The sequence below is a fragment of the Ipomoea nil genome, unplaced genomic scaffold, assembly GCF_001879475.1.
Source record: "Ipomoea nil cultivar Tokyo-kokei standard unplaced genomic scaffold, Asagao_1.1 scaffold1043, whole genome shotgun sequence".
Classification (NCBI taxonomy): domain Eukaryota; kingdom Viridiplantae; phylum Streptophyta; class Magnoliopsida; order Solanales; family Convolvulaceae; genus Ipomoea; species Ipomoea nil.
Window position 1 is genome coordinate 13672280 of NW_017617471.1, and position 72089 is coordinate 13744368.

The following is a 72089-nucleotide window of genomic DNA, read 5'->3' on the forward strand; positions in this document are numbered from 1 at the left end:
GGATGGATGCCCAAATCGATGGTGCCACTCAGACACATGTGACAGGTGCATGGAATTCACTGTGGGCTGACTCAAGAGTGGTCCATACTAGACACCATTAATGTTCGCCCCGCATAGTAGCGATATCACCGTTCGAAGATCCTTCACAAGAAAGTGGGAATCAAAATATTCAACCGACACTTGATTAGTTTTGCACAGCTAAGATATAGACACTAAATTATTATGCAATTGTGGGATACGAAGGATATTTTGGAGAGTGAGCACGGAAGATGGAGTGGGAATAGTGGACTGACCAATATGAGAGATTTTTAAAGAATTACCGTCGCCCAGGCATATTTCATCGGGACCCTTGTACTCAGAAAAGGTCTGTAGAGGAGTCGTATTTGGGGTGACGCGGTGAGAAGCCCCGCTGTAAAAAGCCACGATGGAGTCGACCTAATGGTAGAATTAGCTGTAGGCGACTGATAAGACGGAGGTGCCTGCATGGGAAACACGTTATGTTCCTTTAAAAAATGAGTTAACTTACTGCAAACACGGGTTTCATGGCCAACAGAGTTACAAAAGTGGCACACAACACCGGGTCGGTTGTTATCATTTGGCGACCAGTTTTGTCTATTATTGCCATAAGTATTGTTGTTGTTGCTGGACCTCCGATTTGTGGTCGACTGTTGATTATTTCTGGAGGCCGAGAGACTGCGTTGGGTGGCATTAGCAGTATCCTGTAGAGACTGGCGAGTATCATCGACTTCCTTCAATTGATGTTAATGATCCATGAAAACATCGGCTAATTCTCCCAAAGAAATGGGCTTGTCACGGATATGAACAACAGAAACGATAGAACTATACTCGTCTCCTAGTTGTGTTAAGACATAAACAACCATGTCGTCATCAGAAATAGAGCATTGAGCCAAGGCGAGATCATCAGTTATGGACCGAATGTCATTCAAAAAGGAAGTAATTGATCGATCACCCTTCGGGTTTCTAGTAAGCTTGGCCTTGAGGGAAATGATCTGTCATCGATAGGCACTAGCATAGCTAGCAACGAGGCGTTGCTAGGCATCACAAACTGTTGAGGCGGAAGCTATAATGGGTTGGGTTGTGTTTGAGCAACTCCCTAGTAAGGCACTGGTGATTATTTGGTCTTGGCGATACCAAATTAAATGTGCTGGGTTTAGATGGTTTGTGCAGGATCACTAAATTTGGCTAGTTCTTTAACAGAACCGTCAATGTAGACGAGGAGATTAAAGCCAATTAGTGTAGACTGGACTTGGCGTCTCCAGACAAGAAAGTTGATGGGGTTGAGTTTGATAGGGAAGTTTGATGAAGCATTAAGCAGGACAATTTCATTGGTGATTGTTGTGACAACCCAAATTTAATTTTCTAAATTTCCATTTTAAGAAATTCCTAAATAGCCATTTTTCACTCTTCCAAAATTTTATTTTATTCACGGTGTTTGAATTAATTAATTTAAGCCACGTTTTTAAATAAATTCAACGCCGAGATTTATCCTATTTCAGAAATCCTAAATTCTCGGGTAAATTATGTACCAAGTTTTGACCCAAAAGTCAGTCTGAGTGAAACCGGAAGAAATCTGAAAAACCTGAACCAAGTGTTTATGTGACAACCCAAAATTTAATTTTATAAAATTCGGTTTTAAGAAATTCCAAAATAGCCATTATTCACTCTATAAAAATTTTTGCGACATAATCGGTGTTTGAATAAATTATTTTGAGCCACTTTTAAATAAATTCAACACCGGGACATGGTTTAAATCTAAAATCTTAAATTTCCGGGTACATTGCGTGCCAAGTTTGAACTGAAGATTTATTCTGAGTGAAATCGGAGAAGCCTAAAGCAAGTGTTTACCTAGAAATCGTTTCTGGGAAATTCATTTTAACCCCAAAACTATTTTAAATCTTGATTCTAGACTTGGTTCATGAAGTATGGTGGACCACAAGCATTCAAAACTTTGTCTGATACAACCTTTTAGCCCAAACTTTTACCACTTTACCCTCCACCAATCATTGTGGATTCTCCTAGGGTTTTGTGCCTCTATAAATAAGAAAACTATCAGACCTTACCTCTTGATTCCCAACCTTGTCTTCCTCCCCAAAAGCTCTACAAGACATCCAAGAAAAATCAAAGTTTCATAGCTCATCTTAGCATTTCATCTCTTCTAGTTTTCCTTCCTAGCTTTCATCTCTGAGAACTTAGTATTAAGGTTGTTGTATGGTTTGTTTGAGATGTTTAGGAGGAGAAGGAGGGTGTAGCTAGCTTGGGAAGAAGGTGGAATCCCAACAAAAAGGAGAAATCTACAAAGGTATAACCCCATGGACTCCCATAAGCTTTTTAGACTCTATGAAGTCTTTTTGTTTAGCTGAAGTGAGTGGAAATGCTAGAATATTGATGTGTTTGAGCTATTAAGTGATCTATTGTTGATCTATGATGTGTTGTTGACGATTTGAGAGTGTTTGGTTGCCTGTTTTTGAGTTACAGGTGAAGAAGAAACTCACTAGTGCACAAAACAGTGTGCACCAAATGAGACACCGGACTAGCCAACGGCCCTAGGCAGGGACCGTTGGCAAGCCCTGTGGAGGAGCGGCCCTAGGGCACGACTCAAGGCTAGAGTCGTGGCCCTAGGCCGTCACTTGGAGATTCCAAGCGGCGGGGCTCCTCAAGCCCCGCTAGGCAAAGTCTGTGTAGTGGCCGGGCCCTTGTGGCTCAGCTACGTGTTGCTTCCGATCGGGACTCGTGGGCCCTTAAGGCTCGGACACTCGGGATCGTCACAACGCACTAGTAGAATTTGATTTGGTTGATTTTGGAGTTGAAATGAGTGTTTTACAGTAGAAATGGAATTGATTCATGCTTAGTATTTGTCTGAGGATGTTTACAGAGAATAAAAATGAGAAGCATTAGACTTAGTTATTTGTTTGAAGAGCATAACAATTATTTAATTGTTAGACTAAGAAGCATGAACTCTATTTGTTAAGTTTTGCTAGAAAAACATGCCTAAAATGTCTATTATGACTTGTTGAGAATTTTGCCAAGAAAACTAAATGTTGAAGTGTGCAGAGCATGTTCTTCTTGAATACTAGATTACAGTGAATGAGTTTTGTTGAGTATTTTGAGTTCAAGTGCATGTTGAATACTTGCTAAGTGTTTGCCAAAGAAGATTTGCTAAGTTATGATTTATAAGCATGATTAGACAATTGTTGAGAGTTCACAATGCAAGGAGATTTGGAGCATATTTTACAGTAAAGTGCATATTTGAGCATAACATGTTTTAAAGTGCATAAGTGGCCAGTGTGAGCTTAAGTATTATTTCAAAAACTTATATCTATTTTGGAAAATCATTATCTAGTCACATTGAGTAGTTGCATGATAAATGATTTCCAATTTGTGAGAAAAGATAAGTTGTTGAGAAGCTATGTGCATAAGTTTGCATAAGTAAAGTGTTGCATGAGCTATATCTATATGTATCTAGTGTGAGTAATCCGAGGTTCTGGAGGCCCGTTAGGACTATGTCATTTCGGAAGAAAGAGAAAGAAAGAAAGTAAAGAAAGAAACGAACATTGCGATTCGATATGAAGTAACGAGGTCGATATTCCAGAGTTACTAGGTTGAAAATTGCCCGCCAGGCTTGAAATCCTGGTCAGGGGGTGTGCACGCTGATAGTTCGATACCTGATTCCACATTGTTTGAGAAAAGAACCAAGAGAGTGGTTCTGTTGGCGAGATGAGTATTAGGCCGGCTAGATACCAAGCCCAGATAGGTCCATTCACATTATGGTGAAGTCCTACCTCGCCCACAAGTATAAGAAAGCGAGTCATTGTGACTCTAAAGAAAGCGAGTCATTTCGATTTAAAGAAAGCGAGTCATTGAGACTCTAGAAAAGAAGAGAAAAGCGAGTCAGTGTGACTCTAAGGAACCTCCACAGGAAAAGTATTCTTTTTACAAAAGAGTGTATATGTATATCTATCTATACTTATATTAAAGCATCATGTTCATCTTATTGCATGATTAAATGAGTTGCACATGTTGCATAGAAGTGAGATAAGAAGCATGATATTATATTATCTTCCATTCATATATGATAGCATGAGATTGCATATTGAGTTATATGATAGCATGAGATTGCTTATTGAGTTATATGATAGCATGATATTGCTTATTGATTTATACGATAACATGAGATTGCTTATTGAGATATATGTTAGCATTAGATTGCTTATTGAGATATATGTTAGCATGATATTGTTGTTGGAAATTTATATAGTAATGAAGATCAATGTTTCAGATGGACTACCATGAAAGGTTGAAGATTAATGTTTCAGATGGACTACCATGAAAACTTAAAATAATATTTGGAGTTGAGGAGTTATAAATATTATTTTAGTTTGGTAGAAAGTTAATTGGAGAATGAGTTTGTTGGAAGAGTTTGTCTATTCCCCAACATTGGGAATTATTCCCCAACATTGGAGATTATTCCCCAATATAGGGGAATTGTGTGTTTCATTTGGAAAATGATTATACAACACATAAGCTTCCAATTTCCCAAACTTACATGCAAAAGTGTGCTAGAAAATTATAATATATATATAAATATATTTGCACAGTTATTTGCATGCGGTTCACAATCTTACAAAGGTTCATAATTATATATATATATATATATATATATATATATATATATATATATATATATATATATATATATATATATATATATATATATATTCATGTTGAACATGATTTATATAATTAATATTCTCTTATGATAAATATATCATTTAAGATATATTTTATGGAAGATAAGTTTTTAAAACTGCAGAAAACTTCCATGTAACTTCTCCAACAGTCATATTTTCATTTATAAATATTTTGGAGAAACATCTGAAGATGGTAATACAAGAACATGCAATAAACTTGCACTAATCTTGATATTTCACAGTTCTACAATTCTACAGGAAATTTTTAAACAAAGCAACTTAAGAATTTCATTCATCTTCTTGTATCCCATAAGATTAAATCTTGAACCTTGTTGCTTTTGTAGAGGGAGATTTAAAGCTTATAGGAAAGTGATTACACGCCTGAAGATATCAAATGATCCAGTTTTTGTTTCCTGTTGTTTTCTGTATTTTGTTGTATTTCAAATGTATTACAGATTACAAACATTTTTTCCAACAATTGCTTGATAAAGTATAAGTATATTATTAACCACCAGTTGAGTATGATCAGTGTATATCGCCATGATAAGTCAAGTATGTGAAAGTATGAGATTGTTGATAAGCTAAGAACTGGGAAAGCATGCCTATTTGATAATTAGGTTGCAAGCATATAGAAACCCTAATGAGAATGTTTAACTGTTGCTTAAGTGATTGAGAATACTTGATCTAAGTATGTGAACCAAATGTTCTCCAAAAGTATATACTGTAGTATTTTATAGGGTTGAGTGGCGTTATACTTAGCTTCGTGCTAACGGGTTTGTTTTCTACTTTTTGTTTGTTAACCCCTTTCAAGAGGACCCAATTCGTGAGAGAGTACGAGTTAGACTAGATTAGCATAGAAAAGCTAGTTGAAGTCTAAACTCTTGATGGTTGTTTTTTAGACTTGTAGTTGACTTTCCCTTTTGTTTTGATGGTGCTGGACACTGGGTCTTATCCCCTAGTTTGTTTTAATGTTAGTAAGACTTAAATGGTTTAGCTTGTTTAACCTTTGCCTGTGCAATTACTGTGAAGGGTGATTGTGGCGGTGACACCTCTATTAAGTTTGTTTAGTAAGTTGCTTCGCTTGATTAGTTTATCTTTCAAGGTTAAGTTTGTTATTTCGGTTTAAGAAAAGTGGGGTGTTACAGTTTAACTAGAAAACGTTTTTGAAAAAAAATCTATTTTTGACCCCAAACATTTAAAATCATTTTTCTAGACCATGGTCCATGTAGCAAGGTGGACCATAAGCTTTTACTCCCTTGTCTGATATTTTTGAAAATCAACCAAAATACTACTTTGTCCTCCACCAATCATTGAGTATCATCCTAGGATTTTGAACCCATATAAAAGGAATAGTAAACAAGCCTTTTCTCCTGATTTCATTCTTTGTCTTCTCCAACCTTGAGCTCTGCAAGAAAGAAGGGAGAAACACAGTAAGTTTACTAGGCTCCATTCTCATCCATTCATCATTCCTTCCATCTAGCTTCTACTCTTTTGCTTCCAACCTCTGAGATTCTATTCTTAAGTGTTGTTGTTTGGTTTGTTTGAGGTGTTTAGGTGGTGAAGGGGGTAGTGGTTGAGTTGGGAAGAAGAAGGGATCCACACAAGGAAGAACAGAGAGCTGAGGTATAACCCATGGACTCCCAACTTTATTTTGACTCTGTTAACGTGTTAGAAATGAGAAATAGTTGCTTATAAATGTTAGATTATTGTTGTTGTTGATCTACTTGTGAGATATTGTTGATCTATGATGGATTTGTGAAGTTTTGGGAGTGTTGGATTGCACTGGATGTGTCTACAGGTGAAGAAAAGGCTCTGGTGCACACTGTCTGGTGCACCAGATGGCCTCACGGTACTAGCCAACGGACCACAAGGAGGTCCGCCGGCTAGCACCGTGGAGCAACGGCTCCAGGGGACGGATCATGGCAAGATCCGCTGCCGAGGGCTGCTACTTGGTGGACTCAAGTGGCGGGGCTTTGTCACCAAGTGATTGTAGTATATTTTCAAACAATAAACTCTGAGTAACGAGTTATCGATCCACAAGGAAGTGGGGTATTAAGCATCAATTGCTAATTTATTCACGAGAAGCTAATCCTAATGATTATGAGTGAAGGATGCAAATAAATAAATAAACTAAAGCAATGATTCAGGTTTTGAAAACAAAAGAAGAGAGAGAATGAGATTCCTGGGATTCAAGTGTTTAATCACCTATTGCCTAACAATGTAATATTAAATATGGGTTTAAACGGGTGTGAGGATGCAAAGTGGTATAGAGCTACTCTCGTAGTCACTAACACTAGTGAAAATCCACTCTCGTGGTATAAACACCCAATAAAACAAGAACAAGCATCATTATAAATTCCTAACTACTACCATCTCTCGATGTGCAATAATCAATAATTAAACTCCCTAACAAAATTACCCTTTCTCAAGGTCCAACAGTTAGGTGCAATTGTGTGTGCCCTAAGTTATGCCCAACTCTTGTTGTGACACAAACAAAGCTATGAAGCAAGTAATTCGGGCCCTAAACTACTAGCAACAAGAATGATAAACACAATTGCAACACAAGTATTAACCCCAAATAATAATATATTAAAGAATCTGAGAGATCAGGCATATAGGTTCATAAACACTTTTACCCAAGAATCTCTAAAGAATTTAGCCAAGCATGGCTAAATTATACATAGCAAATATATTTAACGAATTAAAAATCATCAAAGAGAGTACAAGAATGAACCAGGCGATTTTCCCTAATCTCCTTAGCTTTCTTCTTGCTTCCCAAGTTGACTCGTGGCTCTTGATTTTCTCCCCTTTCGTGCATCCAAAGATCTCTGAATGAATATTAGGGTTGAGGAAGGGGGAATTTTATAGTAGGAATTAATCCCAGAGGAAATAGGAATTTTCTGCGCAAAACTGGGTCGAAATCGCGCCTGGGCCGCCATTTTCGACGCGTCGAGTGTTAATCCTCGAATTTCAGAATGCACACAGGAAATTCTCGACGCGTCGAGAATTTCCTGTGTCGTAGGTCCGTCTTGCAGGCTGATTTTGACCATTTTCCGTTCAGATCTGGGCTTTGATGTCTTCATAAGAGTTGTAGTCCTTCGAGTCTTCTTTCCAATGGCGCAAGAATCACTTCATTTGGATATTCCTAGGCTGAGATATAGTCCCAAAATCAAACTGTCGCCAATCTGTGCGAGAATTTTTACTTATTGCTCTATTCACTACAAAAAATCAATCATTTAGCAACAAAATATTAGTGGCGGTTTGTTACAACCGCCGCTAAATAAGTATTTAGCGGCGGTTATATAAACCGCCACTAAAAATAAGTGGCTAACTTACTGTGTGATGTATATATCGTGCTAAATTGCTAAATAAGTGTTAGTCTCTCATTCTTCCCTCTGTTCAAATCCCTATTATCTCTCCTTATCCCCTCCCTCCTTCCTTCTCTTCGCCGTCTGAGACAACAATTGTAGCAAAGTTCGCCGGAAATTTCTTCGCACTCAGCTCAATCGTCGGATTCGTCGCCTGTTTTCGTAAAGCAGGTCACAGTCGTCGCTGTTGTCACCGCTGCGGCCTCCGTCGTCGTTATCGTCAAAGGTCGCGGTTGTGCCCTCAGCTCCGATCTGTCGACATTGTTCGCAGGTCCAAGGTAATTAAGTGCTATATTATTCATATTTGATATTTTATTTATAATTATTTGACTCAGTTCAATCAATCTGAACAGGAAAATCTTAAGAAAGTATCTGGATCAACCAAAAAAATCTGTTCAAAGGACACACAAATCTGTAAAATCAGAAGAGGAGATGAAGAAATCTGAGGCCACTGTTCAATCTGTCTCGAGCAGTTCTCAGCGGGTAACAGAAATTCAGGTAACTTTTACTTAGGTTGTTATCCTGAATAAGTATTGGTCTTTTGGATTTTAAATGGGGGAATGCTACATTAAATTTAAACCTGGATTTGGTTCATGGGAAAACACTAGATGCTTGGATTTATTTTTAGTTGTTTGCACCTTTTGGTATACTGTTCTAGTATGAAAATTTCTCGTCTAGGGGATTTCGTTCTATGTTTAACTACCTTGAGGTGCTACAATAAGGATAATAGGCCACAAGGCACATCTAATTCATTTGTTTGGACTAGTGTCTCTACAATGTATAATTAGCAAGAGAAAATTCAAAATTCCCTTTAGAAATAGCAGTGAACATATAATAAATGGATTCATTTTCTCAGTTTCCTTAAACTAGCTGAAATGTCAGCTCTTTGGCAGGGAAGTAAGAGAATTCTTCCTGCAAAGCCTTCCATAAACATTGAAGCTAGTCCTATGGAACTTGACACAAAAGAGTCAGATGCTAATCCAAAATCCAAATTCTTCTTTGGCTACTGCAGAGGTTTGGTCTTCAAGCCTTGTATAATAATGATAATGAAATAATACTATACAAGCTCTTTTAGATTTCAATATTTTCTTATGTGTTTTCAATACAGAAAGGAGTTTTGTGGCCTCAACCGTCCTGTAATTTCCACAGAGAAATTGAAAAAGTGATAGACAAGAGCTGAAGGAGTCTGTGCAAGAGCTTGCTGCCCGAGCAGCTAGTTATGCCAAAGTTGTAGCTGCAAAATATATTGCACCAACAAATTCAGCATATCAATTCGAGGTTTCTTGGCATGGACTTTCTTGTGACTGTAATCTACAAGTTAAATACTGAAGGTCTCCTCTAATGCACTCTTCTTTACTTCTTTTAGTCTCAAGCTTCACTCTGTTTATACTTTATACCATTTAGACTGCATTGGTTTTATGCCTTTCTACTGCTCACCTTTTATATTATAATCAGTTCAGGTAACTTACCCACAGCATTACCTCAGATATTTAAGAATACATTGTCTGCACCTATGCCTATGCTTATGGACATTGCTCGGTGTATTGCCACATTTTTCATGTAAGAAGAAGGGTGATTTCACCATTTCAGGTTACCATTACCACAAACTTAGTACCTAGATACCTTTTCTTCTAATGAGCAGGAAAGATGAAGATTTGGCTGTTAGGTACTTGGAAATCTGCCTAAGGTCCCAAGATTCAGCATGATCATCATGTGTCTATCATCTTCTGATAAAGCTGGTACGTCTGTTGTACCATATTCCTTATGTTTGACTTCTTAGCAGTTTGCATATCTTTGAGCTATAACAATGTCGTGGGAAAAAAAATGCTTTTACTGATTCTTCAAAATCCATTGTGTTATTCACATTCTCTCATACTTAAACAGGAAATGTAGGTATTCGGAAGCTGGAATTGAGCTTTTGGGGTTTTTAAATTAATTTAATTTGTCTTAAGAAAGCTTTCCCTGATCAGATTCATCTGTCTGAGGTATTTTATTTGTCTTAAGAAAGCTTGTTTTTTTGTAATCATTTGAAAAAACTGAGTTGATGATATTGTTTGTTAGTTATACAGGCTATAGGTTGTAAAACAGGATGTTATATGAACCATTCAGAGGAAAGCAATTCAGGTTGTTATACCACCCGTGCCATGCTTCTCGAAGATTCAAAATACTACAAGAAAAATTCTTGACTACCAATTCTCATCGAGGGTGAAAATGATATAATTCATGACTTATCAATTCTCATCAAGGGTGAAAAATGATATTCATCGTCTAGTAATGATGTAAATGGGCAATTTCATTTTGCATGAAATCGTCATATTGAATAAACTATTATGTTGCTTTATATTTTTCATGTAAAAATACTTTTTAGTTATGTATGCACATTTCAATTAATATGTAGACAATTGTACTTGAATATTGTTTGATATTATTTGACAAATATTTGTTACAATTGATTTTCTTTTCAATTGAATGTGTATATAGAGTTTGTTTGTGGTTGCAATGCAAATTTGAATTTAGAGATTTACAAGAAAAAACGTAATTTAATGAGAACTATACAAATAAAAAATAAAATTTAATGAAAAGTTTTAATTGCAGTTCAAAAATATCATTACAATTAAATAAAAAATAATTTTAAAAATAAAGCATAATTTAGCGGCGGTTTTAAAACCGCCGCTACAATTTAATGTAAAAATAAAAAATATATTTAGTGGCGGTTATGTAAGTGTCGCTAAACATTAAATAAAAATAACTACTTATTAGCGGCGGTTACAAAATCGCCGCTAAATACATTAAAAACCGCCGCGAAACGAGTTTTTCATTAATTCCCGCGGTTGTTGAAAACCGCCGCTAAATCGATCGCGACACTCTATTTAGCCACAGTTCAATAACCGCCGGGAAACATAATAGTGGCGGTTGCAAACCGCCGCTAAACATTAAAAAAACCGCCGCTAAATCTCTTATTTGGTGTAGTGATTGCTCCACTTTTGTCTCGGTTTGCCCAAGTGATTAAGACCATTGAAAACACCACTCTTTGGCTCCCTTTTGAAGTATTTATGCCACCTCCTTAGCCTCACATTGACTTTGTTTTGGCTCCAAACTCGTCTTAGAACTTCCATTGCTTTTGCACTTGATCTATAATAGTTCCAAAACACTAACAAACAACGTAAAACATTCAAATCAAGTGTAAAACCATATCTTAGTGATAAAACAAGGAATTATACAATTAAATTACCAAATTCATGAACTTAAGCCTAACAAATACATTAAAACTAATACTAGAAATATGCACAATTAGGCTCACATCACCAAGCTCCGCCAAGCCAGAAAGGTTTCTGGCCGGGCCCCCTGTGGCTCAGCTACGTGTCGTTCGGATCGGGACTCGTGGGCCCTTGAGGCTCAGACACTCGGGTTCGTTACGACGCACTAGTAGAAGTTGATTTCGTTGAATTCGGAGTTAGATTACATGTTTTACAGTAGAATTTGTGGTGGGATTTGCTCTTGTTGTGTTCTGTAAATGTTTTACAATGAAGGAAATTTGAAGTATCTGAGTTTTATTATTTGAGAAGAGAAGCATGATCATTATTTGATTATGTGATTGAGAAGCATACTTAAATATTTGTTGAGAAGTTTGCAAAGATTGTGAGAAATTGGATATATCCAGCACATGATTTTCTTGTTTACAGTAAAGTGAATTATTGGAGTTTGAAGTATATTTTGAGCATAAAGAGCATGATCAATACTTGTTAAGTATTTCTTAAGAAGAGTTGCTAAGTATTGAGTTATGAGCATGAAGTAGTACTTTATTTCCCCTGTTTCACAGTGAAAGAGAAGTTGAGATTACTTTTACAGTAAGAACATGCTTAGCATTTCATGATTTAAAGTGCATTATTGGCTCTAAGTAAGCCTAAATATTCTTTCAAAAACCTATATCTATTTTGAAAAATCATTATCTAGTTGCATTGAGAAGTTTGCATGATATTTGATTTCCAAAATGTGAGAAAGAGAAATTGTTGAGAATTATGTCCATAAGAAGTTGCATGAGAAAGAAGTTACATATGATATATATATATATATATATATATATATATATATAGTGAGAAAATAGTGTTTTGGAGGCCCGTCATGACTATGTCCTTTCAGAAGAAAATAGAAAGAAAGAAAATTTGAGGAAGGAAAGAAACGGACATTGCGATCCGATGTGAAGTAATGAGGCGTATTCCCACGTTTCTAGGTTGGATACTACCTGCCGGGCTAAGAGTCCCGGTTAGGGGGTGTGCACACTGACAAGTACGATACCTGATTGCACGGAGTTTGAGAAAAGAACCAAGAGAGTGGTTCTGTGGGCGAGATGAGTATTATGTCGGCTAGATGCCTAGCCCAGATAGGTTCGTTCACATTTTGGTGAAGTTCCTACCTCGCCCACGAGTGAAGAAAGAAAGAAAGAAAGTGAGTCTATTTGACTCAAAAGAAAGAAAGAAAGAAAGTGAGTATATGTGACTCAAGAGAAAGAAGAGAAAAAGCGAGTCAATGTGACTCAACAAAAACCTCCACATAAGTAATATTCTTTTTATAAAAGAGCGAGAGTATATACATATCTATATATATCTATAAAGCATCATGATCATCTTATTGCGTATTTTGCATGTTTAGCATTAAAGTTTGATGAGAAGTATAACACTGTGATGTTGTTTAATAATTGACCTGATAGCATGAGTTTGTTCGTTAAGTTTAAGCATCTTTATCTATTAGTTTTGAGCTTGAATTTGAGTATTTCGTCTTGATTAGAAATATCAGTTAAAGCATGAGATCTATGTTAAATTGAATACTTGAGAAGGCATGCCTACTTGTTGATTAGGGTGCAAGCATATAGAATTATTGTTGAGCATGATCTAAGTTGTTGTTTATGAGATTGAAAGTACTTGAGGTTAAGTGTGTTTGTCAAATGATTTTCAAATCTATATCTATAGTACTTTACAGGGTTGAGTGGCGTTATACTTAGCATTCGTGCTAACGGGTTATTTTTCTATTTGCTTGTTTTGTTAACCCCTTTCAGGTGGGCCAAGTGTTTGAGCGCGCTCGAGATAGTTTGGAGCGTAGTTATGAGTTGTTAGTTCAGACTTGTTCTAGTTGTTAATGTTTAAACTTGGGAGTTTAGTTACTATGTTGACCTTTTGATGGTGTTGGACACAGGGGTTGTATTCCCCAAGGATATTTGTAGTTTTGTGATGAGCTTGACTCTAATTAGCACATTTCTTAACCTGTGCAGTCATCGTGTGTGGTGACACCCTTTTGGTTCGGTTTAAACTTTTAATATTATCTTAATCTTGCTTAGTTAATCTTTTGGAAGTTAAGTGTTGTGATTTAGATTTAAGAAAAGTGGGGTGTTACAATTGTAGTGGCAACAACACCAGGTAGCGCCATGGATATAGAAATGGCGAAATAGAGAGGAAAGTTAAAAAAAAAAAAAAATAAAAAAAAATAAAAAAAAAATTCTTAGGCTCGGTTTAAGCTTTTAATATTATCCAGCCCTCTTTGTCTTTCAAGTTTCCCTTTTCGTCTGTTAGAGGACTCCATCCCTTTTTATAGATCGCTAGACTCTTTCTCCTTGGGATTGTATGTATATTCTCATGCTTGCTTTCTAGTAAGAATAATTTTCACTATGCAGGGTAGGGGGTCTACTGTTTTAATAATCCTTCTATGGGGAAATCCATCACGTTTCTACTAGTAACTTAAGCAGCCTTGATTTGATACCAATTGAAAATTTGTGAGGATCGCATGACGGTTTATAACACTAATTGATACAAAAAAATATTTAACACAATTCGGGGAATCCTTAATCTGCGGGGCACTTCTCGTATTGAGAAAAAGCATAAACCCACTATGAGCACGATTTCAAAGTACAGAGTTTGGGAACACTTTTACACAATCTCAATTGAAACCTCAGTCTAGTACTATTCTTAAGTAAAATTCTCTCTCAATACTTCTCAGCTCTCAGAACAGAAGATAGGGAATTGAAAGCACGTCTTTCCTTCTTGACGAGAGATCTTTATATAGCCTTTCAAGAGATCCATTATCTTTAGTCCGCATGAGAATGTGCTTTTCTACATTGACGGAGACTTGTATTCTCATTTTATCTTGGTCTTTGATTCATCCATTTTAACTGTGATTGGAATTTATAATTTTGTCAATAATTTAAGACAACAAAATGGGCCAACAAAAATAATTTTATTCGAACATTAAAATAATATAGAATTCATAATATCAAATTAAGTGATGCGAAATCATGATCAATCCTTCCTTTTCCTTGGTGGTACTTCACTTCCCACCTATCTTAGGAGTGATCATCATCATCACTACAATTCACAACACAATAAGATCTGATCTTTGAAACTAAGCCCTAATTTTACTTTTGCCTTAATGCCCTATTTTAATTTGTTGGACACTAATCTGCAGATGAAAAAGCTGGTTACTCGATCCATCTCGATCAGCACTCTCCAGCTTCTATTTCCTCTGCATCATTCTCCTTCAATTTGTTGTTATCTTCTACATTAATCACCTGCAACTCATTCTTCTTTCCCCACAACACAATATAGAGTCCCACCACAATTAGGATTGATCCCACCACTCTGCAATCCAATACAAAAATTAAAACATCTTTTTCTATCTTAATTGAAGCTAGCCATACAAATTAAAGGAAGAGATTTATATGGATCGGATCGTCTTTCCAAAAGTTAATGGAATCTTCTACATGAGTGCAATCCAAAAATAGGAATTTTCCGGCAACCTCAGACAAATTGATCAGACTGTTAGCAAAACTTGGTAACTATAAAATTACAAGTTCAGCTCTTGCTGTTGTGGCCTATTTGCTTTCTTAATTTGAGCCGGTCAGCTATGAACAAACTAAGTTTTTTACCTCCTTATGGTCATTTGCTTACCTAGTGCATAACCCCGGGTAGTGGCTGCAGTTTCCCTCGCCACCAATAAAAAGGAATTTCTGAGTTAAATTAAATTTGTTATAATATTATTTTGTACGTATGGTGTGCCTCCATGGTTAATTTAATTGGTTTTTGAATGATAGATGATGGGTAAAGACATATGATTGAGCCTTGATAGTTGCAGTGGGGATAGAAAGAAATTTTCTTTTTTTTTAAGGCAAGAAATTAAAGAGAGTTAATATGATCGATAATTTTATATGTACTTACGTGCCGGTATATATTTTTTCACGAAGAAAAGCCCAGCTTAAAATGGCAGTAAGAACAAGCAACAAAGGGTTGAACACCGCAACATATAAAGGGCCTTTCCTCTCTATACACCATGAAGTGAGGCAGATTGCAAGGGCAGAATACACAAGTCCCTAACAAAATATGAGACAACAGATATTCAACCTTACCAACATTTATTAACTGCAAAAAAAAAAAAGTTCATCTTTTTGAAGAAATGGAAAACAGAGAATATGAAAAATGAATTAAAAAAAAAAACATTGATTTAAAAAAAACATCGATGGTTTTATCCAATCTAATTGTTGACTGTTAGAATCAAAGACTACATCAATAAAAACCACTATAGTTGAGGAATCAATTGGATAAGATCACTATAGTCCATGACTGAATTGAATATTAATAGAGGTGAAATTATCAATCTATCTTAACAGATAACTCAATTAGGTAACACCATTAAAGTCAGAGACCTAATTAAATACAAAAAAATTATTTAAGACTAAATTGATAAAAATCACTGTAGTTGAAGACTAAATTAGATACGGAGTATTAACTAGAAGTTAATCTTCTTACATTGTAAGTGGTGGAGACAGCTCTCATGGGAGTCAAAATCCAATCAGAAATGCTGTGATTAACGCACAAGGCAATTATCACACACTCAAAAAATGCCACCAAACATGCTAAAGCTGTGCTAGAGTATGGAGCTCCATACTGGTTACTCAACCTTGCCTAATTTAAAAAACAGGAAAAAAAAAAAAAAAAAAAAAAACACCAAAAGTATTAATAAAAGTAAAAGCATAAAGGAAATGTAATTGAGTTTATCTTATCTTAAACTTTTTTATTTCTTTTTGGGTTTTCAAATGTTTAATTAATCCAGAATCTCCAAGATTTAGGGTTCCATCCGGTGATACACTCTCAAGGGGAACCACAAAAGTGACATCTAAACACAAGGTGCATAATAATGCGTCAATCTTAATCTAAATTATTGTTGGGGCTAATGATATTAAAATATAGATTACTGACTAACATTTTGATAAATCGCAAGTCGCGCAATTGTTTTTGTTTGTGAAATGAAAAACGAATTGAAGATGCAGGGAAATAATAGTTTGAGCTTACTTGGGTAATTAGGAAGGCAGTATATGAACAACAGCTGAGAATGACCATAATAGGTCCCAAAATCACATTTCCATGGCTGCTAGAAGTGTTCTTGTCCACTGTATTTTTTGCATATTTCCAGTGAATGGAGGACTGGCCGATGACCACGTGTCCCCTGTACAACGTTAGCAACATCGCCCCACCAATGCATATTAGGGTCCCCAAAACCTTTGCTTGTCCGACCTTCGTTCTTAGGCCCACGCTTTCAAGTCTTCCAACACAAATAAATTCATTTTCAAATTTAAATTTTCTACAATTAATCGTTTTTGCAACTGTCAATTTAGTTCATATATTTCAATTTCAATGAATTTGATCCTCGAATCATTTTAAAATCTGTCAATTTAATCTCTACCTTTGCCACTATGCCATCATTTGGCCGTTAGTTGTCCTTGTTTGAGTTTCCGAAAAGTAAACTTACTTCTCAGCTATGCCAAAATGTAGACTCTCGCTTGTAACCAGAATGTATGTTTAATTACATCTTGGTCACACGACCAAGAAGTGCACACTCAAATAAGAGCAACTAATGACTGAGTGACAGAATAGTGCCAAATGGATTTAATTGACGAAATTTAAAACAATTGGAGAATTAAATTTGTTCAAAGTAATAAATAAGTACTAAATTGACAATGATAAAATAATTTGAGTTAATTCCATTTTTTATCTTAGATTTATAGGTGACAGTCCACTTTTAGTCCTTTTTTGTCAGAACATCCTTTTTTGGTCCTAATATTATTGTGACATAACAAATTTTAGTCCTTTATCAAAAATATCGTTGAAAAATCGTTAAATATAAGAGCATTTTGCTCTTCAATTATGAATATTTTCAAAAAAAAAAATACAAAAAATATAACGGGGCAACGCACTTTGTATTAATAAGATCAAAATGTCCTTCAATTTAACGAAATTTCAACGATTTTATAGATAGAGGACTAAAATTGATTATGTCACAATAATACTAAGACCATAAAGGGATGTTTTGATATAAAAAGACTAAAAGTAAACTGTCACCTAAAAATTTAAAATCAAAAATAGGATTAACTCAAATAATTGAGAGACCAAAATAGTAATTTCCCTATAAAATAAATGAACTTACCTAAATAGGACTGCAGCGATAAATGTGATTGCGGGTACTAAGTTTACCAAAGCAGATGCAACAGTTGGAGTGGAATTGTTTAGGCCTACAAAGTAGGTGATTTGGTCCCCTGTAAGCCTGCACATTTGTGGCAACACAATATATGTGCCGTACGACGTCGTAGTTGTCCAAACAATGAAGCCCAAATTATACTTTGAGACATAACTCAAGATCAAAATTAAAAATCATTTTTTCCCTTCAAATTATGGTTTTTTTTTTAAACACACATAATTCTTTACAAGGTAGTATATATTCTATACTTTCTCGAATTTCTTTCAGCCCAAAACCCCAAGAATCAATGTTCCCGCCACTATCACGGAGGTTCAATCATGTAACCACCCATTTAGAAGGTAACACATGTGTCATCACACGTAGAAGCCACGAGCCACATCAGGAGGGAATTTATGAGGGGTAAATATCATTTTTTGTATATTTATGTTAATGTTTTTTTAGTATACTGAGGGTTTTCACCGTCAAACACAGTGCCTTGGAGGCACCTCTTTTGGGTGGAACAGTTGATTATGGAGATTTAAGGCTGCTCCATATCCAAAGCCAACACAGTGCCTTGGAGGCACCTCTTTTGGGTGGAACAGTTGATTATGGAGATTTAAGGCTGCTCCATATCCAAAGCCAGTGATCGAACCCTTAATCTTTGGTTAATAATAGATAAGTCTCTCCCACTCAACCGTACCCAGGTTGTATTTATATTAATGTTATTCTAGTAGATAAATGTAAAGCATACCCAAAGGTGGAGGCCAGAAAGATCTGGAAAAATATGTTGGGTGTCATTTTAGGCCTTGATTTCCTGCAATAAGATTGACGCAAAAAGCTAGCCCAATCAAGAAGCTGAATCTATTAAAAAAACATAAAACACTAAAATTTCTCTTTTTGCTGAGTGTTGATTATTCAACTGGCAAAAGAATATACGGTAAAGTAATATGAATAAAAGAGGCCACTGATCATTATTGAGTATTCTTAAAATATGGAAGTGCATGCTATCATTGATTAATATTTACTTTTATAATCAACAATAATTTAAGAAAATTACTTTTGGCTCAAGCAAGAACGTAAGTTTATAACCATATGCTTGTTTCTAGGTAGATGCATGGTATATATTAGTGCCTTAGTAGAGAAAATAGTTTATAATTTAAAAATAGAGTTAATTCCACCAAAGATCTATTGTCTTTGATGGCAATTTTAAATTTAGTCACAGATTATTGTTTTTGTCATTTAACATCCCAGACTATTGTTTTTTAGATATTTTTAGTCCTTCTCATGACTTTTTCTATATTTAGTAAGTGCATTTTTGTCTTTTCATATTTTTCTTTTGTTATTTTTCCAATTTTAACCGGTTTAATTGGTTTAGAACTTTAGGTAACATCTGATTTGTAGTAATCATATTTTTCAACGGATTTTTAGTAAAGTCCTAAACCATTTATACCGGTTGAAATCAGAAAAATAACAAAAAAAAAAATATGAAGAGACAAAAATACCCTTACTAAAAATAGAAAAAGTTATGAGAAGGACTAAAAGTGTCCAAAGAAACAATAGTCTGAGATGTTAAATGACAAAAATGATAGTCTTGGATATTAAATGACAAAAACGATACTCTGGAACTAAATTTGTAATTGCCATCAAAAACAAGTGAGCTCTGTGGAATTAACTCATAAAAATATGTAAGATGATACTATACCTCTCCAAGAAATAAGCCAAGGGAGCGAGGGCAATGGTGGCAAACATTTGCTGGTAAGCTATGTGGATGAAGGGATTCATGCCGGCGCCCATCACCGCCGTCGCTACAATATTCATTCCGGCATATCCTAGCTGAACTATCACCATAACAAACAAAGGCAAGAAACCACTGCACCCCATTATATATATTATACAACTATTCCTCAGTTAAACTTATATTTTCTTGAAGAAAAAATCAAAGCTATCCAGGATATATGAAGATATTGATGTGTATATATAGCATATAGAATATAATGAAGCAAGCTAAGAGATGGAAGAATATATAGTATAGCTTTGGTTTTAGGCTATATATAGATTGATAGATATATATTTAAAGAAGTGAAGTGATAAGTTGTTTTTGGGGGGATGGTGTATAGTGATTGCTGACAAGAAATTGGGAAGATGATGAATCTTCTCGCAGTACCTATACGGCTATAATCAAACAGGAGAAGACGGCTATAATTTTATGTCTGCAGGGATTTTTATGTCATTCTTGAATTTTACGTCCCTAATATGCGTATAACATTTTTTTTTAAAACCTAATTGGTAAATTAAAGCAAGTGTCTAACACTGATGTTTAATATTAATCTTATGATAAATAAGATTCAAATTGGCCATTGAACCTAACTTGAAAATATAGTGGCAACAAAAAAATATAATTAGACCACTAAACACTCAAAATGTATGCAATTTCACTTGATAAAAGGTTACCATCCATTTCATCACGTTGCCTGTTTACGTAGAAGTTGATTTGACATTTTAAGTAATTTTTAATAATAAACTTTAAAAAAATTTTTAAAAAAAATAAAAAAAATTGAGGTGGCCGTCGGCTACTTCCTTCCCCTCATCCTTCGTCTCCGACGGAGACGAGGGAGGGGAGAAGGGGGTGTCATGAGACGAAGGACCTGTCTCACGCCACTCCTCCCCCTTCCCCCCTTTCTTCGTCTTCGTCTTCGTTGTAGACGAAGAACTTGTCTTCGTTTCTGCTCGGAGACAAAGACAAGCTCTTATCTTATTTGTTAAAGTTTATTATTATTTTTGTTGTTGTTGGGTACAAGGGAATAAAGTGACTTTAAAATGGTGAGTCTCAATCAGATCTACATCAAAAGGGATGATGGGTTTAGGGGATTGGTCCATGTGCAAAGTTTTTCCCAAGTGAAAAATAGGGTGAGATGTGAGTCGTTGATCTAATCTAGATCAACGGTTCAAATTGAAGGATTTTTTTTTTAAATGCACTTCGTAGCAATATGGATGTAAATGATCAAGTGTCTCAAACTGACACACCTTAAGCTTCAAATTTATGCACCTTAAGCTGAAAAATAATGCATTATAAGTTTTAAACATACAAAACTTAAGCAATAAACTTAAGCAGCGCACCTTAAAATTTAAACTTAGACACCTAAGGCTATAAACTTACGCACCTTAAGTAATAAACTTACGTACTTTAAGTTTTAAATTTACACACTTTAAGCTATGACCTTATGCAAAATGACCATAATATCATCACGTTTTTTTAAAAAAAATTGTTCATCATTTTGGGTTGTTGATTTTGACAACATCAAATGATATATCAATCCACACGTTTCACCTGGGAGAAGCTTCACACTTGATCCCATATATATGTATGGAAATATGTATGTATGTATGTATGAGTTGGTTCAAGTGAGAACACATGCATGCCGCAGGTAAAAAGAAAAAATTTACAGTTCATTTTTTTATGCAAAAATAAAAATATATTACTCTTTTAATGTATGTATTAAATATACTTTTCTAAATCTATGTATGATTTATTATATTGTAAATCAGTTTTTTTTTTTTTTTTAACTTTTTGATTTATTCTCCATTTTTTTCTTTCTTGTGCTGTGATAAGAATAGGTTTGAAAATTGAAGCTTGTTTTTTTTTTTAATAGTTTAGCTTTTGAATAATTGAAGCTTTTTTGTTTTGGGTATTGGGCCACTTAGACAGAGAACCAAGGCAAATTATGTTGTGCATCCGTGTGCATTATGCATGGTGTATACAGATACAAAAATAATGTCGTTTTATTAAAAATGTGCGTCCCATTTAAAAAAAAAATTCAGTTTCAATTCCCAGCAACAACATTATGTTGTGCATAATTTGAACTATATATCCAGAATCAATGAACTAAAAATCTAGAATCAATGAACTAAAAATACAGAATGGTTATGCCGTGGTGCACACGGATGCACAGCATAATGATACGAGAACCAATAGCCAAAACCATGGGAAAGAGATTGTTATGCCGTGGAACCGTATCCACCTTGCAAGGTGGACACGATTCTATATTCATAATTACTGAGCTCTATGTTCATAACTATAAAGTTCTATATTTATATTTTTAAACTTCATATTCACAAAATTATTGAACTCTATATTAACAATTACAGACTAAACTCTATGTTCATAATTATAAAACTCGTTCATAATTTTTGAACTTCATATTCACAATTACAGAACTCTATTTTCATAATTATAGAACTCTATGTTCATAATTTTTGAACCATATACTCACAATTATGAACAACTTTGGAACCGTGTCCATCTTGCAAGGTAGTCACGATTCCACATCATAATTTTCCCACTTAGAGAGAGAACCAAAATACCCAAAACCATATGAAGGGCAATCGTTATACTGTGAAACCAGGTTCCACAGTGCACTGTGGACCCTAGTTCTATACGATGTCGCTTTGAACTTTAATTTTAACTGTAAAGCATGTGTATTTATCTCGTGTTATGTGTTTTTGTACTTCATGTTATGCAATTCTGTACATTAACCGTAAGAATTCTGGACTTGAAATTTATTAGTAGTTGTATACTACAAAACATATTGTATCTTATTTTACGAATTTATGTCTTATATTATGAAATTATGTGCCTATAAGACATAAATCAGATTTGAGAATACGTAAAATAGAAAACATGTGTATGTATCTCACAGTAAAATAGAAAACATGTGTATATATGTATCTCGTGTTATGCGTTTCTGTACATCATATTATGTAATTCTGTACATTAAGCGTAAGGATTCTGTACCTGAAATTGATTAGTAGATGCATACCACAAAATATATTGTGTTTCTTATTTACAAATTTATCTCTTGTATTATGAAATTATGTGCCTATATGACATAAATTATTTACATAAATCAAATCTGAGAATAAGTAAAATAGAAAATATGTGTATGTATATCGTAGTAAAATAGAAAACATGCGTATGTATCTCGTGTTATGCGTTTTTGTACATCATGTTATGCAATTCTGTACATTAAGCGTAAGGATTATGTACCTGTAATTAATTAGTAGTTGTATAACAGAAAACATATTGTGTGTTTTATTTTACGAATTTATGTCTTTGTATTATGAAATTATGTGTTTGTATGACATAAATTATTTACACAAATCAGATTTGAAAATAAGTAAAAATAGAAAACATGTGTATGTATCTCGTATTATGCATTTTTGTACATTAAGCATAATGATTCTGTACCTAAAATAAATTAAAATTTGTGTTGAAACATGAGAAACGAAAAGTTACGGAGTCTGTTAAAGCTTAAAAATCAAACGACATCATTTTGATCCAGGGTCCACGATATAAATTGCCATAGGAAGGGTATTTTAATTTGTGTTGAATGCATGCTTAACTAATTACATGTGTAAATAATATGACTTTTGCCAATGATATTTTAATTTTATGTAAATATGAAGAATATTAAGAGCATATATATCTTGTTGGAAACAATAGCATAAAATTGTATTATAAGTGATTATTTTGTTGTACAAATATATGTGAAGTCCACTTTCAATTTTGGTTAAGTTAAAGTAGATTCGTGTTTTTCGTGATAAGACGAAAAGATTGATATGTTGTACATTCAAAACAGATCAGATAATAATAGATGAATGAGAAATTAATTATTAAAGTAGACACATTTAAGTTGATTAAGAAAGTGAAAAGACTTAAAATAAACACTTGTCCCACATTAAAAAAAAAAAAAAAAGATATGCATCACTGTACATACAAAACTCTTTTTAAGAGATGTTAAATTGTATAATATAATTCTTCAAAAAAAAAAAATTGTATAATATAAAAATTCTTTCTCGTGCGTAGGCAGTCAAAACAGCTGGCCAAACATATTCGTAACATTGACTCGTGTATCCCAAAATGAGCGGGCACGAATGTCGTTCTTCCTCCGATCCTTCGTCGGGCTCAGAATACTAGAATAGTGTGGCACTACGGTGGCTGCCCACACATATTCCTAACATTATCTACCATCAAAACAAATCAAAGCTACATATGAGTGAGTTACGGTCTCAGAATTGTGTGGAACATATCTAGAATCAAATCAAAGTTAATGAGTGACTTATACATACTTGTACAGTGAACCAACTATTATTAATTTAATAAATTTTAGTAAATTTTTAATATCCTCTAAATTAGCAAAGAATGTAACGATTGTGGAAATAAAAAAAATTTACCTAGTTTTTCTGTTCAAAATTAATTTTATTAAAAATGTAAGTATAAGTATATAATGTAATATTTAATATTTTTAAAAATTTAATTATGTTATTATTATGTTGATTTTTAAGTTTATTGTTACTCGTATTATTATTTGAATTTGAATTTAAAATAACTAATTTAATTATATAGCTAACGTATTTAAATAAAATTTACAAATTAATTATAATTAATGTTTAAATGAATCATATTGTTAATCTCATTTGCATTCACACTTATGCGGGGAATTTTTTTTCATATATATATATATATATATATATATGTGTGTGTGTGTGTGTGTGTGTGTGTGTGTGTGTGTGTGTGTGTGTGTGTGTGTGTGTGTGTGTGTGTGTGTGTGTGTGTGGTGTGTGTGTGTAGATAGATATAGATTAGTATAATAAGGAGTTATATATATACTTGTATGGTCAAATATATATATATTATTCCTGTGAGATTTAAATATACAGAACATAATCTACGAGAAACTTAACTCGTAGTAGCGGAAGCGGAAGCACCGTAGATCTCCAGCCATGGTTGATATCCTGTTGTGTTGTCTCTTGAACAATAGATCTGCAGAAGCGTTAGCCATTTTGTCTCATACTTGACTCAGAACCCTAGATGGTGTACTGGTATTTTCTGAGCAGTATGAGTACCATATAATATTCATGTATCTTGTATCCCATCAATACAAGCTTTATATAGGCACATTGGTGGATATAAGACTTAAACCTAAAGGTCCAACCCAACCAATTACTTAATGTGCCTAGTCCACATGCACCACATAAGTAAGACCCATAATATATAATATATATTATACGGGAAAGTCTTACAGTCTCCCACTTGGTGCAAGTACTAGCACAATTCTCATTAAAGAACGAAACACACGAATCATAGTAATATGTCCTCTACTGAATAAGTGAGTAATATCTCCTGTGATCACATGCATTTTTGTTCCCCAACTTGAATCATTTATGAACAAACCCAACGTTTATTCTTGGTACCTTAAGGGATGTTTCTCAAAATAAAATATATATGCGCAACTTAAGAGAGAAAATCATCCAAATTGTACAAAAGAGTACACTGTATGATCTCTAATATCCTTAAAAGCATGCCTTAAGTAGAGATCTCTTAATTAGCATAATGCTAACTATATATTCCATGACTTCTTTATAAGTTAAGATAAGTACTACCTCTAACGGCTAAGAGCTTGGAGTTGACATGTCTGTCACTCCCACTCATCAAAATAGCCAAAAGATAGTCAAGTCACATAAGTATTCCAATAACTTAGACAATAAATCAAAACTCTAATTCCATAAATTTGGAATCTTAAACATACACCATAACTTCCCAAATAATCTTAAGATCCACCTCAAAAAGAACTGAACATTATGAGTCTTACTTTTATGTTTCTCAAAATTGTCTTGAGCCTTACAAACCAAAATGGCCCAGGATCAATTTTGAAGAAACTAAAGACTATTAAATGTTGAAGAATTTATTACTTAACAGTGCACCACAAGTTATATGTTTTGTTCTAATAAACTCCTCAATATTGTTACAACATTTTCATAAATATGTTGCTAAACCAATATGAATTTATATGAACAAATACAAGATTAATACTTATGGAATCTTTTGGACTTATTGTTTGACATACAATCCAATTTAGGATGTATGAAGCCTATTAAATCCAAAATCTTTAATGGAGTATCTTAATGATCTTTTTCTAAATGATCACTCCCACTGATTATGGAATATCTTAATGATCATTTTTTAAATGATCACTTCCACTGATTAAGATAATTTTTAGCAAAATTAATGATATACGTACTCATAATTGATTTGACCAACTAATTAATGAAGATATAATTCCCCACCACTAGTTGGGCATACTAAATAATCAATATATGATTCCAATTATAGTCCAACTAAAGGAATAACTAATGAGGACATGACTCCCCACCATAGTTGGACATTCTAAAATAATAAAATATACTTTCCAAAACCAATTTAGAATTTGGCTAAAAAAAAAAGGTACATTTTATTCTTGGAATCCAATAGAGTTATATCAAATCACGTAACTTACTACAGTTAGTCTGGAAATCGAGCAAGTTTCGTGGCTCAATTAATAAAGTGGCTAAATTTTGGGAAGTAACTAAATATATGTTTTGCCAATGCAAATCATGAAACTTAGAATTATAATTGAACTAAATTTATAAATTCTAAGAAATTGTAATAAAATTATTATCTAGTGGGTTGAGGGATTTATTGACATAAAACTTGTCTGTGGGCTAAAGTACGTTTTAATTCTATTAAATCCAACTAAACCCTTATGATAATATTTTATCTCAATTACTAAATAGACAGAAGAAACTAGTGACATAAAACTTGTCTGTGGGCTAAAGTTTTACTCAATTTGATCCAACTGAAATTTTATGATGAAACAATTATCAAATAAGTTGAAGAATCAAGAGATATAAAACTTGTCTGTAGGCTAAAGTTTTACTCAATAGGATTCATTACAACTATTATGATAAAAACTTAAGAAATCATATTCCTTTTCTTAATCCCTGTGGGTAAATTAAGAAATATGATCTAAAATTTACATCATAAAATTAAACTTTATGATAGAGATGAGAATTATTTACAAATAACTATAAAGTAAATAAAATTGATTTATTTCTATCATCACTGATAAAACTATTAAACCACATTTTGATACATAATTGCCTGTGGGCTAAATTATGACCGTAGTCCAGTATTTCATCCTGATTAACTATACAAATATAACGAAATTGCTTGTGGGCTAAATTCCATCATATTACATACAATTAATCACAAATGATATGTCCAAAACTGTATGTGATCAAGATAAACTGCTTAATATATAATTTTAACTGATTAAGGATGCTGTGGCTACTCCCCAACTCATTAAAATTATAAGACCACTAGACAATTATCATTGCCATCTTTATGTAATTTAAACCTTACACAATTTTTAGTAAATTAAAGATGTTGTGGCTACTCTTTAATTAATCTAAAATTGTAATCACTTGACAAAAGGGGAATTTAAAGCCTAACAAACAAATTAAACCAACACATGATAGACAATTATTAGGTATACTCCCAGGAAAGTTGGTCGAGACGAAGCTCGGTTAAATACCAACTCCTTAGACAGAGTAGCGTCGCAAGGGGACTAGTAGCAACAAGGCTTTTAAGCCAGGGCCATAGAACTAGTATTCCTCCCCAAGAAACTTCCCTAAGTCATGTGTTCTCATATTTGAATTAAAATCGTTTGGGAGATATATGAGATTGTAGATTCACCTACGGATAAGGCTTTAAATTGATGGACTAAATTAACGGACTAAACGTGCTTAAATTCAGGCACTACCGCAACTAAAGTTTATGCATTAGTCCAACTTATGTAGGAACAAATATAATTTCATCCTAAATTTATGCATTTCTAAACGCATAATAAAAAAAATTGCATAATTTAAAAAAGAATATTATGCTTAATGCATAAAAATAAACATTAAACTCATATATTCCAGACAAATTGCATAACTTAAAGCAATTTACAATATGAGATTTCAATAAATTTTTGAAATTTTAAACTGTAAACCAATGACAAAATGTTTAATGCATTAAGATCAAATTTATGGAAATAATTGAATTTACAAATTCTAACAATATACAGCCATAATCTACGAGAAACTTAACTCGTAGTAGCGGAAGAGGAAGCACCGTAGATCTCCAGCCATGGTTGATATCCTGTTGTGTTGTCTCTTGAACAATAGATCTGCAGAAGCGTTAGCCATTTTGTCTCATACTTGACTCAGAACCCTAGATGGTGTACTGATATTTTCTGAACAGTATGAGTACCATATAATATTCATGTATCTTGTATCCCATCAATACAAGCTTTATATAGGCACATTGATGGATATAAGACTTAAACCTAAAGGTCCAACCCAATCAATTACTTAATGGGCCTAGTCCACTTGCACCACATAAGTAAGACCCATAATATATAATATATATTATACGTGAAAGTCTTACAATTCCTACACATGATTTATCTCTTATGAGTATATAATACGGACATATTCTTTATCACAAATTCCTTATTGGGTGGATGTTCAAACTTTGTTTTGGTCAATAACATTTCACAAGTCTATATGTTTACTAAGGGTGCGTTTGGTTTGTACATGGGAATCAGAATCGGAATGTGTATCAAATACTTGGTAATGGTAATGGATTTTAGTGAAAGTATTTTGCATGTTTGGGATGAGTGAATAAGATTTGGATTATTAATACATTAGAGAAGATTACATGGTGAAATATATACACAGAGTTAAAGCACTAAAGCAGTAAACTAACAGGAATAATCTCTAACTAAACCATGAGACTCTAACTACTCAATACTCCCCCTCAAGCTTACGGGGGACATAGGACAATGCCCAGCTTGACTCGAAGCTCATTAAACCGAGTAGCAAAGAGGGGTTTGGTGAAAATGTCTCCTAACTGATCATGGGTTGAGGAAAAGTTAACTTTTAGGGCGCCGGATGAAACCTTGTCTCGGACGAAATGGTAGTCCACTTTTACGTGTTTCGTCCGTGCGTGGAAGATTGGATTGGAACACAAGTACGTCGCTCTCAGATTATAGCACCACAGGACTGGGACCATCGACGGAAGCAACTCGAGTTCTCGTAGAAGCGATTGTATCCAAGTGACCTCCGCTGCAGCGTCGACGAGGGCCTTGTATTCCGCTTCGGTGGATGAGCGAGCGACAGTGCGTTGCTTATGGGAAATCCAAGAGAGTAGATTCGGGCCAAGAAATGCTATGTAGCCTGCAATGGATTTCCTGTCAACAGAGCAACCAGCCCAGTCGGAGTCGGAAAAGGCATGAATCACCGACGAGGAAGAGGGCATGAGACGCAGACCATGGTGCATGGTTCCCTTCACATACCGCAACACGTGTTTGAGAGCCACCCAATGATCCTGCATGGGGTTGTGCATGAACTGGCATAGCCTGTTAACCGCAAAGGACAAATTTGGCAGGGTGATCAGTAGATACATAAGAGACCCGCCAAGTTGGCGATATGGGGTCGGATCATCCAGCAAGGCTGAGCCATCAGGGTGATTCGCAGTGGTGAGAGACATCGGGTTGGCAAGTGTAACACCCCCAAAACAAAGATAACAACTAACCATTAACATAAAAAAAAAAAAAAAAAAAAAAAAAAAAAAAAAAAAAAAAAACAACGGAAGTTTAACAAGTCTTAAGGGTGATATGCCACATCTGGATCTCCTATCTAGATACACAGGCTTAACGAAACAACTACTATCCAAAATTCAAAGCATAAGGGCACACAAGCCAAAGCACTAAGCTAGAGGAAAACTAAAGCTAATCTAAGCCGGCTCCACTACGCGCTCTCAGGCTAACTAGCACCTGAAAACATTAAGGTATAACAACCGTTAGCGAAAATTGCTAAGTAACCCACTCCAACGCGTTGAGTTCTATATATATATATATATATATATATATTAAGAAAACACTTTTGAGACTTTGGAATACATAAGTATAGTCTTAGCAACACTAGCTTTTAAAACCAGAGAGATAGAAGTATCATTTGACTCATCGAAGAACACACTCAATTGTACTGACCAACACACGACTAATCAATAGAATCAATTCGAGGAGACAATGTTAAGGATACAAAGATAATCAAAAAGGTAAGGTAATCAAGCAACAACCAAAAGGTCACAGAAAGATATGCTCATAAGCAAAAGAGTTACAAGAATCACAATCAATGACCAAGTTCCAACCTTATGCCAAGTTCCAACCTTTACACCGTTCCATCCTTATAACAGTTCCAACCTGTACCTCCGAGACCACCCTGTACACCAGTCCACCTTATACCATCTGGAGGCTAAGCTCCCTGCCAGCTTTACTGCCTGTTTGCCGCCAGTTTTTTTTTTTTTTTGATGAAAAGAGACTTTATTTTTGATTAATAGCGCGATGGAATACAAAGCCCTTGAGATCACACAAGAGAGCCAAATTGGCTTTTATAGGTAGAGAATTTAAGAACAAAAAAATCTTGGAGGAATCGACAGCTAGACCTTCTGCCGCTAAAGCGTCCGCTACCTGATTAGCTTCCCTGTAGCCTGTCGGCGTGCCGCCAGCTTTTATAAACATAATATAACATACTGCCAATCTCATTCTTTTGAGCAAAGCTCATTACCGCCAGCTTTTATATCAATCATAAACAACACATAGTCATCGACATAGATAATCGCGACTCAATAATAGCCCAATCAAGAAATAATCACGATAAGGTACAACAATTGTACAAGCTCACAATGATAGGTTCAATCGAAGGAATTCAATAAAGGACAGAAGTGAGACATTCCAAAGTATTGCCACAATAACAAAAGGCTTCCAAATCAAAAGACCACAATGATTGGTAATCACAAGTTACCAATCCACATCAAGAATAAATAAGGTCATTACGAGGAAACACATACTAGTACCAACAAACAACGTAGCTAGCATGCAATTCAACAAGATAATCATAAAGGCTCATACAAACATCATAGACTTCACTTCAATCCAACGAATCACAAAGTTGGATCACAAACACGATTCAAGACTCACAAATTCTATCAAGGATACTTAAGACATCGTTCTAGACTTACGAAACATCAATAAGTACTCACAAACAACCGGGGAACAACAAATCAAGGAATCAACAAAATGTACCAGTGGGCGGTTCGGGTGGCAGGCAAACCACCCGCCGAAAACACCCCGTACCAGCGGGTGGTACCGCGGATGGTCAACCACCCGTCGAACCCCCCGCCACATGCAACCTTGTACCAACGGGTGGTCTGGCGGGTGGCAAACTGCGTGCTAGAGTCCCGCTAGTACCGAAACAGAGAGGAGAAATCCCATTTCGGGGAAAATTGCTAGAATGCTCATGTTCAAGTCCAAACACCTCAAAACTCACATCAACAACAAAAGGAATTTGAATGCATAAAATAGCTCAATAAATAGCATTAGAGAACCCTAGATACAAGCTCTACAAAGGCATAATCGCAAGAATATGCACATAATCACTCGAGTATCAATAAATCATAATAGCAAGTGTAAATAGATTTTGTAAGACATGGGTTACCTCCTTATCTTAGCAAAGCCTCAAAGAAACACCACAAGCTCCTCTAGATCATCCTAGCAACTCACCAATCACTTGTTCTTCTTCAAATCCCCAAACCCAACATAGAAAGAGAGTAAAGATTTAGAAAAAGGAAGGGATCTTGAATAGAAAAGGAGGACAATGATAGACCTTACCATTCTTAGGCTTATTGAAGTAGAAAGGTGGAATCTTGGTCTTGTTTCTTGAGTTGGAAGATGAATGGCATTTTGGTGTGAAGAGGTGAAGAGATGGGTGAGGAGGAAAGTGGAAGTAACTAGGGTTTTGAGGTTGTCTAGGTCAGGGAAAATAAGCTAGGAATGCTGAGATAACATTACACAATAGTAAGGGTAATAATGTGGGCTAAGGCTTTTATCAAATTCAAGGGAAATTCAAGGTGGGCTTTTGAAATTGTAAGAAGCATGGACGAACAATGTCTACATGGCTTGGGCTAGAAAGACTAAATAGATCTATACAAGGGATATATTATAAAGTCCATACCAAAGATCCAATTAAATATATAAGCCTTAGAATATTTGGGCTTGGAAATAAAATACTATGCTAGGATTATTTAGAGTATGGAAATTGGGCCCATTAAATAAAGAAATTAATCCCCAATTAAGAAATACTCGTAGGGATTGATTGGGAAATTAAGTAAGGATTTTCGGGGTGTCACAGCAAGGGGCTTGCAAGATTCCATACCTGCTTTGTGAAGAAGCTCCGTCATATACCATTGTTGGGATAACACTATGGCATCTGCAACATAGACAGCTTCAATGCCCAGAAAGAAACGTGGTCTGCCAAGATCACGAATTTTAAACACAGTGGACAGTTTAGATAACACATCATCAACCATGCTCGAATTATTACCCAACAATAAGATATCATCCACGTAGACTAGCAGGCATGCACGAGTATGTCTGGAATAAAAATGAATAAAGAAACGTCCGTTTTTGAAGGACGAAACCCAATTTGAACTAAAAAAATTGTGCAGTCTTGTGAACCAGGCCCGAGGGGCCTACTTTAGGCTGTACACCAACTGTTACAGCTTGCAAACATGATCAGGGTGATTGGGATCGGTGTATCCCGAGGGTTGTCGTAGGTAGATATCCTCATTAATGCGATCATTTAAAAAGACGTTATAGACATCTAATTGCCGCATGGTCCACCGACTTGAAAACACAAAGGGTAGAAGGAGCCGGATAGTGGTCGGTTTGACCATAGGGCTATAATTTTAAAGGTAGTCTTTGCTCGGTATTTGGTTGAACCCCTTGGCGATCAGACGGGCCTTGTAACGCTCAATGGTTCCATCTGATTTTCGTTTCATGCGGAAAACCCACTTGCAGCCGATGACGTTCATGTCGCGCCGTGCTGGTACTAACTTCCAGGTTTGATTGTGCAGGAGGGAGTTGAACTCGACATCCATGGCACTGCGCCAGTGTGGCAGCTTGATCGCTTGTGAGTGGCATTTTTGTTCGTCATCATCGACAGAAGCTATCATTGACGTCGGTTGGCAGCGTTGAGCATTAGTCGTGGTCCGCATCTACATGGCATGTGTGCGAGTGGTAGAACGTGAGTGCCGACGTCGACCCTTCGTAGTGGAGGATGTTGACGGTTAAAAAAGGAGGTAGTAGCTTCGGCAATCAATGAAGAGGTAGGTAGAGCAAGTTGTTGTGGATCACGGTGAGTCACGGGTGGATGCAGCTGGCTTGGTAGCGGCGGTGTGGCTCCAAGCAGCAGTGATGGTTGACGTATCTGTGCACACGCCCAAGGTAATGGTGGAACAGTAGCAGTGTGCGGCGTAGAAGGTACCTCCGGAACCTTCGAGAACGGGAACACCTCTTCACTGAAGCAGACATGCCTTGCAATATAAATGCGCCCGGAGGCCTTGTCTAAGCAGCTGTAACCACTAAAAGAATCTGGGTATCCTAGAAAAACACAAGAGGTAGAACGATAGTCCATTTTGTGGCTATTATATGGCCGAATGCATGGAAAACACTCACAACCGAACACACGTAACATTGTATAGTTAGGAGACTTATTAAACATGCACGAGTACGGACTAACACCTTGAGAAATTGAAGACAACATATGATTTATTAAATATACCGCAGACTCGAATGCATAGGACCCGTATTTTTTAGGAACATGACTCTGGGCTAATAAAGTAATCCCGGTTTCAACCACATGATGGTGTCTGCGGTCCACACGACCGTTTTGCTCGTGTGTGTGGGGGCTGTACTGTCGATGTGAAATTCTAGCGGCGGTGAATACCGAGTGAAGTTTGCGATATTATTCACCGCCCATGTTGGATTGGATACATTTAATAGGGCAGGCAAACTATTTTTGAACTAGAGTGCGAAATGTAGTAAATATAGAGTATATGTTCGATTTTAATTTCATTGGATAGAAGCACATATTCCGAAAAAATCATCGACAATGAGTACAAAATATTTATATCCATCAATGGACATAATTGGAGAAGGACCCCAAATGTCCATAAAAATTAACTCTAAAACACTCGACTCGTGACAATGGGAAGCGCACAGACGGCAGCCCATCTGGCACGCAGTACACAGATTATCAAGGTTAAGACCTCATAAATTAGGATGTCACCTTGCACACAACCATTTTGAGAGGAAAACAAAAACTAGAATTGAAAAATGGAAAGGTTTTTTAACAAGAGGGTATTCAATTCTACAAAGAAAACGAGGAACTTGATCTTACAAGGTTACTTGCTCAAAGCAATAACACTTTAACAAAATAGGGCACCCTCACTTAACTCAAATTGCCTACACATTTCTAGTTTCCAGACCACAAGTTCCAAACACTTCTTTCGGAACTTGGACACTCAAAGCACATATAAACACAGAGTTCTCCAAATCTCTTCATACCTTTACTCAGACAGTTAAACGAATCAATCCAACATCCAAACCTCACTACACTTAAATCAAGTCCTAAGATTACTAATATCGGCATTTCCTCAAAACACCAATTTTCCAAGTTTCCTTTCCAATCTTACTCAAGTCTTTAAATAAATCACTCAATTGTCCAGTAGACACAACTTACTTACTCAAAGAAATGCACACCTTCAAGGTGCAATAGCCACAATCATAAAATACTTTCAGCATTATTCCAAAATACATCAAAGTAATCTTAAAGAATTCGCCCATTAGCTCAACAATCCAACTTTACCTTGATGCACACTTTGCCATCAAAGGTTACATTCACAAATCAAAACAATAATTATAAATTCACAATCTCACCGTGAATTCTTAAAGAGTTCCAAATTCATAAGGCTTCAAACATAGATTTCTTATACTTAGGTTCTCTACTTCTAACCCAAGTACTCATAACTTATACTCCTATAGTTCAGACTCCTACATCCTATGATCAATCTAAGTTATCCTGTTGTAGTTAACTCTTAATACCCTAGGACTCTATAACATAGGGTTCTGATACCAACTTATCTTCATTATCTTCCTAACATATCCTCATTATCTTCCTTAAGTCTAAAAGGGTCATTATCTACTTCTACAAATCGAACAACTAAGTGTGCTAAGTGGATGAGATTTATCTATATAAAACTTCTATAATACTTTCTTTAAGGAGGTTGACTGGTGTATAAAACATTAAAACCCTTATAATACCTTCTTCAAGTAAGTTGACTAGTGTATAAAAACTTTTATAATTAAATACACGAAATGATAATATTAAAAACAATTTTATACAAAGATAAAGATAAGAAATCATAATATCAAAATACATAAGTGATGAGAAATCATGATCAATCCTTCCTTTTCCTTGGTGGTACTTCAATTCCCACCTATCTTAGGAGTGTTTATCATCATCATCACCACGATTCACAACACAATAAGATCTGAACTTCAAGCTAAGCCCTAATTTGGCTTTTGCCTTAATATGTGCCCTATTTTGTTGGACACTAATCTGCAGTTGAAAAAGCTGCTGGTTACTCAATCAGCACTCTCCAGCTTCTGTTTTCTCTGCATCCTTTTCCTTCAATTTGTTGTTATCTTCTACATTAATCACCTGCAACTCATTCTTCTTTCCCCACAACACAATATAGAGTCCCACCACAATTAGGATTGATCCCATCACTCTGCAATCCAATACAAAAATTAAAACATGCATCTTTTTCTTTCTTGAGGCCGGCCATACAAATTAAAGGAAGAGATCAGATTTATATGGATCGGATCATCGTTCCAAAAGTTAATGGAATCTTCTACATGAGTGCAATCCAAAAATAGGAATTCTCCAGCAACTCCAGTCATATTGATCAGACTATTAGCTAGACTTGGTAACTATAAAATTACAAGTTCAGCTTTCCCCGAGTGTGGCCTATTTGCTTTCTTAATTTGAGCCGGTCAGCTATAAACAAATTAGGCTGTTTACCTCCTTGTGGTTATTTGCTTACCTAGTGCATAACCCCGGGTAGTGTCTGCAGTTTCTCTCGCCACCAATAAAAAGGAATTTCCGAGTTGAATTAAATTTGTTATAATATTATTTTGTACGTATGGTGTGCTAACTCCATGGAAATTTAGTTGGTTTTTGGATGGTAGATGGTGGATAAAGACACATGATTAAGCTTTGACAGTTGCGGGTGGAAAGAAATTTTCCCTTTTTCAAGCAAGAAATTAAAGAGAGTTAATATGATTGATAATTTGACAAGTACTTACGTGCCGGTATATATTTTTTCACGAAGAAAAGCCCAGCTTAAAATGGCAGTAAGAACAAGCAACAAAGGGTTGAACACCGCAACATATAAAGGGCCTTTCCTCTCTATACACCATGAAGTGAGGCAGATTGCAAGGGCAGAATACACAAGTCCCTAACAAAATAAAACACAACAGATATTCAACCTAACCAATAAAGAATAAAGTATACAGGTGCATTTATTAACTGCAAAAAAAAAAATCATCAATTTGAAGAAATGGAAAACAGAGAATATGAAAAATGAATTTTAGAAAAATATTGAATTGATACTTAATTTAGTCATCAACTATGCTGTGTGTTTTTTATTTATTTAGTCTGACTTTTTGTACTTAATTAGGTTCACGACTTTGATGGTTGGTAAATCGAATTCTCGACCGTTAGAATCAAAGACTAAATCGATAAAACCACTATAGTTGAGGAACAAATTGAATAAAATCACTATAGTCGATGACTGAATTGAGTACACTATTACTAAAGGTGAAATTATCAAGTTATCTTAATCTTAACATAAGACTCAATTAGGTAAAACCATCAAAGTCACTTTCAAAAAAAAAAAAGTAAAACCATCAAAGTCGGAGACTTAATTAAATACAAAAATTCATTTAACACTAAATTGATAAAAATTACTGTAGTAAGACTAAACTAGATATATATGGAGTATTAACTAGTGAATCTTGTTCTCAAAAAAAAAAAAAAAAAAAAAAAAAAAAAAAAAAAAAAAAAAAACTAGTGAATCTTCTTACATTGTAAGTGGTAGAGACAGCTCTCATGGGAGTCAAAGTCCAATCAGAAACGTTATGATCAACGCACAACGCAATTATCAAACACTCAAAGATTGCCAGGAAACATGCTAAAGCTGTGCTAGAGTATGGAGCTCCATACTGCTTACTCAACCTTGCCTAATTTAAAAAACAGAAAAAGAAAACACCAAAAGTATTAATAGAAGTAAAAGCATAAAGGAAATGTAATTGAATTTATCTTTTCTTAAACTTTTTTTTTCTTTTTGGGTTTTCAAATGTTCAATTAATCCTGAATTTCCAAGATTTAGAGTTCGATCCGATGATCTTCCCTCAAAGGGAACCACAGAGGTGTCATCTGAGCACAAGGTGTTTGACAGATTCTGGCATAATAATGCATCAATTTTAACCTAAATTATTGTTGGTGCTAATGATTCTGGAGATAAATAGTAAGTCGCACAATTATTTCTGTTTGTGAAATGAAAAACATGCAGGGAAATAATAGTTTGAGCTTACTTGGGTAATTAGGAAGGCAGAATATGAACAACAGCTGAGAATGACCATAATAGGTCCCAAAATCACATTGCCATGGCTGCTAGAACTATTCTTGTCCACTGTATTTTTTGCATATTTCCAGTGAATGGTTGACTGGCCGATGACCACTGGTCCCATGTACAACGTTAGCAACATCGCCCCACCAATGCATATTAGGGTCCCCAAAATCTTTGCTTGTCCACCCTTCGTTCTTAGACCCACGCTTTCAAGTCTTCCAACACAAATAAATTAATTTTAAAATTTAAATTTTCTGCAATTAATCGTTTTGTAACTGTCAATTTAGTTCATATTTTCCAATTTCAATGAATTTGATCCTCGAATCATTTTAAAATCTGTCAATTTAATCCCTACCTTTGCCACTATGTCATCATTTGGCCGTTAGTTGTCCTTATTTGAGTTCCTAAAAAGTAAACTTACTTCTCAGCTAGGCCAAAAGGTAGACTCTCGACTGTAACCGGAAGGTACGTTTAATTACATCTCAGTCACAAGCCCAAGAGGTGCTTCTGACACTTCTCAGTTGCATCCGAGAAGTGCGCACTCGAATAAGGGCAACTAATGACTGAGTGACGGAATAGTGTCAATAGGTACTAAATCGACAATGATAAAATAATTGAGAGACCAAAATAGTAATTTGTAATAAATGAAGTTACCTAAACAGGACTGCAGCGACAAATGTGATTGCGGGTATTAAGTTTGCCAAAGCAGATGCAACAGTTGGAGTGGAATTGTTTAGGCCTACAAAGTAGGCGATTTGGTCCCCTGTAAGCCTGCACATTTGTGGCAACACAAAATATGTGTCGTACGACGTCGTAATCGTCGAAATAATGAAGCTTAAATTATATTTAGAGACATAATTAATTTGCTTGACTCTATTTAGTAGAGTTTATACCTTATTTTAAACGACACATAAACTATAAGCTATGTTTAGTAAAATATAGGGATTAAGAACTCTTTATTTTGACAAGCTAAACTAAATAGTGCTTCAAAATAAGCTCATAACATTTTAACTTTTTTATTAATATATAAAAATGACATTATCTACCCCTTATTAATCAAAATCTTGATATTTTAGTTTATCATTTTATGTCTTTTTATATTTATTAGCTAATTTAACGATTGATTTTATCAAACCCTTTAATTTCAATTAATTAATTTATTAGCTACTAGCTTTGTAGCTTTCATTTAACTTTTTGGCTAGAGTACTAAACAGAGCCAAGATTAAAATAAAAAAGCATTTTTTTTTCCATTCAAATTATGGGTTATTGATATAATACTTATAAATATATGAATAATGCTGATCATTCTTTCAAAATTTTTCCTTTCTAATAAGCTTTTTAAAAAAGTTATTTTTACATGTAATTAGCTATTAGCTAACAGCTAATTTATCAAACATTTTTCTACAATAACCTAATACTATCAACTAATCAAATTCACTAACCCAATCAACTAACAGCTATTTATCAAATACCCCTATTATTTGATTTAATTTTTTATTCCAAGTTGATAGGGTCAGTCAATTCATCGACAATCAATGAGTATAAGCCACAAGCCACATCCGGAGGGAATTTATGAGGGGTAAAAATTATTTTTCTATATTTGTGTTAATGCTTTTTTGGGAAGAATAGAAAAATGTAAAACGTACCCAAAGGTGGCGGTCAAAAAGATCTGGAAAAATATGTTGGGTGTCATTTTAGGCCTTGATTTCCTGCAATAAGATTGACGCAAAAAGCTAGCCCAATCAAGAAGCTGAATCTATTTATAAAAATAAAAAAACCATAAAATTTCTCTTTTTGCTGAGTGTTGATTATTCAACTGGAAAAAGAATATACGGTAAAGTAATATTAATAAAAGAGGCCACTTATCATTATTGAGTATTGAGTATTCTTAAAATATAATAGAAGTGCATGCTATCATGGATTAGTATTACCTTTTTAATCAACAATATATAAGAAAATTACTTTTGGCTCAAGCAAGAACATAAGTTTAGGCAAAGATAATATTCTGTTTTAGGTACCGAGCATATATATTAATTATTTTATTAAGGATTCATGGTGTATTTTACACAATATCATTAATATAACAAGAACTTAAACTTTTGAGACCACTTCACTTTACACATATATAAAATATGTAATACTTTTTAACCTTTTTATATATAAACAAATATTATATATGCATTCAAAAAACAAATATTATATTTTTTTTTTGACCAAACAAATATTATATATAATACTGGGAAATTAGAACAATTAGATTAATAACTTGAGATTAGTTACAACGGTTGTAAGATTGGAATGGACAATAAACTTAAATGGACTCTTATAGCATCTCATCAGCTTCATATTTTTCACAGTTTTTGAAGTGCTACTAAGAAAGAGAAATGATGGCAATAAAAAAGAGAGAAAAAAGAAAAAGAAAAAAAAAAACTGACAGTCAAAACAGACAGAGAAATAAAAAAAAAAAAATAGTTTTCACGCGCCTGCTGGGCACATAAGTGCGCCTAACGCGCTGCTGCAGAAACTCTCCAAACTTAATTAAATTTAAATGGGCCCCACAAAAAATTATGTCTTGAAGGAATAAAAGCCATCCAAAAACCTCTTCTCCCATTTGTTCAAAAAATCACTAAATTTTTAAGGTCTTAAAATATCATCTAAAAATTTCTAGTGGGAATGCTCTTACTCTTTTATTAAAAAGAAAAAAGGAATAAAATTAAGACATTCCTTGACCTGACTGACACATCTAAGAGGAAAAACAAAATCATGACTGGAACATTTTGTCGAAACAAACACCCCACTACTCACTCCATAATGATGTTTAAACTATGTAAACGGTTGCATGAGTGGTTCATAAATAGTCGTTTGTGAGTATAATTGAGTTTTCAATTGTTTTTTTAAATATTATTTACCGAATACATGCATGTATACTTATTTAAAGTTATTCAATTACACTCAAATAAATAACATGATGTTGTTATAAAAAAATAAAAATAAAAATAACATGATGTTTAAGGTCTAGTCAAATTTGAGTTCAAAAATAAAGTTGGCCAAAACAAAACTTTTGAATTTGAAACTTTAAATTGGGTTACTTGAATTTCAAGGGTATGATATATTGATATCAATACACTCAACTCAACTTTTTTATACACTTATATTTGTTTGTAGACAGTGACCATCTTTGATAACATTATTAGTTTATTAGTTAATTTTTACTTATTTGACCAATATTAACTGTTTGATTTGGTTAAATAATTAATATGAGCGTTTTGATTAATTAATTTTTTTGTAATAGCTTATTGTTCCAAAATACTAAAATTTCAAAAAGTTGCTCAAAATAATTTTTTCTATCAGCTTTTTGAGAAAGTCATTTTGCATATAATCAGCCAATATCTATTTACCAAACACCCCTAATATATACAATTGTTATGCCGTGGAACCGTGTCCACCTTCCAAGGTGGACACAGTTCTATGTTCTTAATTAATGAACTCTATGTTCATAATTATAAAACTTTATGTTCATAATCTTTGAATTTTATATTCACAATTATTCAACTCTATATTCATAATTACTGAACTCTAGGTTCATAATTTTTGAACTTCATATTCACAATTATTGAACTCTATATTCACAATTACATAACTCTATGTACGTAACTCTATATTCACAATTACAGAACTCTATGTTTATAATTTTTGAACTCTGTATTCACAATTATGACAATTTTGGAACTGTATCCACCTTGCTAGGTGGACACGATTTCACATCATAATTTGCCTAATATATAGACAGTTTTGGAATTGTATCTACCTTGCTAGGTGGACACGATTTCACATCATAATTTGCCTAATATATATATAAGTGGAGAAAATACTTTATATAATAAAAATATGAAGGATGATATTATACCTCTCCAAGAAATAAGCCAAGGGAGCAAGGGCAATGGTGGCGAACATTTGCTGGTAAGCTATGTGGATGAAGGGATTCATGCCGGCGCCCATCACCGCCGTCGCTACGATGTTCACTCCGGCATATCCTAGCTGAACTATCACCATAACAAACAAAGGCAACAAATCACTGCACCCCATTTATATATATTATGAATTGGAAGAATATATAGTATCTATAGCTTTGGTTTTAATTAGGCTATATATGTTGTAGTATGCAACAGATAGATATATATTTAAGGAAGTGAAGTGATAAGTTGTTTGGAGGGATGGTGTGGTATATATAAATGGAGAATTGGATCAAAAGGTTGTGTATAGTGATTGCTGACAAGAAATTGGGAAGAAGATGAATCTTTTCGCAGTACCTATAAGGCCATAATTTCAAACAGAGAAGACGGCTATAATTTTATGTCTGCAGGGATATTTATGTCATTCTTGAATTGTACGTCACCTAATATGCATATAAGTAATATAACATTTCTTTTTAAGGGTGTGTTTGGTTGGTAGGTTTTGTCCATAGAAATGGGTATGAAAGCGATTGTTGTTGTTTGGTTGATAGGTTTTTAGAACACTATTATGGGTTTCGAATACCCCATCAATTGAAAAACTCATACCCAAATACAATAAGGGTTTCATTCCCTTATTCATTTTCAAGCACTACTATTAGTAACCATTTCCATTCCACCCTACTACCAAACATGTTAAATACTTTCACCAAAACCCATTACCATTACCAAGTATTTGATACCCATTCCGATTCCGATTCCTATGTGCGAACCAAACACACCCTCCTAATGGGTAAAGTACGAATGTGTTTGGTTCATGGGTTTAGCTATTAGAAATGGGAATCAAAGTCATTGTTATTGTTTGGTTGTCAGGTTTGTAGAACATTATTACGAGATTTAATTATCCCTTTAATTAGAAAATTTATTCCCTAATAAAATAAGGATTTCATTCCATTATTTTCCTTCCTAATTGATAATTTGATTTTTAAGTTTGAATTAGTACTTTTAGATTTTTTTTTTTTCTTTCATATTGGTGCTTTAGATATCTTTAGATTAGAATAAATTGTCTTGATTTTTTATTCTTGTATTTTTAAAACTTTTATTCCCATTATAGGATCATACATAACCAAACAACAATATTGACAATCATTCTAATTCCACCTTACTACCAAACATGCAAAATACTTTCACCAAAACCCATTACCATTACCAGGTATTTGATTCTTATTCCGATTCCGATTCTCATGTGCGAACCAAACACACCCTAACATTGATATTTAATATTAAAATTATGATAATATTAAAAAATAATACGGAATAATAAATAATACAAACTACATAATTTATATTTATTAAAATAATTAATTATTACTCAATTTTTATGCATATACTAAGAATTGATTTAGTTATTATTTTTTGTTACATATATATTTTATCTATATGTATTATAATAAAGACATATTTGTCATAAATATGTTGATGATACTTCATATACATAGCGAAATATATTTGATTTAATATATATAGTATTTAATTAGTTAAATTATTTTGGTATAAGTAATATATTAAGGTAAGTATAATTTGATAAATTTATTTAGAGAAACTTGAAAAATGACTTGAGAAAGTTATTTTTTGAATTTTCATGTGTTTGGATATTTATGGAAAATAATGTCAAAAAAATGTTTATTCTAGTCAATAGAAAAAAATGCTCAATGTGACATAAAATGTCTTCCTAGTTTCTTTGTTGCGGAAGACATTTTTCGAATTCTTTATTTTTCATGTTCCTTTTTCAAATTAGTTTTCGAATTATTATTATTACCACCACCACCAACAACAACAACAAGAAGAACGTCACCATTATCACCACCACTAACACCATTACCCACCACTACGACTACCACAAAGGGTCACTGATTCTATTATATATACACAACAATTAAATAGCAGCAACAGTACACACCAAATAAAATAAAATAAAATAAAAAAACAATCCAAATACAAAGCAAACAGTGACAAAGTTCACAATTATATTGAAAAAGAAAAATGCAATTTCAAAATACAAAGTGCAAAACCTTGTTGAAATTTTTAGCATAAAATAACAATTAAAGTGGCTATTTTATAGTATAAATATAGTGGGGTCCACTCCTGATTTGAGTCGGGTCAATATGGATTCGGATTTTTTGTAGTAAGACGAAGAAATTGATATATTATACACTCAAAATGAATAATAGGTGAATGAGAAATTAATTCTTAAAGTGAATTTATTTGAGGGAAGTCAAAAATTAAGCTAATTAAACTCAAGTATGTTAAGCTTTATGAAAGCTTTTTATGGAATTGGGAATTTTGCACCATTCGATGCAGTGGCTTTATGCACCTTTCGGTGCTAATGCCACCATTTGGTGCGGTTTTCCGATCCCAATTCGAAAGGTCCTAAAGGTTAAACCTTTCTATTTTTTACGGACTTTTCTGTCATTCACGTGTATTGAAACATGTTATGAATAATTGGTACGAATTATTTGTATATTAATTTTATAACGGTTGGTATTATTTTGATAATAGGTATGGCCTCTTCAAAAATTTTAATTTAATTATTAAATTGGATTTATGTATTATTCATTAGTGATAGTTAATTCTAATCCCATATATAAACGCATAGGTGTTGGGCAGTTTTTTTGAAGTTGTTTTTGAACTAATCAAAATCTTGTTGATTTTCCTCTCCTCTCTCTACGAAAGGGTCATTTTGTTCTTGAAAATTTTGTCCACATTTCCGATAAAACATTGAAGTGATCTCCTTTGGTTCAAGCTAAGTTCGCCGAACTTTAGGTTTGTGGTTTGTGTGCTCAAACATTAAATTTGTAATCTATTTTATCCTGGGAGACTGATGCTTCAACGCTCCTACCACACTCGAGAGGTAGCGAATCGATTTTAAGAAAAGTGTGAGTATCACACAACTCGAATTTATTCTCCTTCTTCTCATTTCTTATGTTGGGTTAAAACCTTAGGTTTATGAAACCCTTTCTTGTTTTATTTATTTTATATAAATATTATTTTGGTTCTATACCAAATTGGTTGGGATTAATTTTCTCAAAATTAAATCCCTTTTGCTAGTTTCGTACTAGTTTTGTTGGGTTTATTTTTCCGTAAAATAAATCCCTATTTTCGGTAATATATATATGGTGTATATATTATTTTGATTACGAACCAAAATTGGTTAGAATTCATTTTTCTATATTTTCGCGAATACACACACACACACACACACACACACACACACATTTGGTATATCGACTTATTCACCAGCACCAACAATTTTAAAATTGATATTTTTTGGTGAATTAGTCGATGATTCCCACTATTGTTGTAAGTGGAAGAATGAATGTTGCTCGCTGTGCACATTCGTATGGTCGGAGCGGCAACGTAGTTGCATATTCTGAAAACCCTGGTTGTGGCATCAAATGGTATATCTCTACGATGAACGTGTCTGTGACGGTATCATGTGGCTTGGTCGAAAGACCGTGGAAATTAATGGAGTTAAATTTCAAAGGGTGGCAACTTAAAATGTTGTTCAACCTAATAATTTTCGGCATGTCAAGGTTCTTGACCGAGATAGTTCCTAGTGTAATGGAACATGAGTCCAATGCTCAAACTGTTAGCGAGTGGAGGCTTGGAAAGTTGTTTATTTCCTATGCCTAAACTACGTTTTGAATCGGTTGTATGACTCGTTGTACAGTGTATATTGTAAATTTTGAAACAGCTACCGAGTTGTGATGGGAATCTTTGGACCTGAAGTATAAAAGTGAAGATGCTAAGGCAAAGAAATTTGTCATTAGTCGATTACTTGAATACAAGATGGTGGATTCCAGGATCGTCCTAAGTCAAGTTGACGAATAATTGTAAGTGAAGCCTTTCAAGTGGAACCTAGTATCCATTTGTTACCTTGGGGCAGAAAAGACTTCAAGAATTATGAGAAGCATTCCACGAAAAATGCTTGAATGGTTTAATGACCGAAATGGAATGTAACAAACCTGTTGCATGTTGAAATCTCGTAAAGAACTTCGATTTTAGTTGAATGACATAGATTTCAAGTATAATCAATTTGTCAAAATTGGGATAGTTATATAATCGTGAGTGTTATAGCTCAAGTGTATTGAATATTTGAAATAATATTCTTAATACGATTATATAAACTTGATTCAACTAGTTGAAAAATTTGATTGAGTTGATTTTGTTAATTGTGTTTAAATTAATTTAATCGAAAATTTTAAATTGTACTAGTATGAAATTAATTTGAGACAAATGATGAAAATATTGAAACAATAAATAAATCTAAAACCACACATGATTTTTCGAGTAGTGATGTAAATGATTTATAAAGTTGTCACTATTGTGGATTAAGACAAGGTTTTGTCTAATTTTGAAATGAAAGCAAGGGTTAATTACTAAATGGGCTATAAGCTCGGTGTAATAACCATAATTAATAAAAATATTATTAATTGGTCTTGCCTAGTTGAGTCTTCGTGTTTGTGGCATGGTAGACAAGGTCATGGTAATTTTTAATCTATATATAGATTAACTAGCATGAACCACATTCCAAATTAATGATAAGCACAAATATGGTATTATTGATGTGGCAAAACCACCAAGAAGTGAAGCGCACATCTCGAGTCTAAGAAGTGCTAGAAGCACCTCTCGATCATGTGACCGAGAAGTAAACGTACCTTCCACTCATAGGCGAGATACCGAGAAGTGGAAGTGTGTAACCTTCCGGGTACCTTTCGGGTGACATCTTGGATGTACTTCTCGGAGTATCAACCATAGCACTCGATAGTGCTAAGTGAATTTGCTTAAGAGAAAAAGCTTACGCACCATAAGCTATAAACTTACGCACTAAGCTGTGACCTTACGCAAAATGATTATAATGCCACCGCATTTTTTTAATTAATTTTCATTCTGGGTTGTTGATGTTGGCAAGATCAAAGGTTGTGATTAATCTGCACATCTGACATGGGAGAAGCTTCGCACCTGATTCCTTATATATATATATATATATATATATATATATATATATATATATATATATATATATATATATATATATATATATATATATATATATATATATATATATATAGGGAAGGGATCAGGTGCATTTGTGTTTTCCCGTGCGGTTGTGCGGTGGATTAATGTGCGTGAGGTTTATACTTAATGTGCGTGAGTGTTGTGCTTAATGTGCCTGAGATTTGTACTTAATGTGCGTAATGTTAATATGCGTGAGTTTTGTACTTAATGTGCTTGAGTATTGTGCTTAATATGCGTGAGATTTGTGCTTAATGTGCGAGTAGTTTAGAATTACGAGCTTTGAAGGAAGCAGAACACAAAACTCACGCACATTAATGCCCAAGCTTCTTGTTACTTCTTCCTTCAATTTGGCCATGGATTCTAGATTATCAGCTACCTTCAGTGCAGTTGAATGTTTATATAGATGACGCACGCACATCAAAATTTGCACACCAACTAAGCGTGGATTTCTGTTGTATTATTCCCATAATTCTTAACCACCATAGCCCGCCTCCGCATCATCATCATCAGGGAGGGGGGCAATGGCTACTGGGGATGGGGAAGAAGCTGACATCCATATTTTCTGATTCATTTTACACATTCACGCACATTAAGTACAAATCTCAGGCACATTAAGCACAACACTCACGCACATTGAGTACAAATCTCAGGCACATTAAGCACAACACTCACGCACATTGAGTACAAATCTCACGCACATTAATCAACCGCACGGGAACCTTTCACTATATATACATATATACATACATACATATATATATATATATATATATATATATATATATATATATATATATATATATATATATATATATATATATATATATATGAGTAAATACCTAAAATGGTCCCTCGACTATAGCTAAATTCACAAATTGGTCCTCGACTTTCAATTTCAACCAATTAAGTCCTTAACTTTGCAATTTTGACACGATTTGATCCTCCATCTATTTGACCATTTGTTGACCGTGATCGACGATCTCCAGAAGAACCTTCAACTCTCGTCGGAGCACGTGGAGGCCTCCAGGATGACGTTGCACCGGTTCTGAAACACGTCGTCTTCTTCGCTCTGGTACGAACTCAACTACACTCAATCCAAAGGGAGGATGAAGAAAGGCGACCGGATTTGGTAGATTGCTTTCGGCAGTGGATTAAAATGTAATAGTGCGGTCTGAAAATGAAACCGGAACCTTAAAAACCCGACGATGGACCATGAAATTACATATATATCCTCAAAAATCACAGTCAACAAACGGCCAAATAGACAGAGGACCAAATTGTGTTAAAATTACAAAGTTAAGGACTTAATTGGTTAAAATTGAAAGTTGAGGACCAATTTGTGAATTTAGCTATAGTCGAGGGACCATTTTGGGTATTTACTATATATATATATATATATATATATATATATATATATATATATATATATATATATATATATATATATATATAGGGGATAGTTGACGTGCGAAGAGTCGACCAGGTAAAAGGTGCAGTGAGATCTGAGCCGTTGATCTAATCTAGGTCAACGGCTCAAATCAAGGATAATTAAAAAAAATACGCTTTTTGGGAATTGGAAGCATTCTCCTCCCACCATTGTTAAACTAACGCACCATAAGTGTTGAATTGGCACGCACCTTAAGTGTTAAAATGTCGCACCTTAAGTATTAAAATGACGCACCTTAAGTGTTAAAATGACGCACCTTAAGTGTTAATAGGGCACACCTTAACAGCACGTTTGGTTCACGGAATGAATTTGGAGGGAATAGAAATGCTATTCCACAGGGAATGGAATAGGTAAGGAATAGAATAGGAATTGTATTCTGTTGTTTGGTTGGCTGAAGGAATAGACTTTAGTAATTGTATTCCAGTGTTTGGTTGGTTAAAAGAATAGAAATGGAATAGGTTTTAAAGACATAAAACCCTTATACATAATAATAATAATAATAATAATAATAATAATAATAATAATAATAATAATAATAATAATAACAATAACAATGATGATGATGATGATGATGATGATGATGATGATGATGATGATGATGGTGATGATGATGATGATGATGATGATGATGATGATGATGATGATGATGATGATGACGACGACGACGGTAGGGGTATGTTTGTCCAAAATATTTTAATGTACAACCTTTATAGCATAATGTACAACAAAACTTAACGAAAAAAACAGACATAAATCAGGGGTATAACTTTCATTCACACTTATTATGTTTTTAGATTAGATTTAGATTAGATATGCAATATGCTGGGGCCTAATAATGGAGAGTGGAGGAGTTTCAAATAATTGGTTCCGATTTTAATGTAGTTTGCTTTGTGCATACAGTGACAGGATAAAGGTACTTTTAGGGTTTTAATTGTGTAATTCTCTGTTACCTTTCGCTTTAGCCTTAAAAGATGGCTTTCATCAATTTGTGTAGCTTTAACTTAATGTTGCGGCCCGCCAGACTTTTGGTTCTTAACTATACTTGTATTTTTGCTTTAAATTATTGACTTTAATCTATTTCAATTTTAAAAGTATTGCATTTAATTTTTAGTTTAAAGTACTTCTAAATTCAGTTTGTATAGTATTCACCAGGATTATATAGTCTAATGGTATTGGACTTCCATTTGGAAGGGTATGAGTTCAAGCTTCAGTGGAGGCGTTATTGGTTCTTTGTGTTTCAGTAGGTTGAGAAGGTATATGAACAGATACTACAATGTAATAGGGCCAGTAACATTCAAAAAAAAAATCAGTTTGTATAATATTCACAAAATAATAACAATTTAGTTTGCCAGGCTTCTTCTGAACTGTTAATTTCCCGATAATAATAGTATTTTCACATGCAATCAACTTTAATTTTAACTTCTTTTTCTTTTTTTTTTTTTCCATTTTTAATCATGGATTTAAGAAAAAATCACTTCTAGTTTAAAAATACTCAAAATTTGCTATAATTTTTCCATAAACTTCACCTTACTGTTATAAAGGTACGTAATTTAAATATTTTAAATTAAGGGTCCATTTGAAAATACAGAAAATGACTTTCGAAAATCATTTTTTTTTAGTGTTTGGCTATTAATAACAAAAAATAAGTTAAAAAAAAAACATTCACTCTGGTAAATGAAAAAAATGATCTATTTTGATAAAAATTTATCTTTTGAGATTATTATTACTCAGAAGAAGGCTTTTGAATTTTTATCTCAAGCTCAATTGGGAAATTATGCACTGAGTACGTGCCCACCTCGCAAGGTGGACACGGTTCCATATCCATAATTTATATACTGTAGATTCATAATTTATATACTGTAGATTCATAAAATTTATATTTTAGATTCATAATTTCTAAATTGTAAATTCATAATTTAAATACAGTAGATTCATAATTTCTATATAGTAGATTCATAATTTCTATACAGCAGATTCATAATATTTGTACTATAAATTCATAATTTCTATATTATAAATTCATAATTTATAAACAGTATATAAACAACCATCTTTCAAAGAATGAATATAATACCGATTCTACAGTTCTACCCCACTTAATTTCACCTATTTCCCTTTTAATTTGTACTGTTTATTTTTCTAATTTTTTTGGGTGTAAACTACGAGTTGTTTGGGTCTTTTCTCGTCCATTTTACGGTCCTGGTTCACCAGACTATTTCCCGTTCACTCTGGGAGATATGAGAGCTAACCCAAGAAGAATTGTCACTTGTAGGCATTCTGGGAGGCATGGGAGCTGGCCCAGTGAAATTGTCATTGAACCCGTGTTATTTTTAGGATTGTCCCCATAAAGAAACTTCTTTGCCATTTGACATACCCTTTGAATTGTTTATTTTTCTAATTAAAACACCACTAATTTATCATTTATTTTTTTAATATTAAAGTTTTTTCTTATATAGCCTCAAACCTTTTGTTAAAGATAATTTTAGAAAAATATTACTTTTATTTAATTTTTAAAAAAATTCATACCAAACATAATTCTAGTACCGAGGAAATATAACTTTTGAATAAGAATAGAATACATGACCAGTATTGTATTATTAAAAGGTCATAAATTACAAAATTAATTAATGAAAGCGAAAGAAAGGGGCGTTATCCTCCAGTGAACGTCATATATTCTGCTGCAGTCGCCGTCTACGGCGGTCAGGTTTCCAGTGGATTTCCGTGCTGTACCACACATGACCTATGGGCGGCTTAGGTTGCCCAAATGAATGGCACCGTGGTCCTTCTTCAATCATTATAAATGGACCATGCTTTACTTTGTTTGTTAAACTATACACATAAGATACATTTTTATCTTATTTTTTAATGAGTTAATATCATTCAAAGTCTTTCGAATATAGTGATTTTATCATATTTAATCTTAAATTTTAAATTTAATCACCTTTAATCTTTCAATTTTCAAATTTTAATCAATCATGGTCCTTACGTCATTTTTAGCTGTTTAGGCCGTCTAAGGTAATGACAAAATCATCATTTCAGCCTGATTAGGAATAACGTGATAATGTCACTATACTCGGGGACCTCAACTGACATTAACACTTTTGTTTTAAAAAATAAAATGGTATATAATTATGTTAATTTATACTGAAAACACAATAATTTGACAATGAAGATATTGTAGTGACGGTAAATAAGGTTACCAAATATATCATAAGGAAATAGCATAATAGTATTAGGAAAGTAAATTGCTTAAAGCTACAATGCAAAATATTTAGTGTGTCCCTCTCTGAATGAAGGGTTTCCTATTTATCCTAAAGCCTCTAACGTTCTTCTGTTTACGTAACCATCCCCTAGTAATGAGGAGTCAATCTATATTTATTCACCATTGTAATGAAGGAGTAACCCTACATTTTGTCCTGTCTTGAATAGGCCGATGCGAAGTAAATGCTTCCGTTATATGACCGTTAGCTTCCTTGGGGAAATTGCAAGTCGGGGGGCATGCCCCATTTTTCTGTCACCTAGGTTGTGATTAAGTCGATTTATCGATATATATATATATATATATATATATATATATATATATATATATATATATATATATATATAAACAGGTTTGAATTTATTTATACAAAAATAAATGAAAATGAAAAAGAGAGTGATAGGGGTTATTACCAGAATACGCATCCCTCTACATATCGTACATCTGCTTGGTATCTGGTCAGGCTGCTGATGGGGATTATTCTCGAATTTGACTGAGTATAAGCTTGATCTTGCCGACCCCAATGCGGTAGCCGAGCTAGCCGGAGGCGGAAGTAGCATTTCATCGCTCTGTGACCAACCCCGATCAGTTCAGGTCACAAAAAATGATGAAAATATCTTATGATTTTGTGATTCTGTGTTTAAAATACATGAATATACCATGTGGAAGCTTATATGTTGTTATTGTATGTTGGATTATATGGCCATATGAAATGTTGATCACAACCACTGATGAAAATATCTTCTGGATTTGCAATTCTGTGCTTAAAAATGTTAAACTGCATGAATATATTATGTAAAAGTTTATTGTCTTTACTGAAATACTGAATTGCTGAAATTTGATGCTCATCCTTATAGATGGAAAGCATTACTAACAAGTGAGTTTTGATTTGTGAACTGAGTCAGTTTAATTGACATAATGTGACAACTAGGACAAATCAATGGCTTGGCAATAATTGATTTGTTACTGCCCTTGAATCCTTGAGTAAAAAACAGGTATATTAATAAAAGTTCAGTAGGTAATAAAGGCTTTTGCTTTTATTCATTGAATCTTGAGTGAAGGTCTTATATGGTCATCTGATTTGGTATATCACTCTCCTTTCGTTAGTTACTTTTTAATTTTGTAGTTCTTTTCTGTTGGCTATGATGATGCTTTCACCTTTGTTTGAATCAAAGGATTTTGGGCTTAGTATGATGCTCATGAGTGTTGAGTTTTGGAATTTTGTTCCAAAACTCAAGTAGCAATGTGTCCCAGTCTTACATTGATATGAAAAATTATTAATCTGAGCCTTATTGTTTGTCAGCACACATGTAACTCCTGTTACATGCATTTAATTTGTGTTAGTATTTAGTACATGTATTTAACTCGTGCGATTTTACCTGAATTTCTTAACAAGAAGATGATCGAGTAGGATTTATTGGATATTTTTAGTGGGAATAAGGTTCAAATTGGCCACTGAACGTAATCTGAAAATGCAATTAAGCCACTGAACGAAAAAAAAAGGTGCAATTAGGCCATTGAACACTTCAAAACCGTGCAATTAGGTCACTAAACACTCCAAATGTATGCAATTTTACCGGATAGCAGGTTACCATCAATTTTAGCTGGTTACTTGCTTACGTGGCAGTTGAGTTGACATTTTTAAATAATTTTTAATAAATTTTAATAATAAATTTTTAAAAAATTGAAATTAATAAATAAATAAAAAGACAGGGTGGTCGTCGTCCTTTTTTTTTTTTTTGTAATATTTTTTTAAAAAATTATTATTAAAATTATTAAAAAGGCCAACTCAACTGTCACGTAAGCAGGTAACCTGCTAAAATTGATGTTAACCTGCTATCAGGTGAAATTACATACATTTGAAGTGTTCAGTGACCTAATTTACATTTTTTTCTCATTCAGTGACCTAATTGCATTTTCTTGTTACGTTCCGTGGCTAATTTGAACCTTATTCCTTTTTAGTGCTCAAAGTCTCAAATCATGAAGTCATGAACTGCTAGTTTATTAATGAAGTTGTAAACATTTAATTTTGGATATTTCATCTTTTGGAAAATGTAAATATGTAATTTTATGTATTTCATTTTTGTATTTCAGGCTATATATATTTTGTAACTTTTTGAAAATAAATATATTTTGTAACTTAATTAGCTAATTTATCTTAATCACTTAATTTGTAATTTGCAAGTTGTAAATTGTAACTAGTAAGACTTGAACATGTGAACTTCTAGTATATTTTAGAGTTAATACTTATTTTGGGCCCTCGACTATTAAGTAATGCGCAATTTAGTCCCAACATATTAAAAGTATTCAATTTAGTCTTCTAACTTGTAAAATTAAATCATACCCAATTTGGTCATTCTTTACACTTGCAATCCATCCACCATTATAGAGAGGACAAAAATGTCCTTTTATCTAGTCGTCGAGGGACCAAAATGCGTATTAACTATTACGGAGTATTATCTAATAGTCGAGGGACGAAAATGGATATTAACCATCATCATCATCATCATCATCATTGGGACAATGTCTCCCGCCACTATATTACTTCGTACAATATTATTTTAAAAAATAAAATGTAAACTACTAAAGTCTGTCTGTCTGTCCTTAAATGTGGTGTGTGTTAATTGATTAAAAAAACTAATGAAATCTCAATTTCTTTATTTATTTTAGTTAAATAAACATATATGACTAGAGAGCACAAATTATTATCCTCTTGAATCTAATCTTATAATTGTTATTTGCTGCCCAGAGTTGGCATAGTCATTAGTGCAACATATGATATATTCTAAGATTTTCCCCATTTTTAATTTGTTTAATGTGGTCTTTGTTCTTGGAAAAATGATTTTCACAAAACATTTTTTAGGCCGATCTCTATCGATCCACTATCAAGAAAAAATCGCAATCATTATTTTATGTGCACAAAAATCGAGAGAGTGCTGGCAAAAATCGAACTCTATAATGATCTTCAAATAATGCTTCACTCACTTGACCACTCATTAGTCCTTTCAAAACAAAATGATACATTTTGATGATTTGATTTGCAGTGAAATTATTTTGCTGTTGGACGGACTTGGATTGTTTGAAAGTACGTAAGATCCACATGCTTGTTTTGATTAGGGGTGTGCAAACTTCGATAAATTTTTGGTTAACCAAACGAACCGACAAAGTTCGGTTAACCGATTTTTAACCGAACTTTTTCGGTTTCAGTTCAATTAATGGTTAAACGTTTTTTAAAATTCCGGTTAACGGTAAATTTAATTCGAAATTGCCAGTTAACCGGAATTATATATATATATATATATATATATATATATATATATATACTAGCATTTTGTACGCACGATGCGCGAAAACTTATGCCCAATATTAAAATATTTGTAAGTAACAAAATTTAAAAAATTAGTTAAAATTATGTTTTGCAATTTCTTAAAGTGATGATACTTTTGAATTATCATATATTTGAATAATATAGTGATCCAAACAAATAAATATATATATATATATATATATATATATATATATATATATATATATATATATATATATATATATATATGTATATAATATGTATGTATATTATTTGTGTATCCATATCAATATATTATATATGTGGGTGTTAGCTTATATTGATATGGATACACAAATAATATACATACATATTATATACATACATATATATATATATATATATATATATATATATATATATATATATATATATATGATACACATATATAATTTAACACCCACATATATGTGTATCATATATATATATGATACACATATATAATTTAACACCCATATATATATGTGGGTGTTAAATTATATATGTGTATCATATATATATATATATATATATATATATATATATATATATATATATATATATATATGATACACATATATAATTTAACATTCATATAAATATTTAATTAAAATATAATTTATAATTAAATTAATTGTTATATGATTATTTTAATAAAATGATAATTAAAAATAGAAAAAAGATATGATAGATGTAGGTGTATGGTAAGATTGGTAGATATATTAACTAATGGTGTTATAACGGTGTAAGGGTGATTTTGTCCAATGCAAATGAATGTACAACAATTAAAGCAAAATGTATATATTTATTAGCATATAAAAAAGAGACAAAAATCAAGGACATAACTTGTATTGACACTTATTATGTTTTTAGATATATATATATATATATATATATATATATATATATATATATATATATATATATATATATATATATATATATATACAAAATCCGATCCGGCATAATCCTCATTATTATAAAATTATGCATGCTCTTCTAATAGTCAATACAAATTCTTTTTAAAATATTTACTATATTTTTCAATATTATAAATAAGTGCAATATATTAAATGAATAATTTTAACTTTAAAGTGGATTTAGGAAATGCTTCTTAACGTAACCTTACAAAAATTACAAAATTTTTGCAACTTATAATGCGACAATTTTATTTTTATTTTTTTTTCTAGATCTCAACTTATTAAATATTACGGAGTATAACATTAAAGTGTGGTAAAAAAAAAATAAGTGATTTTTGTAGGAATATCTTGAACAATGAATTAATTTAAATACATGCAATGCACTGATTTCCCCACTTTCCAAGGGAACTTCATTCCAATTGAAGTAAGATTGTCCTATTCTTGACACATGAGCTCTTTTAAGATGATGTGTAAGATGATGTGAAATTTTTTATTTTTATTTAGTTTTAATTTTTTACCCAATGTCATTTGAAAGCTTGTTATTTTAGCAAGTTTTCAAAGCATTAAAAGGCTTCCACGCATGGGCCGTTATATACTGGACCGCAATGCACGTGTACGCGGTCAAAACGGCATTGTTTCTTTAAATAAAGAAACGGCACACTGTTAGTGTTAACGGGACGACACTACAGTGTATCTAGAGGTGACCGCGGTTTTGGTTCCGGTTCCGCAAATGGATAAATCGGAACCGGAACCTTATATTAAGGTTCCGGTTCTGGTTCAGAACCAACGGTTCTAACCGGATTTATTTTTAAAAAAATAAAATAAAATAAACACTATAATTTTTAATTTTTTCCGGTTTGGACCGCCGGTTCCGGTTCCTTTTCATCTCGAACCTTATCGGAACCATATTGGTTCTGGTTAGGAACCGAAATCGAAACCATACGGACGGTTCGATTCCAGTTTCGGTTCAACAGTGCACGGTTCGGTTCGAACCGAACCGTGGTCACCACTAAGTGTATCTAAACCGATACTGCCTCACGTATTATTTTTATATTATCAAATGAAACTGCAGTTATATCAAAATGATACTGCAGTTGTGATGAAATGAAACTGCAGTGTATATAAAATGAAACTGAATAACATTTCACATATTTGAGTGTATATTGTACAATGAAGTTGTAATTATATCGAAATGATCATGTAGTTGTGTTTTAATGAAACTATAGTTTATATAAAATAAAATTAAATAACATTTTCACATATTTGAATGTATAAATATCGAATGAAACTGTAGTTATATCGAAATGAAACTGTAGTTGTACGTGTTGAACTGAAATTGCAGTGTATACAAAATGAAACTGAAGAACATAGTTACTTTTTGCGAAACGGCGTGAAACTGATGCCGTTTATTTTCGTTAAATAAAACGACGTCGTTTTGATGCGCGACGCATAATCGATTATGCACCGCGGTGCACGATATAATTTGCCTCCAAACATGGCAGCCTTTTGACTTTTTTTTTTGTTATTTTAATATTATTTTATTATTATATTTATAATGTAATATGAAAGTGTGATCACTTTTAAAAGTGAGAGAATATTGTAAAGATATAAAGAAAATAGTAAAAGAATTACAAATTTAATCATGTGAAAGTGAGACCCATTTTTAAAAGTGTGAGAATATTATAGGGATTAGGGCCGTTCCAATAAAAATTGCGGACCTGTGCAATATCTTAATTTGAGGCCCTTTTTTCTAAGTAATTTCTATATATAAATAATAGTTGTTCAAAAAGTTGTATCAAAATATAAATATTGTATAAAAAATACATCTAAATTTTCATTTAAAAAGTGACATGCATCGTGCACATTTAGACGCAAAATCATCTACCAAACTTTTGATATCAACTAATTCCGAAAGCCTATTTCCAATGGAGATTAAAGCTATTTCATTGACTCTCTCTTGCAACATACTTGATCGTAAGTAATATTTCATCAATTTCAACTTTGAAATCTCATTTCTGCAGAGGAAGCAGTAATTGGGATAGTCAATAATATTCGATATGCAATAGTAGCATTAGAAAACAACACAGCTGTTTCAATGAATTCAATATACTCACTGCCTATATCTTTTCTTTCGATAAAATCTCTCTAAGCAATTTTAGCTCAATATACATTTCATTTCCATTAATATCACCACTGCACACTGTTCAAAGTGTTCATTGAGATTTGGAAATATAATTGAATTAAAAAATAAAATTAATCGTAATTGCTAATTAGCAGAACGTCCCGATAAAAAATGCTAATTGTTATTTGAGATTTTGAATTGGGAATTGCCAAAAGCAGGGAAGAGGGCAAATTATATCGTGCACCGCGGTGCATAATCGATTATGCACTACGCGTCAGACACTACAGTGTGTCTAAACCGACACTGTCAAAATGATGTCGTTTTATTTAATGAAAAGAAACAAAATCTTCGCAAAAAAATAACTCTGTTCTTCAATTTCATTTTGTATACACTGCAGTTTCAATTCAACACAACTACAGTTTCATTCAATATTTATACACTCAAATATGTGAAAATGTTATAATTTTATTTTATATACACTATAATTTCATTAAAACACAACTACATGATCATTTGAATATAATTACAGCTTCATTGTACAATATACACTCAAATATGTGAAATGTTATTCAGTTTCATTTAATAATATAAAAATAATATATACGTGAGCCAGTGTCGGTTTAGACACACTGTAGTGCCTGACGCGCGGTGCATAATCGTTTATGCACCGCGGTGCACGACATAACGACCCAGGGAAGAGAATCAAAGGATTAGAAAATATAAATACATACATACATTTTTTTTTTTTGGGTTTCAAAGTAATTGCCAATTGGGCTCAATTTCACCTATCACAAATTGGTCCAATCTCCTTGTACTAAGACTAAAATATAATTTTTTTTTAAATATGGGACCCAAAAATTGGGGGCCCTGTGCAGTTACACATGTTAAACATGCTTAGAAACGGTCCCGATAGGGATAAGGATAACAATCATTATTGTGTGGACCATGGTCCATACAAGTTGTGTGGATCATATATGTATACTATAAAATAATGTATATTCAGTACAAAAATAATGTACATTCAACATAAAAATAATATACATTGTATTCAGAGAATGTACATTATTTTTGTACTGAATGTCTATTATATTGTATAATGTATATTTAGTACAAAAATAATGTACATTTAATATATTAAAAATATATTTTATATTATGGTCCACATAACATGGTCCACACAATAATTTACCGATAAGGATAACCTATGAACAAAAATGATAGTCTAGGCTCCAGGTATTCTGATAGTAAAGTAACATGACGTATTTCAATGGATAATTGTCTAATCCTAAGATTCATAGTGTCATAGCTAGCTAATTAGAATATATGTATCCCATTGATTGAATTTTTAATTTTTTTTAATGGTCAATCACTATAAATTTATTATTTTTCGTACGTTGGCATGCATATTGGATGCGTCCCTTTTATTATTTTAAAACAAAAAGTTTCTACATAATATATATTATGCATATGTTACGTGATTCAATACTATATATATTAAATTCAGTGCACTATTACTCACTCCCCACTCTGCAAATATCTTATGCAATTACTTATTTGATATGCACACACCGACACAGTAATTAAAATGAAAATTTAGAAGTAATATATCGAATAAGTACAAACAACGTTTAAATCTAAAAGTTCAGATATACAAATTATAAAATAATAAAAATGTTTAAATATAAACAGACTAAATAGAATTAACCCTCGATATGTACCGTCAAACATTCTAAAAATGAATCATCATCCATTTATAAATGCACCAAAGTTGATGATCATCAATGAGAATCAAGTAATGCACATTGCATTACAAAATGTGTTACAATGCATTGATACTGGCTTCTTAATGTTAGATCTAAATAATCTAACGACACTGAAGAATAGTATACGAGAAATCTGACCTCGTATAAGCGGAAGTGGAAGCAGCGTCGATCTCCAGTCACAGTTGATGTTCTTGTTGTGTTGCCCTCTTAACAGTAGTCCCCGTTAATCATGTTTTGTTTCATACTAGACTCAGAATCACAGATGATGTATAGGTGTCTAGTTATTAGGCACAGTCTGATTGAATAACAACTTCTAGTTATTCAGTCCAACCAAATTACTTAGTAAACCTAATGAACTTGCACCACTTAATTAAGACCCTAGTATATAATATATCATATATATTATTAGGAAAAATCTTACCATTAATGCATCCACATTTTCGCAAGGGCAAGTTTTGTTCTAACCTAATCTCATTCTTATATATATATAATATATATAAAGCACATCTTGGACAAAAGAAAGTGCAATGAGTTAACATTTTTGCAAGGACAATATGCCAATAAACAAGCAACAAAAGCTATAGCATCATACGTATACGCATCGTTTGTCTAGCTAGTCTTGAGATACCAGTCCACCAAGATATCAACAATGGCCGCGTCACCAAAGAATGAATTAATTGTTTCCATTAAAGTTAGTCAAAGAAGACCTCTGACTGCCATGCATGTTCATAATATTTGTATAAATACTTGTATATACTTTTTACTTTTATTCTTTACCAACATTTTATCTCTAATTTCTAAACTATTTCTATGAATTTCTCTCTCTCTTAATACCTGAACAAAGCAAAATTTTCATATATCATAGCCAATTTTACCATATGTTTCATAATATTCGTATAAAAACTTGTATACTTTGATTTTTATTCTTTCTACAAACTTTTTATCCCTAACTTCTAAACTTTCTCTAAGAACTTTTTCAACCTAAATACCACAACAGAACAAACTTTTCATTTGTTACCGTAAAATTTTACTATATTTTATATAATATTCATATAAATACTTTTATATTTTGATTTTCATTCTTTCTATGAACTTTTAATCCCAAACTTCTAAATTTTTTTCTCTCCATAAATACTTGAACAAAGTAAACATTTCATTTGTCACCTTCAAATTTTACTGTATGTTTTATATAGTACTCGTATAAATACTTGTATATTTCAATTTCTATTCTTTTTATGTTTATATTTGTAATATAATTTTTTTTCTTCTTTTTTAACAGCAAACCGTTGTTAGCAACAACATTTTAGGGCTACAAACAACAATAAGGGGGTGTTATGCTGCAAACAACAACAATAAGATGTTCGCAGCACAAAAAAATTTGGGGTTGCAAACAGTAGCATCTTGTTGTTTACAACTTCAAATTGTTGTTGCAAATGTTTATGTGGAGCTATGAAGAGCTAGGAGAAAATTTTTAATGATATATTATAACATTTTTTTATATGAAAATTATAAATAGTAAGAATTGAAATCATTGAAAATTTGTAAGGATAGATGTATTCAATTTAGAATCGTAATGATTTTTGTAGACTTTTTAAAAATAAAAAAGTTAATAAAATCTATGAATGAATGTTTTTTATTTTGACATTTATAGCCTCTTACTAAGTTTTAAAAAGTTTAGAAGATTCTATTAAAGTCATTAAAATTTTATTATAATCTATCATTTTAAAAATTTACAAAAATAGTGATTGAATACACCCCATAAGTCTTTCATATCAGTCACTTGTAATCAAACATATTGATTGATTAATATATGAGTTTTCATGCATGAAGCATGAACTAATTGTTTTGGAATAAAAAAGTTAAAGATAAAGCAAGCTAGTGATCTGATGATGAGTATTCAACTACACTATGTCGAAAGCAAATACACCATGGGAACCAAGATCTTAGGGTTTCCTCCTAATTGTCCTTGGTATATTCGTGCCTCATAACTTTAACTTCACTTCAATAACATTTGAAAGTTTGGTCACATATTGAAGTGAAGTTCGCACAATGATCCAATCAACTCATCCTAATGAAGAACACATCGATATGTGTCAAAACAAATCCATGCATATCTTATCACCCAAAATTTTTAAAGTCTTTTCAAATAGATTTTAATGATTGATAAGCTCGGCCTAAGTCATCCAATTTTTAGACTGATATCATCTCCACCAAGATTAAAATGTTACCAATCAATAAAAATTGAACTCAAGACACATTAATATATATAATATAATTAATATTATATTTTAGAATTTTAACCATTTTATTGCAACTCCTTTTGATTAATGTTTTTCTTTATATAGTTTTATTTAAGAATTTAAACCTTAGTTTTCAAAAAAAACAAAAAACAAAAAACAAAAAAGAATTTAAACATTATTTAGAAACAAAACACTTTACCACAACTCTTTTAATTTTATAAATGTATGCCTTTTATTTTATTTAATTAAATATTTAAAAACATTATTTAAAATATTAATTTTATTCAAACAACTTTATAATATATATTTATAAAACCAAATTAAACTAATTTTATTTGATTAAATATTATTTCCAAATGTTTAAAGGTCTACAACTCGATCATTTAATTTTTATTAGTATTAATATGTATTTTATTTTATTGAATTAAACATTAGAAAAAAATTATATAAATTTCATTCCAAGAACCTTACAACATAATTTTAGAAACTTCCAATATGCATATTTTAACAAAATATGCATATTACATGTACCGTAAAGTGCTGTCATGCTGAACGATAATTTCAGATCATGGACTGATTCCAAACACCATAATTTAAAACATATCACACGCATATATATTACAAATTTTGAAGAAACAGTGGAATGTTAAGTTCGCATTTTTCTTTGATTGCATTAAATCTCCTTCCAATAATACAACTATACAATTTAGTAAAAAATTAAATGCTAAGTTTTGTGCTTAATTGAGTATGATTGTTGGACCGAAATTGGATACTGCTAGATGTTAACTGAAGATAGAGAATATGTTAACTGCACACATAAGATGTTGGTTAACATGTTACGTGTGTAAACGCGAAAACTTGAATCGTATATATTAAATTTAAAGTATATCGGTTACAATGAAGTATGTATCAAATGAGAAGGGTACAATTTATGGATATGAGAAGTCATCTTATTCTCTACTAGAAGTATGTCAATTGGAAGTATGCCGAATTGTCCTAGTTCATTGCTGAAGGGCCTCCAGAGTTAAGCAGCTTGTTCTTTGATGAAGGGCTTATATGTAGCTTGATCTTCAAAGAAGGGCTCCTGGTACTCAAATGGAACACGTCATCCCTTTGGATAATTTCTAAATTTAATTTAATTATTTGAATTAAATATGGAGAATGTATCCCGACACCATCACGTCGGGTTCATGATTCCATCCAATTTCAAATAAAATTCAATTATCCAAAGTTCTTCCAAATTATATAATCCACATGTAATTTTCGATGGGCCAGAATCAAGTCAAACTCGCTAATTAGGCAACCAAACTAATGCAAACGGTCTGGTCCAACTCAATTAAATATTCCACCATCTTAGGCCGAACAATCCAACATCCAATTACTCTATATTAAGTAATTAGACCAATTAAATATTTATAGGATCATTTAATCAACCCAATTAAATAAATATTAGCTCAATTTAACAAAATTAAAGCAATTAATTATCAACCGAGACCCAATAACACACAAATCAGCCCATTTAAATTTTCAATGCTAACAATGTGTCTGCAGTTAACATATTTTGTACCTGCAGTTAACAGTTTGTGTCTGTAGTTATCATGTTATGTGTATGTAATTACCATGTGATGTGCTTTCAATTTATTTACAGGTACAAAAACGGGTAACTGAAAGTATAAACTGTGTCCACTGCAAGTACAAAATTTGAAGATTATTTTTGAATCAGGATCCACAATATAAGGTAGACCCTAGTCTATGGTATAACTTGCCGAATTAAACAACCAAACGGTCACGGTCGAAAGTAAATCAAAAACGACATCGTATAGAGTCAGGGTTCATAGTGCACTGTGGACCCGTCACCCTGGTTCTCGGTATAACGACTCTGACTTTAATCTGCAATAAGCTAGAATCAAATTTTGATTAAAATTAGCCCAGAGGTGTTAGCCCAAATTAGGCCTAATGGCCCTTTTACAATCTGTCATAAATTGAGATAAATAAATCCCCCAAATAGCCTTGGGCTAAAAAGAGCCCAAACAATGAAACTTTTTGCCTATCTCCCCATTCTCCATTACCTCGCAAATTATGCTGTCGAAACGTGTTCACCATGTGCATGGTGAACACAGGGGTAGATCCATAATTTCTATATTGTAGATTTATAATTTTTTATTTATTTTTTATGAAAACGTAGATTCATAATTTTGTTTTTCATTTGTTGTTTACCGACGTTTCTCTCTTCGCAATCGCATTATTTCGTCTTCGCAGTACAGATATTATGAATCTACAGTATAGAAATTATGAATCTACGGTACAGAAATTATGAATCTACGGTACAGAAATTATGAATCTACAGTACAGAAATTATGAATCTACAGCTTAGAAATTATGGATCTATCCCGTTAACAACAAATGAAAAACAAAATTATGAATCCACGTTTTCAAAAAAAAAAAAATAAAAAATTATGAATCTACAGTATAGAAATTATGGATCTACCCCTGCATGGTGAACACGTTTCCACAGCATAACTATTAGGGATGTCAATTTAGCCCGAACCCGATAAAACCGAAACCGACAGGGCTATGGCCCGAACGAGCTAGCCCAATAAAACACATTAGTCCGACGAGCCCGAGACCGATTAACCCGATGGCCCGATATGGCTAGCCCGACAACCCGAACTATTGAAAACTATTTTTTATTATAGAAGTAATGTGAAACCTAACATACGTGGAATAATTGTTATAATTAAAAATAAATAAATAAATAAATAAATAAATAAATAAATAAATAAATAAATAAATATATATATATATATATATATATATATATATATATATATATATATATATATATATATATATATATAAAATTTAAATTATAACTTAAGTTTTTAGTTTTTTAAAATTTAAAACTACATTAATCTAATACTTTGACTAAAAATTGATGAGGATGGGATTCTTTGTTCCCGCCAAATTTTCCGCAGGAACGTAGATAGGGACTATTTTCAATTTCCCGTTGAGGACGGAGACGGGCAGTATACTTCCCGCCCCCGCTCCGCCCCGCCCGTTGTCATCCCTACTCTAAATATGGGTACTCACTTTTAGTTTCTAATTTTAGTTCAAATGGTTCAACCCGCCCGATTAGCCCGACGACCCGAAGTTTAGGGTTAGGGTCAAACCAAACCCGAGAATAAAATATTAATAAACCGATTAGCCCGACAACCCGACAGGACTAGCCCGAAACCGAGTGGGCTGGCCCGTTAACATCCCTAATAACTATTACCATTACCTTATCATCATCGTAGTGAGTAGCGACTACTAATTTCCTAATAAAGAATCATTGCTGGAGACCGCAAGGTCATGACGCTACTAGAGGCGTCACCCGCCATAGGCGCGACGCCACTAAACGACGAGATTGCCTAGTTCTGTACATTCCTAAGCTACCAAAACAGCCTTAATGGCGGCCCAGGCCGTGTTTTGCTACCTATTTAAGTGTTAGGAGTGTTGTAGTATAATTATAAAATATAATTTCAAGACAAACACAATAGGAAAGGGCAAAGAGTTTAAATTTGAGTTATATGATACTTACATTATTCTTAAAAGAAAGTTATTCCTAAGTGCCTAGAATCTCGTTTTTTTTTTGTAATTAGGTGCCTAGAATCTCGTTGTTTCCCTGCTGGTTTAAATAATACTGATGTTGTTTTGATCCTAAAGAAAGTTATTCCTGAGTCGGTGTTAGATCTTAGACCTATAGCCCTCAGTAATGTGGTTTATCGGATCATGGCTAAGGTGATAACAAATAGGATGAAGCCGCTAATGGAAGAAATCATATTAGCCTCACAGAGTGCCTTTATACCAGATATGCTTATAACAGATAATATCTTAATAGCTGCAGAGGTGGGTTACTATTTGAACTGAAAATAGTGTGGAACCGTAGGTTGGGGTGCTCTCAAGTTGGATATGGCTAAAGTTTATAATCGAATGGAATGGTCTTACCTACGTAACGTGCTTCTGGCTTTGGGTTTTTTTTTTTTAAAAAAAAATAAAAAAATAAAAGGGGAGGGGAGGGGGGGGGGGGGGGGGGGTGACCCTGTGATGAGAAGTATAATTCAAACTTAAATTAATCAGATAACAATTACATTATTAAAAGAGGTTTAAACAACGTAAACCTCTCCTAATTATCAACTTTGACTAGACTATTAAACTAGTACTATACAAATACTAACATTATTAAATGCTAATAATATAACATTATTGACACACCCCCTCAAGCTCAAGGTGGGTGCGCAACTACATTGAGCTTGGTGCGAAGAGCTGTAAACCGGGGCCCTGGCAGCGGTTTGGTGAAGATGTCAGCCAGCTGGTCCTTGGTGGAAACAAAGTTAACAACAAATTCTCCGGAGGTAACCTTGTCTCGGAAAAAATGGAAATCAATCTCAACGTGTTTGGTTCGGGCGTGAAACACTGGGTTGGCGCAGAGATAAGTGGCACCAAGATTGTCACACCACAGGGTCGAAGGCTGGCCCGAATGTAACCCCAGCTCCCGAAGAAGAGAAACAATCCACGTGACCTCGGCCGAGACATCGGCTAAGGCTTTATACTCTGCCTCAGTTGACGAGCGGGCGACTGTGCGTTGCTTCCGTGGGCACGTAGCTCGCATGCATTTTCGAGTGATGATCTCTTCAACTCTAGGTGGGCAGAGTGCAAGGTCTCTCCAGCTTTCACCTAAGTTTGCTCCTATGGTAGCCATAGCATCTGCACTCTGATTCTGCTCTCGGTATATGCTGCTAATTGAAACCTTCCAATTCTCTTTCAGCCATCTTCTGATTTCATCAATGTAATCACTAATCGGTCCCCTCAGCTGTGAGTCGTCATTTATCCACGTGACAACCTGCTTTGCGTCTGTTTGTACCTCAACATCTTTGATTCCCGATCGCCATGCCCAGGCAAGACCCTTTGAGATGGCCCCAGCTTCGATAATGGAAGCATTATCATGGATGGATTTGCCATAGAAACCACCTCTCCACCTGTCGTCTGCCTTTCGGATGATACCTGTAACACCCCAGATTTTCAGGATATTTAAAACTTATGAAACAAAGGTGAAATCTTATTAAATCCCACAAACAGAATACAAGAGTACGGGGTGCTATGCCACACCTGAGCTAGAGAACTCAGGTGCACAGGCTAACTAACTAATGTCTCAATAATGTAAATGTGTAAACATGGCACGCAGGCCGAAGGGGAAACTAACTACTTCTACGTTCCAAGTTCTAGCGCGTTCCAGTGACTTACTCTTCTATGCCTGAAAGCCAAATATATCTGTTCAGCGAGAGATGCTGGTAACCCACTCCAACGTGTTGAAATATATTTCATATAGAGATATATATGGATATGCGAAAACCATTTTGAAGCATGAAGATATATCCTACGAGACTCTAGCTTTTAAAACCGGGAATGACTCGACAGATAAGGCTAGACACAAGCAACAGTTATAACAGGCGTATACAATCCTTAACAGGCAAGACAGATAAAGCTGAGCACAATTAATAATCATAACCCAACATAAACAATCCCCAGCATAAATCCCATAGTCACATCCCCCAATATACTCATAAACACAACTCGTCCATATCTCATCACATAACACACTTTGTTGGCGCCACAGGACCAATCGCATGCCCATACATGATGGTCAGCGCATATAGCTCTGACACGGCCCCGCAGCACCCTGCCCCGTCTCACCTTACGGAGGAGTCGATCGCAACCGACTATTGACCGCAGTTCTATATAATATTTATATACCTGACCGGTCTTTACCAGCCTGGTTAACAGTTGGGATGGTTGACCCATTCAACTGCCCGTATAGTGGACCTTTGTCCTATATAATATTTATATACCTGACCGGTCTTTACCAGCCTGGTTAATAGTCGGTATGGTTCTCAGCCCATCCGACTGCCCGTATAGTGGAACTTAGTCCTATATAATATTTATATACCTAACCGGTCTCTACCAGCCTGGTTAACAGCCGGTATGGTTCTCAGCCCACCCGACTGCCCGTATAGCCCGATTGATCTCAACCAAATCGGGGTTACATGCACACATAACACATAGCAAGCACATGAAACCCACATTAACACATTGGGAAGGGGGAGAAAACGTATAACAAAACCTATGCGTGATCCTTCACATACTAAGAATAGTCCTAAGGGGTTCATACTCCTTTCACCTAGGTCAGCGGGATACCAATTCAACTAGCATGCAATATATAAGACTCATACAACCTACGAACGGTACCCGAAACATCAAACTAGACATAGGCACGATAGACGGAGTCCGTTGGGACACCACGGGGGTCGGGGAAACATCAAACGGGGAAGTCGGGGTCCCAAGTGTGGGAATTTCCAGCGGGTAGCCGGTGGGTGGGGGGCCACCCGCCGGTAACACTGTTCCGGGCAGCGGGTCGCCGGCGGGCAGCTGCCCGCTGCCGGAGCTGCCCTCTTTTTGACCGCGGGTAGGTGGCGGGTCCCCTACCCCCCACTGACTCATTAACATCGAAAATGCCCCGGGGACCTTCGTGGAACCCGAGACCATGCTTAGACACTTTCAAACGCAATTGATAACACACGTAGACAATTTAACGGATCAAAATCAAGAATCAAACGGCACATAACCTATCATGCTTTTCTAGACCTAATAAACCCCCAATCATGTGAAATCCCACCCATTATACCAAGAATAATACCATACGAATTCCACGATATAACCTAGGGTTCTAATTATTTTTAATCCAACAAGAATACGATTCGTCTTCTAATTACAAGATTCGGTAAGAATATCACATAAGCATCAAGAATGCCAACAAGAACATCAATCTAGGGTTCTAATTACTTTTATATCAACAAGAGTATGGTTCGCCTTCTAATTACAAGATTCGGTATAAATAACACATAAGCATCAAGAACGCCATGCAATTATCAAGAACACCATATAATCATCAAGAACTCCATGTAATCGTTAAGAACACCATAGTTATCAAGAATCTCCCGATATCAAGGTCACCCATGGAATTATCCCATCAATTATCAATAATAATATCATAAATCATCAATACACAATAATATGGGGAAATCCTACGGGGGAAATCATAACTATGAAAATAGGTTTTGTTGAGACATGGGTTACCTCTTAGCCTTAATTAATTCCTTGGCTATGAAGGGTCTTTCTTTAAGCTTTCTTGCTTTCTTGATTTCTTCTAGGGGGATTCTTGGAGCTCTTTGGGGTGGTGGGCGTTATTCTTTGTGGTGGGGGGTTTCTAGGTTCCCCTTAAGTCCCCTATTTATATATTTAGGTGTCCTAGTTAGGAACTAATATTATGAGCTTGCTAGTTCTATTTCTTTTGGGACTAAGGATTGGGTTTAGGGATAAGGGCCCGTGGACTATGGTGGGCCTTCCTAATTAATTATTGTGATTTAATTCTTTCTTTTGGGTAATTTATTAAATGATTTAATTGATCTTAGGGGTCGTAACACGGGGTGTTACAATACCGCCGAAGCCTGCGTTATGAGTTGAGAAGTTAACACTAGCATCGACATTCAAGGTCCAGGAGTGGCTGGTTGACGGTTTCCAGTAAGGGTCCCTAGCCTCTCTTTTCTTCCTTTGGTTGCTCATGGCATACTACCTCTCAAAAGCTCTGTGTATGTCCTTCTCTGTTTCAATGAGCCAAGCAATCTTCCTTTCAATGGTGGTCAGCTCACCCTGGAAGATGTAATTGTTCCTCCATCTCCAAATCCACCACACCGCTGCTGCAAATAAAGACGACTTGTTGATTCCTTCGGTTCCGCTAGGACGAGTGTTCCAAGTAATCCAATTCTTCAGGTCAGCGCTCTGGGGATTCCAGTCACCAGCAACGTGTTTCAACCCATTCCAAACTTCTCTTGCCTTTCGAAACTCCATGAAAATGTGGGATGTGGTTTCATCAAGTCCTGGGCAGTGGGGGCAGTCACCCATCGAGGTGAAACCCCTCCCCTTTCTCTCGGCATTTCCCATGTTCTTCTCATGGAGAATTATCCATAGCAGCATCTTCATCTTTGTAGGAACTCTGAGTCTCCATACGTGGTTCGAGACAGGGTCCTGCACATCCAAGGCACATCCATGAATCATTTCATAAGCTGATCGGATAGAGAACTTACCAGAGGGTTCCTCCGTCCATATGACGTCATTGCTTCTTTCTTGCAGTTCCATTAGTGCAATGATATTCCGTAACTCCAGAGGGAGGTCAGCAAGCTTCTCCCATTTCCAGCCCTGTGTATCGTGCCAACAATCTGAAACCCAGTACATATTTCCATTTGTGTCGTTGAGGGTGATGAGTTCAAAAAGGGAGTTCTTTGTAATCCATGCATCTTCCCAGATTTTGACATCCTTACCACCTTTAACAATATGACAGAAGCCTCTTTGGACAAGTGGTAGGGCTTTAGCTATGCCCCTCCAGACATTAGACACTCCTTGTTTGTGCCTAAACATTTCCATGTCTATCATGGGCATATTTCCCTTTAAGAACTTTTCCCCAAAGACTTTGGTTGTCATTGAGCAATCTCCATCCTAGCTTTGCCATGAAGGCTAGGTTCACATCTTTAGAAGCTCCAAGGCCAAGACCACCCATATTCTTAGGTTTGATGACATTCTCCCATCTTACCAGGTGACACTTGCGTTGTTCCTGTGAGCCACCCTAGATAAACCGTCTGATTCTTCTGTCAATCGCCTCGCAAATGCCCGTAGGGAGGAGAGTCGATTGCATGCAATAATACAGGATCGTTTGTAGAACTGACTGGGCTAGGATGTGCCTCCTAGCTAAAGTAAGGTTCTTAGTCTTCCAACCATCAAGTCTATTATCAATTCTGTCCAGGATGGGGGCGAACTAATTATGCTATGTGTGACTACAGTTTCCTTTTTTAGTGAATGGCTCTCGCAGTGACCCGGTCATACCCACTCGTGGTTTAAGACAAGGGGGTCTCCTATCCCCTTATCTCTTCATTATTTGTGTAGAAGGGCTTTCTTTGCTGCTACAGAAGGCACAAAATATGGGTTCTATTCATGGTTGCAGGGTAGCTAGATGTGCCCCCCATCTCTCATTTGTTTTTTGCTGATGATAGTCTGTTATTTTTCAAAGCCAATATTCAAGTGGCCAATGAAATAAAGAATTGTTTAGCTGTGTATGAGAATTTGTCTGCGCAGGTGGTTAACTATCACAAGTCTAGCATATGTTACAGCAAGAATACATGTGAAGCTGACAGGGAGGAGGTGGCACAGATTTTTGGAGTAGTTCAGGCTCTTAACTTTGGGAAATATTTGGGACCGCCCTCTTTTGTTGGAAGAAATAAAAAGGCAGCTTTCTCATACATTGAAGATAAGATCAGATAGAGAATCAGATCCTGGAATAAGAAGTTATTATCACAGGCGGGTAAGGAAATCCTGTTGAAAAGTGTAGCACAATCTATGCCTACCTTTTCAATGAGTGTTTTTTGCTACCTATATCTATTTGTACGGCTACTGAGAGAACTATGAACCGTTACTGGTGGGGATCTGGTAATGACCGGGGAATACACTGGAAGGCATGGGATAAATTATGTATCCCAAAGAAACACGGTGGCCTGGGCTTCAAGGACCTACGTGCTTTTAACCTAGCTATGTTGGGTAAGCAGGCATGGCAGATGCTTACTAAACCTGAATCTTTGCTAGCTTGTGTTTATAAAGCAAGACATTATCTCAAGGGATCATTTTTTATGCAGAGATAGGGAATAACCCCAGTTTTTGTTGGCGAAGTATTATGGCAGCTAAAAGCTTAATTTGTGGTGGTGTGAGACGCATGATTGGGAATGGGAAAACCACACTAATATGGGCTCACCCGTGGATACAGGATGAGAAGGAACTAATGATACAAACAGAAATGCCCGTGCAATTAGCAGGAACAAAAGTTGTGGGTTTGATTGATCAGGAGACTGGTTCGTGGGGTCATTCAATTCTGACAGATTTATTTCAACCTACGGATGTGACTAATATTTTGAAAATACCTGTTTCCCCATATTATGATGACACTTCGTATTGGCACGGGGACCCCAAAGAAATTTATTCAGTGAAAAATGGCTACAGACTCATCATATGAAATTATGACCACAATGATGGGGCTTTTAATAACTAGCTCGCCCTATGGAGACTCAAAATCCCCCAAATGGAAAACATTTCTATGGAAAGATATTAGTGATATCCTCCCTACTACTACAAATTTGCTTATAAAGAGAGTGGATGTGGATCCAAATTGTGCTATGTGTGGGATATCTCAAGAGGACACTATGCATGCTTTAGTGTTGTGTGATTTTGCAAAGGCCATATGGGAGCAATCCAACCTTCCAATCCCTAATATTGTGACAAATATTTTTCATGTTTGGTTTGGTGAACTTCTAAATGTTCTAGAATCTAATGGGATAATATATGCAGCAGCAATACTATACCATATTTGGAGAGCACGAAACGGAGCGGTTTGGGATGCGTTCCTTCCGCGACCGAGGAAATTGCTTGCAGTGGCCACCGCGACCATGCATGCATGGTGCCAAACATGACACACCACCGCCAACGCTGGAACGGTGCCCGTGCACCCGAATGCAGCCTAGGAGCCACCACCACCGCACGGACTGCCAACAACAGTCGCTGCTACAAACACTGTCCCACCATCGAGAGTTTGCCGAGTCGATGCTGGATTCCTTCACGACACGGGCAAGACAACGGTAAGGGCAATTCTCCTTGATATGGATGGGGGATATGTTGCAGCATTCAGTGCACCTCTACCGGATTATTTTTCACCACTTATGGCCGAGGCATTCGCTTGCAAGGAGGCCTTATCATGGTTGAAAGATCGAGGCGAGCGGTCAATAGAGCTATATATAAATTGCCAGTCATTACAGAGTTATCTTA

At 34.2% G+C, this 72089-nt stretch overlaps 3 protein-coding genes and 2 long non-coding RNA genes across 8 annotated transcripts; 1 reads left to right on the forward strand and 4 right to left on the reverse strand.

Annotated features, from left to right (window-relative positions):
• Nucleotides 1-8146: 8146 nt before the first annotated feature.
• On the forward strand, nt 8147-10577 carry LOC109182357. 4 transcript variants are annotated; one of them, XR_002054363.1, is made up of 8 exons: nt 8147-8355; nt 8431-8575; nt 8971-9091; nt 9186-9408; nt 9538-9637; nt 9720-9816; nt 9962-10062; nt 10139-10577. It is a non-coding gene; the product is annotated as an uncharacterized LOC109182357 (long non-coding RNA). The 4 variants fall into 4 exon arrangements; XR_002054362.1 differs by having other exon boundaries at nt 10147-10577; XR_002054364.1 differs by having other exon boundaries at nt 9971-10062; nt 10147-10577.
• LOC109182358 lies at nt 9414-28099 on the reverse strand. Its single transcript, XR_002054366.1, has 3 exons — nt 28006-28099; nt 9832-9838; nt 9414-9423 (listed from the first exon to the last, which is right to left on the reverse strand). It is a non-coding gene; the product is annotated as an uncharacterized LOC109182358 (long non-coding RNA).
• LOC109182356 (WAT1-related protein At1g09380-like) lies at nt 14293-19682 on the reverse strand. The gene is made up of 7 exons (XM_019332516.1): nt 19275-19682; nt 18324-18386; nt 17543-17659; nt 16411-16660; nt 15868-16023; nt 15280-15431; nt 14293-14703 (listed from the first exon to the last, which is right to left on the reverse strand). The coding sequence occupies exons 1-7, from the start codon at nt 19451-19453 to the stop codon at nt 14562-14564; spliced, it is 1059 nt and encodes a 352-aa protein (XP_019188061.1). The 5' UTR covers nt 19454-19682; the 3' UTR covers nt 14293-14561.
• Nucleotides 28100-28256: 157 nt separating the features above from the next.
• LOC109181304 (uncharacterized mitochondrial protein AtMg00810-like) lies at nt 28257-28982 on the reverse strand. The gene has a single exon (XM_019331056.1). The coding sequence runs from the start codon at nt 28980-28982 to the stop codon at nt 28257-28259; it is 726 nt and encodes a 241-aa protein (XP_019186601.1).
• Nucleotides 28983-34680: 5698 nt separating this feature from the next.
• Nucleotides 34681-41228, reverse strand: LOC109182355 (WAT1-related protein At1g09380-like). The gene is made up of 7 exons (XM_019332515.1): nt 40936-41228; nt 38675-38737; nt 37683-37799; nt 36994-37243; nt 36484-36639; nt 35704-35855; nt 34681-35126 (listed from the first exon to the last, which is right to left on the reverse strand). Exons 1-7 carry the CDS (start codon nt 41112-41114, stop codon nt 34985-34987), a joined length of 1059 nt encoding a protein of 352 aa, XP_019188060.1. The 5' UTR covers nt 41115-41228; the 3' UTR covers nt 34681-34984.
• Nucleotides 41229-72089: the final 30861 nt, after the last annotated feature.

Bases quoted from the DNA above. Each gene is read 5' to 3' on its own strand.
- LOC109182356 (XM_019332516.1), bottom strand. From the start codon at position 19,453: ATGGGGTGCAGTGGTTTCTTGCCTTTGTTTGTTATGGTGATAGTTCAG. The intron at 18,387-19,274 runs GTATAGTATCAT...ATCTTATTGCAG, and splicing joins TTGGCTTATTTCTTGGAGAG to GAAATCAAGGCCTAAAATGA. The intron at 17,660-18,323 runs GTATGCTTTACA...ACAAATGTGCAG, and splicing joins TTTCTGGCCTCCACCTTTGG to GCTTACAGGGGACCAAATCA.
- LOC109181304 (XM_019331056.1), bottom strand. From the start codon at position 28,982: ATGTCTCTCACCACTGCGAATCACCCTGATGGCTCAGCCTTGCTGGAT.
- LOC109182355 (XM_019332515.1), bottom strand. From the start codon at position 41,114: ATGGGGTGCAGTGATTTGTTGCCTTTGTTTGTTATGGTGATAGTTCAG. The intron at 38,738-40,935 runs GTATAATATCAT...ATCTTATTGCAG, and splicing joins TTGGCTTATTTCTTGGAGAG to GAAATCAAGGCCTAAAATGA. The intron at 37,244-37,682 runs GTAACTTCATTT...TTGTGTTGGAAG, and splicing joins GTCGCTGCAGTCCTGTTTAG to ACTTGAAAGCGTGGGTCTAA.